The sequence below is a fragment of the Heterodontus francisci genome, chromosome 25 (genome assembly GCF_036365525.1).
Source record: "Heterodontus francisci isolate sHetFra1 chromosome 25, sHetFra1.hap1, whole genome shotgun sequence".
Classification (NCBI taxonomy): Eukaryota; Metazoa; Chordata; class Chondrichthyes; order Heterodontiformes; family Heterodontidae; genus Heterodontus; species Heterodontus francisci.
In genome coordinates, this window is record NC_090395.1 from 60,668,836 (window position 1) to 60,740,924 (window position 72,089).

At 42.6% G+C, this 72,089-nt stretch overlaps 2 protein-coding genes across 3 annotated transcripts in view; both read right to left on the reverse strand.

The window, feature by feature from the left end:
- LOC137384029 (chitinase-3-like protein 1) overlaps positions 1-10,582 on the reverse strand; it is a 47,051-nt gene extending 36,469 nt beyond the window's left edge. The window contains exon 1 of the mRNA XM_068057594.1: positions 10,526-10,582. Within this exon, the coding sequence (XP_067913695.1) occupies positions 10,526-10,582 (57 nt within the window). The remainder of the gene's footprint in view (positions 1-10,525) is intronic.
- A 6,124-nt stretch (positions 10,583-16,706) lies between these two features.
- On the reverse strand, positions 16,707-43,170 carry LOC137383918 (acidic mammalian chitinase-like). Of its 2 annotated transcripts, none has more exons than XM_068057304.1 (12): positions 43,101-43,170; positions 34,127-34,233; positions 33,330-33,362; positions 32,573-32,774; positions 31,278-31,334; positions 28,239-28,404; positions 24,844-24,968; positions 22,274-22,397; positions 21,956-22,138; positions 20,081-20,197; positions 18,330-18,471; positions 16,707-17,151 (listed from the first exon to the last, which is right to left on the reverse strand). In XM_068057304.1, exons 1-12 carry the CDS (start codon positions 43,130-43,132, stop codon positions 16,910-16,912), a joined length of 1,530 nt encoding a protein of 509 aa, XP_067913405.1. In that variant the 5' UTR covers positions 43,133-43,170; the 3' UTR covers positions 16,707-16,909. The 2 variants fall into 2 exon arrangements, with proteins under 2 accessions (XP_067913405.1, XP_067913406.1); XM_068057305.1 differs by lacking the exon at positions 43,101-43,170 and adding an exon at positions 41,051-41,085.
- Between the last annotated feature and the right edge of the window lie 28,919 nt (positions 43,171-72,089).

A 72,089-nucleotide genomic window follows, 5' to 3' on the forward strand; every position in this document is an offset into this window, starting at 1 on the left:
TAGATCGTGATAGAGAACCCCTTAGCAGATTTCTCAACTAGTACGTCAAGGAAAGGGAGCTCATTTGACTGCTCCATTTCAAAGGTGAATTTGAGCACAGGACGGAGCCCATAAAGACGTGCAAGGAAATTATTGTATGCAGCTGTGGATTCAAATATAGCAAACCTATCTTCGACCTATTGGAAAATATGCAAGAAGTAGGAGGTTGGGTGTCTTTCCATCAAAGACATGTTTCTCATGGAACCCAACAAAGATGTTTGCGAGAGCTGGGCCTAGAGGGGATCCCATGGCAACACCATCTATTTGAGCATACATGGTGTCGTTAAAACTGAACTCAACTGCGTGAGTTTCCAAGGTCATAAGTTTAATGAATACTGATTCATGCAATGGTGGCGGGTCTAGATCACCATGATATAATGCTCAACATAACAGGACAGTCTTGCTTGAAAGTAAGCTTAAAAAACGCTTGCTGGAGTTGTGTAAGAGCAATGAGCTGCCGGGTAATATATATGACAGGGTTCGTCCTCATGGCTCGCTGAGTCCGTGTATGTATGGACTGCCCAAGACACACAAAAGTGATGTCCCTCTACACCCTATCTCATCTATGACCGGTTCTGCACATGAATTGGCCAAATGTTTGGGTGACTTGTTACAACCGGTTTTGAGCAAGTTCTGCACATACACGGTGAAGGATTCCTTCACATTTGCGAAGACCATAGAGGACTTGCATATTGATAGCAATGACCTGTCCATGTGCTCATTTGACATTGCTAGCCGATTCACCAATGTACCACTTAAGGAAGCCATAGATATATAAGCTACAGCATTATATCATAGCGATCTAGACCCACCACCATTGCGTGAATCAGTATTCATTGAACTTATGAACTCAGCAACATGCACAGTTGCGTTCAGTTTTAACAACACCATGTATGCCCAAATAGATGGTGTCGCCATGGGATCCCCTCTAGGCCCAGCTCTCGCAAACTTCTTTGTTGGGTTCCATGAGAAACATGTCTTTGATGGAGTGACATCTAACCTCCTACCTCTTAATGGGCTCCATCCTGCGCCCAAATTCACCTTTGAAATAGAGCAGTCAAATGAGCTCCCTTTCCTTGACGTACTAGTTTAGAAATCTGTTAAGGGCTTCTCTGCCACCATCTACCGCAATCCTATCTTCACTTGTCAATACACGCGTTGGGATTCTTACAGTTCCACATGCTGTAAGATTGGCCTTGTTGGCAACCTCGTAAATAGGGCCCAAGCCATTTGCTCACCATGCAAGCTTGATGCTGAAATAGGGCGAATCAAAGACATCCTGCGTGTCAATGCCTACCCTGATCAGATCATTTCTTGCTGTATATCGTATTGTGAAGGACCTGTGTAAGCTGAAGAAGCCAATGCTTCATCTCAGGGCTGAATATTGATTGCATGAAGCTGGGGAAAAGCGTTTTAGAATACTATTTTGGAAGTCGTTTGAGGTAATATGTGTACCCTGGAAGGGTAATGTATCCCAGAAATTTGAGCATCAGGTAAAGCTAGCTGTTTCACACTGCTAGTATGCAGTAGCAACACAAGTGGTGTTCGCCACTAACAGGATGTTGCCGTCAAGCCAAAAAGACATCCTTCCTGTCACACAAATGAATAATGATATATATGAATTTCAAACAAAAACAAGAAATGCTGGATTCACTCAGCAGGTCTGGCAGCATCTGTGGAAAGAGAAGCAGAGTTAACGTTTCGGGTCAGTGACCCTTCTTCGGAACTGACAAATATTAGAAAAGTCACAGATTATAAACAAGTGAGGTGGGGGTTGGGCAAGAGATAACAAAGGAGAAGGTGCAGATTGGACCAGGCCACATAGCTGACCAAAAGGTCACGGAGCAAAGGCAAACAATATGTTAATGGTGTGTTGAAAGACAAAGCATTAGTACAGATTAGGTGTGAATATACTGAATATTGAACATCAGCAAGTGCAAACCTGAAGAAAAACAACCTGAAAAAAACAGTGGGTGAGCAAACTGAACAAACTAAGATGAACTGAAATAAATACAAAAAAAGATTGTAAAAAATGTAAAAAGGAATGCCAAAAAAAAAAGGAAGAAAAAATGACTAAAAATGAAAGTAAAGTGGGGGGCTGTCATGCTCTGAAATTATTGAACTCAATGTTCAGACCGGCAGGCTGTAGTGTGCCTAATCGATAGATGAGATGCTGTTCCTCGAGCTTGCGTTGATGTTCACTGGAACACTGCAGCAATCCCAGGACAGAGATGTGAGCATGAGAGCAGGGGGGAGTGTTGAAATGGCAAGCAACCGGAAGCTCAGGGTCCTGCTTGCGGACTGAGCGGAGATGTTCCGCAAAGCGGTCACCCAGTCTGCGCTTGGTCTCCCCAATGTAGAGGAGACCACACTGTGAGCAGCGAATACAGTATACTACATTGAAAGAAGTACAAGTAAATCGCTGCTTCACCTGAAAGGAGTGTTTGGGGCCTGGGATAGTGAGGAGAGAGGAGGTAAAGGGACAGGTATTACACCTCCTGCGATTGCAAGGGAAGGTGCCCTGGGACGGGGACGAGGTGGTGGGGGTAATGGAGGAGTGGACCAGGGTGTCGCGGAGGGAACGATCCCTTCGGAATGCTGACAGGGGAAGGGAGGGGAAGATGCGACTGGTAGTGGCATCACGCTGGAGGTGGCGAAAATGGCGGAGGATGATCCTTTGGATATGGAGGCTGGTGGGATGAAAAGTGAGGACAAGGGGAACCCTGTCACGGTTCTGGGAGGGAGGGGAAGGGGTGAGGGTAGAGGTGCGGGGAATGGGTCGGACACGGTTGAGGGCCCTGTCAACCACAGTGGGGGGAAATCCTCGGTTGAGGAAAAAGGAGGTCATATCAGAAGCACCGTCATGGAAGGTAGCATCATCAGAGCAGATGCGTCGGAGATGCTGCCAGACCTGCTGAGTGAATCCAGCATTTCTTGTTCTCCGACGCATCTGCTCTGATGATGCTACCTTCCATGACGGTGCTTCTGATATGACCTCCTTTTTCCTCAACCGAGGATTTCCCCCCACTGTGGTTGACAGGGCCCTCAACCGTGTCCGACCCCTTCCCCTCCCTCCCAGAACCGTGACAGGGTTCCCCTTGTCCTCACTTTTCATCCCACCAGCCTCCATATCCAAAGGATCATCCTCCGCCATTTTCGCCACCTCCAGCGTGATGCCACTACCAGTCGCATCTTCCCCTCCCTTCCCCTGTCAGCATTCCGAAGGGATCGTTCCCTCCGCGACACCCTGGTCCACTCCTCCATTACCCCCACCACCTCGTCCCCGTCCCAGGGCACCTTCCCTTGCAATCGCAGGAGGTGTAATACCTGTCCCTTTACCTCCTCTCTCCTCACTATCCCAGGCCCCAAACACTCCTTTCAGGTGAAGCAGCGATTTACTTGTACTTCTTTCAATGTAGTATACTGTATTCGCTGCTCACAGTGTGGTCTCCTCTACATTGGGGAGACCAAGCGCAGACTGGGTGACCGCTTTGCGGAACATCTCCGCTCAGTCCGCAAGCAGGACCCTGAGCTTCCGGTTGCTTGCCATTTCAACACTCCCCCCTGCTCTCATGCTCACATCTCTGTCCTGGGATTGCTGCAGTGTTCCAGTGAACATCAACGCAAGCTCGAGGAACAGCATCTCATCTATCGATTAGGCACACTACAGCCTGCCGGTCTGAACATTGAGTTCAATAATTTCAGAGCATGACAGCCCCCCACTTTACTTTCATTTTTAGTCATTTTTTCTTCCTTTTTTTTTTGGCATTCCTTTTTACATTTTTTACAATCTTTTTTTGTATTTATTTCAGTTCATCTTAGTTTGTTCAGTTTGCTCACCCACTGTTTTTTTCAGGTTGTTTTTCTTCAGGTTTGCACTTGCTGATGTTCAATATTCAGTATATTCACACCTAATCTGTACTAATGCTTTGTCTTTCAACACACCATTAACATATTGTTTGCCTTTGCTCCGTGACCTTTTGGTCAGCTATGTGGCCTGGTCCAATCTGCACCTTCTCCTTTGTTATCTCTTGCCCAACCCCCACCTCACTTGTTTATAATCTGTGACTTTTCTAATATTTGTCAGTTCCGAAGAAGGGTCACTGACCCGAAACGTTAACTCTGCTTCTCTTTCCACAGATGCTGCCAGACCTGCTGAGTGAATCCAGCATTTCTTGTTTTTGTTTCAGATTTCCAGCATCCGCAGTATTTTGCTTTTATATGAATTTCAATGTCACTATGATGCTAGGTATATAGGCCATATGTCCCAAAGACTGGCGTATCGTATCAAACAACATGTCCCTACCGCTATTCACAACTGGCAAGGTACAGGCCGTGCCCAACCAGCCCGTGCTTGCAAAACTCAAAACACAGTGTCCAACATTAGATGTGATTCTGCAATTGGACAACATTTGCTAAATAATCTGCAGTGTGCTAAGAATTGCGCTGACAACCAATTTAAGATTGTCAGTAGGGTTCACAGTGTGGCACATTTGCGTGTACTGGAAGCTACATATATTAATATACAGGGCACTGTTCTTTGCAGACAGAAAGAACATGTACACACATTGCGCCAGCTTCAGCTGAGCAAAATAAGCGACAGCCATTCGCTGGTTCATTCCGCTGGACCATGCCTTGACCAATCAGAGTCAAGCTGCCTGGTTTAAATTTTAAACAAAGCTTGGCAGTTAACAGTCAGTCACCGTAAACTGGTGCATTCTCCATGGCAACACCTCCACCAATCAGAGTTCACTTGCCAACCAATCAGCACTCTGCATGCAGTATAAGTTGTTGTTTTCCCTTACATTGGTTACTCTTGCATATTGTCCTGATGAGTGCAAGACGAAAAGCTTCAACAACATGTCTATTTTCAGCAAGTTTTGCATTTATCTTTAAAGTAAATTGTTTCCCTTCAGTGTTCCTGCCACAGAACTATGTATATTAAAGGGAATTTGGGTTCCTACCTCCCACAATTTGTCAACTAATAAATAATTTGCATGTTTTAATTTGAACCAAAGATATATATTTGCCCCCCCCCAAACCATATTTAGAGAAACATGAGCAACAGAGAGAAACAGGAAAAGCTATTAACACCTTGTAGAATGGTGGAGAAAATCTGAGGAGCTGATGGTTAAGAAAGCAGTCATGTTTGAGAACTGGAAAAGTTACTAGGCTGCATAAACCTGGTGCTTGTATCTAAGTCAATCCCACCTTCCCACCATATCACTCATTCCCACCTCTCCGTACACACATTTAATTATCTCTCGAGTCCACTTATTGCGTCCACTTCTATGAATTTCCCTGGTCATTTATTTCACAATTCAATTATGTCTGTCAGAGTTCCCTTCATGTGCTAACCTCCTTAATTCAAATTTGTAGCTCGTAGTGTTTGAAACTTTCATTATAGTGAACAATTTGCTTGAATTAATTTTGTCATTGTTGTCAAAACCTTGAAAATTCCAATTAGACCAAACAAAGCTATTCAGGTTTCCCATGACTGTCTTCACAGCCTTGAATTGTGAGCCACCAGAATCACCTTCATTGTTCCTGGCTATACCCTTTAAAGGACAATCCTCTCAATTTTTTGTGGGTAACTAAACCAACTGACCTGGCAGATAACCTCCTGGACACATCTTAAAAGATTCTAATAATAAAATAATGAAGGATCTGTGTAAACTGGAGAAGCTAATGCTCCATCTCGGGGCTGAATGCTCATTGTGTGAAGCTGGGGAAAACATTCGAGAATCCTATTTTGGAACTCTATTGAGGTAATATCAAACATGAGCAGGTGAGGCTTGTTAAAAGCAGATGGATATGATATGCTGAAGATTATTGACTTGACCGTTGCACACAATAGTTCCTGTGTGGTCAGTCACAGGATTTTAATGGGTGGAGTGAAATAATTATGGGGTAGACTTTCTGCTTTGGGTGTAATTGCGTGCTAAATTGTCCTGTTTTCGGAAGTGTTCCATTTTCTCAAATTTCCACTCAAACCTATTTGCATATTGCCAAACACAAAATCTGCAATGGATCTGCACAATCCAGCAGTGTTTTAAAATGTAATTTTTTTAAAGCAATGTTTTGATTTAAAAATATGCCTTGATACATTTAAGAGTGGTAACTTGGGGCAGTTTGATTAATACAGCTGAAAATGGGTTTATCACAAAAAACAGTGCATTTTTAATCACAGTGAGAATTCACCACCTGTGAGTAACTGGATTTTAAATTATTGGAAATGACTTATAATAAATATACAGAGCCATTAGTTGATTATATTTGGGTATAGTGGTCAGTTTCTTAGTGAATTAAAAATACGTTTCTATCAGTGTCCTTGAGCCCATAAAAGCTTAAATTTAGAGCCTCCTTGAAAGACTGAAAATGAGTGTAATTAGTGGAAACTCCCAATGGTGCTTATTTCATCCTGGGGGTGTGGTTAAGGCCAGATTCTAGCACGATTTTTTTGAACTAGTGCAAGAGGTCGTGGAAACTCTAGTTGTGCTGAACATAATCTGAGTTTAAAATGCTGTGATCTTTTGAGCGGGTCACGCTGATTTCGGCCGAATTTCATTGAGAAAACTAGAGCATCCAAATGGAAACTGCAGGCTATCAGCAAATCTTGCTCACTAAAGATCTTCAAGTTAGCATTGGGCTTGGCTGTTTTACTGTTTCTTCGGGGATCTAAGGGGTTATAAACTGAGTGATATCGATTCAGCTGCCTGCTATATACATCTTTCCCGATTTTCATTAAATTCAATGTTTAAACCAAATTCAAATTCTCAAACTGCCATGGTGGGATTTGAACTTACATTCCACTGGTTTAATACTCCAATAAAATAACCCATTACATTGCCATTTCTTGGAGCAATTAACTACACTCTATATTAACTATAAATGTGTAATGACTTACCCAGTGATAGGTGCAGTAAGATCAAACTCACTAAAATAAAAAAAATGCACATTTTTATTTCATAGTACCTTTGTAAAAATTGTACTAAATGCCTGCAGAATCTTAGTGTTAAAATGATACATTACAAACTAATTTAAATTAATATTTTAGCTTGATTACTCTGTGATGTGGAAGTGTATTCTAATATGTAAATCAATTGCTATACTGTTTAATCTACTTTCTATGTTTATGATGTTGATTGTTTTTTCAGATAAATCGATTCCAGGACTTGAGCTCTTTATGTAGTTTGTGAGAATCTAATTGATTTGGATGTATGAGGATAATTTCCTGAGTAAGAGCTGGGATTGAGAAAACCCACCCTCTCCCAGCACATACTGGACAATCGCAGGGATGACGCCTGCACAGACAGTGGTGCCAAAATTTGGATGAGATGTTAAACCGTACCATCGTCTGTCTGTTCATGTGGATGTTAAATGCTCCCACAGCACTATGAGAACAACATCCAAAAGAAAGACAGATGGTGAGAAACGGGTGGCCTGCATTTGCCATTTCAGTTAGTTCAATATAAAGAAAATATGATAAAAAAATTTACAATGCTGACCCGTCAAGAGAAGTGCCTTCCCCATCTTAGGCTTTGAAGAAATTTTGTCACTGGTTTTGCATTCAGTGGTGCCTTTGATAGTATGTGAACAGCACTGGAAAAGGATCTGTAGAATAAATCATATGCAAGCAAGTAATTTGTGAATAAATAATATCTTAAATCATTGAAATTTATTTTATTCATATGAATACTTTTCATAACTCTGTTGTACATAAGCCTAAATGTAAACCTAAACATGCAGCAGCTTAGGTCTTTACCTAGCAGTGCACTGCGCACCTCGGAATGACCTATTAAGCAAGAGTTGTGTTGAAGACTAGCGCATCTGAATTCTGTATTGCAATGTGCTTTGTCAGTTTAGTATAAATGTAACCGTCAGGAACTTTTAATCTGACATCTCAGTTTCCTTAGGAAAGCGTGTTGGCGATTCTTGCAATAAGGGGTGAATTCTGAGGTATTGCATTACTGTACTGTAATATTTTGTTAACTTATCTGATGTTTGGCTTGGCTAAAAAGCAGATGAACCACAGCTGTACAGCAATGTGGATTATCTGGAATGGTCGACTTAGTGAGGCAGGAGGCCAGTGGAGTTAAATTTTTCTATGTTTCTATGTTTTAAATTAATGCTGACAGATGACACACACAGGTGGTACAAGTCAGAATAGTTTACAGAAAAGTTTTGTGACCTTGTCCTTTTAAAACCAGTGGGATCCAACACATAACTCTTAACACATCAGTTGACAACCCAAGTTGAAGGACACAACACCCATTTCCTGAGGAAATGCTAGTCAAATTGCTAAGCGTGCATTCTACCAATTGGTTCATAGCTGACATTGTGAAAGGTCCCTCTCCTTGGGTACTATCTCCTTCACTTTTAAAACCACTATCATTGCCCTTGTCCCTCTGTCCTTGCAAGCTACCAATCTCCCTTTCCTCTCCCACATCCTTGAATATCTTGTCACCTCCCAAATCCATGCCCATCTTTCCCACTTAAGTGTTTGCTCTACCAGCTTCCAAAATTAAAGAGCTCATGTGAAGACACATGATAAATTATGTGAGCTAAATCCAAGTACCAAGTGTTTCTGTTTGACTCCTGGACACGCTACAATTATCCAACTATCAGGCACACAAAGACACACACCTATTTGTGAGGAGCACGACTGCTTATAGGAGTGATCTTTGACAAGTGAGCACGGTGAAAGGTAAAAGTCCAAAATTGCAACAGCAGTAGTGTGCTGAACTGAGCAAGGTTGACCACAGCTTTCACAGGCAGTGTCATTCCTATGTTGTAAGCTAACTGTAGGTGTGTTTGCAGCAGACAACACATCTCTGCACCTGTCTCCATGCTGACCCTGAGTTTATAGGTACTGTTGTTCCATGTGTGACAGCCGTCAGCATCTCATGCTGATATCAGTACCTTGGAGGCTCAATCAGTGACACATACCAGTGCAAGTGGCCCACTCTCAAATTCAGTGACTAAAGCACCAGACAAGCTTTGCTTCACCACTGCATACTGCTTCCAGCAGTAATGGCCCAGATTGCCACATCTGTATTCTGTTGCATCAGAATTCCTGCCTGCAGTTTACAGAAGTAGCAATGTTTGTCATTGTCACTGGGAGGACCTATGCAGTGCATTAGACATTGTGCTCTGGAGGAACAATTGGAAGAAGTGAATGCCAAGGGTTGGAGAGAGAGTGCATGTCATTGAGAAGGGGAGAAGAGGGAATGCTGCCCCACTCTCTGTGACAAGCTGAGGAGTGGGAAGGGCTGTGGAGTTTCAGTTTTAGTGCATCAATGAACTAGATGAGTGAAGGAGGGGTGGGGGCAGTGGATAGAAGAGCATGAGTTTTGAACTAGCTTCAGTTAAAAATTATTAACCATGAAGTATATAATTGCTGAAAATAAACTGGAATGCATTGTGTTTAATGTAGGAATTCATGGCAGGAATGCTCACCAAAAAACGAGTTCATACCAACAGTGTTTAGTAAATGTAATCCACCTCTTTTATCACAAGGATTGGCACCGAGGCCAGAGCCAGAGTGGTTCTTTCTGGCCAATAAATGCAGAACCAGGTAGGAGAGAGACTGAACACTGGAAGAACTGCATAGATTTTAGGGCCTTTATCCCTTATCTCCCTGACTGAGGTTTCATGCTGACAGGCACCCCACCCCTGCACACCCCCCCCCCCCCCCCCACCCAACTGTGAATCGTATTTTGATACATAGGTTGGGAGTTTCCTCAGAACAAGGTTTCTGCTGCACTTCCAACAAAGTTACAATTTTGGAGCAGGAGCAGCTCCCAGGAAATTCTAGGTCATCGTGCATGGCCTTAGAGCATAGTGTTCTGGTTGAGGGGTGGTGACACCTTGCTCCTTAATGAAGCCTCCTGCCTGGCTATGTCTTCCACCACTTGCCCCATCAAGACCAGCACGCTGGCGGTGTGGCACTTATCACCAGATCACATCTTGGCCTGACCCCTACTTCTCTGACACTTTCTCCTCCTTTGAGCATCACACCTTGTTCCATCCCTCTCACCTCTCATTGAAAATCATCATTCTCTGCGGCCCTCCAAAGTACGATTAAAATTTTTCTCACTGTGATGTCTTCACTGCTTTCCACCCTCAGCCTGTGCACTGACAACTTCTTATCCTTGGTGATTTCAACTCATCTGAACTCATCATGCTCTGAGTTCACTATCTCTTATCCTCCCTAAATCTCTCCCTACCTTTAAACTCCCCAACCCATATTCACGGCCACCCCTTGACCTTGCCATCTCACATGGTCCCGCTAGTCTCATCGTATCAATTACAGATAAGACCATCCCTGATCACTTTCCTATATCATTCTTCACTCACATCCCCCTTCCACACATCAACCCTACCTCCTTCTGTATCTCCCCCAGAGAAAACTATCCCCCAATTCACTTACAACTACACTTTCTAAATCTCAACTATCTTGCCTTTGGCCCTCCGTTTGTCATACCATTTCTGCAGCTACTGATTTGCTCAAGCGCACCCTCACGTCCACCTTTGATGCCATAATCCCCAGTAAAATCATTACTCTCTCTTACCCTGGCCGTTCCCCTGGTACTTTTCTCTCAAGCCCACTCTGAGCTCATCTTGTCCATAAAACCCACCTCCTGCTCCTTTGACCCTATTCCTGCTAACCTGCTGATCATCCAACTTCCCCTCCTGGTCCTCATGTTAGCTGATATTGTTAATGGTTCTTTCCCTTCAGGTGATGTTGCTCTGTCCTTTAAATCTGCTCTCATCACCCCTCTCCTCAAACACTTAACTCCATCATCCTTGGAAACTACCGTTCCCTCTCCAACCTCCCTTTCCTGTCCAATGTTCTTGAATGTGTTGCTGCCTCACAAATCTGTTCCCACCTTTCCTGGAACTTTATGTTTGAATCCCTTCAATCAGGATTCCACCCCTGTCACAGTACCAAAATGGCTCTTATCAAAGTCGCCAGTGACATCCTACATGACTGTGACAAAGGTAAACTATCCCTCCTCTCCTTCTCAACCTGTCTGCAGCCTTTGACATAGTTGACCACACCATCCTCCTCCAACGCCTCCTGTCATCCAGCTGGGTGGGACTGCTCTCACCTAGTTCCATTCTTATTTATTTAATAGTAGCCAGAGCATCTCTTGCAATGGCTTCTCTTCCTGCTCCCCATTGTTACTTCTGGTGTTTCCCAAGGATCTAACCTCGGCCTTCCACACCCCCCCACCATTTCATATCTACATGCTGTCCTTCGGCAACATCATCCGAAAGCACAGTGTTAGTTTCCACCTGTAGGTTGATGGCATCCAGCACTACCTCACCACCACCTCTCTCAACTCCTCCACTGTTGCTAAATTATCAGACTGCTTATCCGACATCCAGTACTAGATGAGCAGAAATTTCCTCCAATTAAATATTGGGAAGACTGAAGCCATTGATTTTGATCTCTGCTTCAAACTCCGGTCCCCAGCTACTAACTCCATCCCTCTCCTTGACAACAGTCTGAGACTAAACCAAAATAATCAAAACAAAATACTGCAGATGCTGGAAATCTGAAATAAAAACAGAAAGTGCTGGAAATACTCCATAGGTCAGGCAGCATCTATGGAGAGAGAAGCAGAGTTAACATTTCAGGTCTGTGACCTTTCATCAGAACTGATGAAAGGTCACAGACCTGAAATGTTAACTCTGCTTCTCTCTCCCCATTATCGGAGACTAAACCAGTGTGTTGGCAATCTGTGTCATATTTGACCCTAAGATGAGCTACTGACCACATATTCGTGGCATCACTAAGACCACCTATTTCCACCTTCCTAACATTACTTGACTTCACCCTGTCTCAGCTCATCTACTGCTGAAACCTTTGTTCATGCCTTTGTTACCTCCAGACTATTTCAACACTCTCCTGGCTGGTCTCCCACGTTCTACCCTTTGTAAACTTGAGGTCATCCAAAACTCTGCTACCCATGTCTGAACTTGTACCAAGTCCCATCCACCTAGCACTCTTGTGCTCACTGACCTACATTGTCTCCCGGTCAAGCAATGTCTTGATTTAAAAATTCTCATGCTTGTTTTCAAATCCCTCCATGCCCTCGACCCTCCCTATCTCTGTAATCTCCTCCAGCCCCTACAACCCTCCGAAATATATGCGCATCTTGAGCATCCTTGCTTTCAACCACTCCACCTTGGTTGTCAGTGTCTTCAGCTAACCTCTGGAATACGCTCCCTAAAACTCTCCGCCTCTCTACCTTGCTTTCCTCCTTTAAGATGCTCCTTAAAACCTACCTCTTTGACCAATCTTTTGGTCATCTGATCTAATATCTCCTTATGTGCCTTGATGTCATATTTTCCTTTATAATATTCCTGTGAAGCACCTTGGGGCATTTTATTACATTAAAGGCGCTTTAGAAATATAAGGTGTTCTTATGGAACAGTCATATAGGGCCTCTGCAAAACAATACAGTATGTGGTAGAGGCCATGACTAAGTGTTGTATAGATTAAAAGTGTATGTATATGCTTCAGCATGACTACATGTTGTCACTTGCCTGATTTGGTGGCTTGTATCGGTTTTACAGTGACATAAACAGCACATTCAGGGCTGAAGCTGCATCATGTTCGATATATTTTTGCCACAATCTGGGTGATCTACTTCTGCTGATACTCTGCAGGATGACTTAGAGCAGGCTCAGTAGCGAGAAACTTTACTGTGAACCCAAGATCAATCATAAAAATCCTGAAATCGAGTGTAATAAAAAAAGTAAATTATTCAGTTGCCTTGAAGCAGTGTGTGGCCTTGTTATTAGGCTTTTATTCTGGGTTTCTATTATCCACTTACAAGTTGCGTTTTGAGTTGTCATCATTTTTAGGGCTGCAACAAACTTTTTGATGGTGTTCACCAGCTTTGTTGCTTTTTATGGGTTGGCACGCAGGCCATTGGTTAAAATTAACCAGAATCTGTGACAGTTTGTAAAACTACTTTTTGTGGGGAGCTGGCCTATTGACCCACAGGAACAACATCGCCAATTTTGTACCTTTAACGTTTGGAGTTTTCCTTCAAGCTTTGATGTACTTACGTTTTTTCCTCCCTCTAATACTGGTGGAAAGATATGGTGTATAACTACAGCTTAAGTTCCAAATACCATGTAACAATTTGCTTTCACATGTCATAATCTCTGCCTTTATTGAATCACCTGTTTTGTGGTGGGGGTGGAGTAGGGGGTGATGGGAGAGGGGAGGGGGAGGGGGGAAGGGGGGAAGGGGAGGGGGAGAAGGGGAGGGGGTGGGAATGCTAGCGCTTTTGAAGTGTTGGTTAGCAATTGGACAGTTTTGCACATTTTTAGAACTTTCATATTTCCAGCCATACATTTGCACAACTTTGTGAGCAAGTGGTTCTCCCATGTTCAAGGAAAAGAGAAATTGCACATACAAAACATTCGGATCAGCTGCTCTTTACAGATTTGGTTGGTTTTGGTGTTGCTATCTTGGAGAGATACATGGAGTAAATAGTTAGAAGTGTTTGGCAAGATACATATGGCCCATCATGACAGCAGAGCTTAAGCATTTTATCCACATGCTGAAGCTGTGACTGCACTGCTAAATATTTCCAGTCCTTTATAATATTTATACACAAGACACAGATGAGGAGTTTAAGTAATAACAGTGTGATTGTCACTCAAGTTGCAGTAATTGGACCCAAACTGTAGTGAATTGAACTTTTGCATGAGAAATACATAAAGTTGAGTAACAAAGTATATAATTTCATCAGACCAACAATTGACCTATTACATCTATTGAAATAAATATGTTCAAATCTATTTAAGCAGATTACAGGTTTGAGGCCTGCCCTGGTCACCATTATAACAAGGTTTCTGTGTCGGGGGCGCTCGGCCCTAGTTTACCCTGTCGATGATTTGGCTTGACAATCCCAATTGGGAATAACAAGGCTTTAATGTAACATTATCAGAATCAATGATACTCACAGTATTTAAGCAACAATTAACAGAATCAAGGTTGGTATTACCGTGTCTGAGTCTCTGGACAGCAGCGTATAACGTAACAGGTCTTGTTCAAGCCTGCTGTGTTTTGTTCTGTTCATTTTCACCCTTTTCCTGATGGTTGTCTTGTTCATGGAGGCCCCTATATCAGCCAAAACTCATTGGATCCAATTCTATGTTATTTCAACCAACCATTATATTAGACAGAATTAGTCGTGCCCTCCCTCCAATTTATCTTTGTCACATTCACATAGGATATCATTTGTGACTTTGTAAGAGCCGTTTCGTTGATGTGGCAGGAGCAGAAAGCTGATTGGAGTGACTCAGACATGGAGTTCCAGGACAGGTGGGCTAAATTGGGAGGCAATAACATGTTCAAGGACTTTGGAGATGAAAGGGAAGTTGGAGAAGGAGCAGTACTTTGCAAGGACAGTGGTGTCAAGGGTTTTCTTTTAGGAGATGGGTGATGATGGCAGATTTAGAGAGAGGGACAACACCTGAAGAGAGAGAATATGGCCTAACATAGGGACCAGAAGGGGAAGTTGTGGTCAGTAGGTCCTGGACAAGATGAGCTTGGAGAGCACATGAGCAGAGATGGGAGAAAAATGAAAGTGAACGCAAGTTCAAATCAACAGCTAGGGATAGGTAACAAATGCTGGCCTTGCCAGCGACGTTCACATCCCATGAAAAAATACAAAAAGGTATCAGAAACCAGGCAAATGTAGTTAGTATCAGTGGAGGCAAGCTACGTAAAGTCAGTATAGTAATGACACATGGGGCTGGATTTTCAATCGCCCTTGGGGTTGTGATTGGGTGCAGGTGCACTTTGAAAATCGCCCTCCCAGATGGCGTGCCCGTCTTCCGACAGCTCTGGAGTGCCCTGCAATTTTCAAAGCTAGGGCGGGAGGGGGTGTAGAGAGCTGGCAACCCGCTCTCCTCCAATTGGCTGTCTGTTAAGCTCGTTGAAAAGCTTGTTAAGGGGATGGAGCTGTCCAGAAGTAAATTTTTAAAGCAGTGAACGGGAAGAGCGAACTTTCTGGGGCAGCTTAGTGCATACCTGTCAGGAGCAATGCAGCGAGCCATAATGTGATGTTGCTGTTGAATTTAGGTTGAAAAAAGGGTTATTCAAATGGAGATGCTCAAGTTTATTTTTATTATTCGTTTCATGGAATGTGGGCGTCGCTGGCCAGGCCAGCATTTATTGCCCATCCCTAATTGCCCTTCAGAAGGTGATGGTGAGCTGCCTTCTTGAACCGCTGCAGTCCATCTGATGCGGGCACACCCACAGTGCTGTTAGGGAGGGAGCTCCAGGATTTTGATCCAGTGACAGTGAAGGAACGGCGATATATTTCCAAATCAGGAGGCTTTGTTTCAGTTAAACTCCCACCTATCTATGACAAAATGAGTCAACATTATGTTGAAGCTGCTTCCTCTTGTCTGTGTAGGACATAGCGCTGAGTTTTATCAGCGCTCCACAGCGGTGCGCTGTGAGAGTGGCGGCCTTCCGACACGGAAGTGTCACCGCACAGCCCCTGCGATATTACGATATTAAATGGAGGGGGTGGAGCGTCTGCCCCCGATGACGTAGAGGGGGCGGCCGCCACGACCCGGCAACGGCGTCTTCTGCCACTGCGCAGGTGCTGGCGCCATTTTTAAAAGGCTTCAAGCCCTTCAGTGATATTTAAAATTTTAAAGGTCCGGGTCTGCGAGAAATAAAAATAAAATTTCAATACAACTCTAAGTCCCGTATCCCAGCCCCCAAATGGCTCTCCTCCCAGAAAAAAAATTATTTATATCCCAAACCTTCCCCCCCAAAATTTATTCCCTTTGACCCTCGACCCCTTCCCAGCATCCCTGCAACCAATAGGGATAGTTGTCCCTGCTCCCCCACCCCCCAAGCCCTGATAATTTTATTCTCCCCCCTTGCCACCTGTGTCTCGCCTTGGAACTCCAACGGAGCTCCGAAGGCTAATGAGTTGCGGCTGCTTGGACGTAAATTTGGCGTGGCACAGCCAGCGGCGGCAGGTAAGTTCATTAGCATGTTAACGTGGCTAATTTTAATATTTTAATGAAGGCCCCACTGCCAGCCAATGGGGCGGGCGCACCAAGGCCTCGCTGCTGCTGGAAAAATGCGGCAAGGTCTTCTCGACGTCAGGGGTCTTGGCGCGCCTCTCCCGTCAGAATTGTAAGGGTCCCCCCACCATGACCCTCGACATCGAGGGGCTGGTAAAATTCAGCCCATAGACACAAGCTGCAGAGTGTTGAGATTGTGTATTTATCCACCCCGGACCTGAAATTTCCTGTGTGACTGCAAGTAAATGTGAGACAAAGGGAACTAAAAATCCAAAACAAAATAGCAGAAAATGTTCAGTCCAAGATCTCTTTACTTACTCTCTCATCTCATATTGTTTTTGTGATAAAAGGAAAAAAAACTTTGAGAGGAAGAATGGGAATACAGAAAAATAAGACAGATTTAACAAATCAAGCAGGGTCATTGTTTACTGTGTCCAGTGGCTGATTTCAAAATCACTGAATAATCATGCTCAGGTTCTTTGTTGACACCATTGCACCTGTTTTCATTGACAAATGGTCAAACGATTCTCTTTTGTGTGATTCTCTGCTATTTAATGTTTAGTCATCAAACATCATAAACAAGTATATATCCACAAGCATCAGTTTAATAAAATGAAAATACAGCTGTGGTTACTTATGGCACAATCTGACATTGCCACATTAAATTCTGGTAAATACGCTGACGGACTAGCACATTATCAAATTCATTTTCATTTCGCCTGCTTTCATTTTTCATTTATGCTTTGAGGCAATACATCACAATCAAATCTAATTATTACCGTTACATCAATTAAGGCCAATTGCAACAATGACAGTTGTGATCATAGACCAAATTATTAGGACAAAGCAGATGGAAGGTTTGTCTATCACCACAATTGTAATATTTACGACGGTCATTTGGATCAGGATATAACCCCTGAGGCTTTCCTTGGCACCAGTCACTCGCACTGGTATCAGAAATAGCAGTTGTAGTGATGGAGATTGGAACAGATGTCTTGAGAAGAGTGGTTATTGCTGACGCTGGACTACATTCTACAAAACAAAATGTAAATAGTATTTTAATCAAGATACTAGAATCCAAAACATTAAGATTTTAATTGTCTTGTCATACTCAGTTGCCTCCACATATTGCAATAGTGGACACAGTGTTTGAGAATAGAAATTTAGGCCTGATATAAGGATATTCTCCTTCATAACAACTTGCACTTAAGAAGAACCTTGAAAGCAAAAAGGGCTGCACGGATGTGGAAAAGAATATTGAAAAGCAGTAGGAGAAAAATTAGGGAGGTGACTGAAGCCATGGCCCAAGAGGAAGGATTTAAGGAGGCTTTGTAAGGGAGAAGGGATGATGAAGGAACAGAGCTCCAGAGTGTAGGGCTAGGACAGTTGAAGAATCTGTCATTGTAGGTGGAGCGGAGGAAGGGATAAAACAGAGACTGGAGCTGGAAGTGTAGATTATGCAAGCTAAAACATAGGCCTGAAGGAGGTTGCAGAGGAAGAATGGGTTGAGGCTGTGGAAGGAATAGGAAAATCAGTTTGAGAACTTTGCTTTTGCATTTGATTTATTAACACGTTCTCCCAAGGTAATTTAATCCCTCATTTGTAATTTTAAATCTCTACATATTTAGAGAGCTTGACATTTCCATTATTTGTGTAACATTCAACTGTTCACAGTAATCCTACACCACCTCCCATGGTATTGCACATGAAAAGTCAAGACCAAGTATGATCTTTAGGCAGGAGCTAGGCTGGTAAGTGGGAGTAATTGGACCAGGGGCTGCTGATGTTATGCAGACCTCATCAAAAGGCACACATTATGTCATTATTTTTATAAAATATTTTTGTTTTCTATTATCATTTATAGGAAAACAGCCAACCTTACGACAATTTGGGAAGCAGGGAAGTAGAGTTGGTTGGTGCGGAGGAGTTGCTGTGCAGTATAGGTGAGGCACTGAGCGGTGCAGAACTGAGGCATGACAGCGTCACCACAGATGTGAGTGTGTGTTTACAGTGTGAGATGTTAATAGAGGCGGTTTCCATTATAAACATGGACATCGGAATTTAGAATGGAAAATGTAGGCACAAGCATGACAACCGGAAGTGAGATTTTGTACACTGGAAGTGCATGTAGACACAAGATTTGTTAGCATATTATCCACTGCAGCAATAGGATACTGTTCAATTTAGTTGGGTTATGCATAATAATTTACCAGAATCAGTAATGTTAAGGAGGGACTTCAAAGTGTTGATCAAAGGGTAAACTCCTTGATTGCATTTACTTCCACTGAAATCATCCAGATCTAAAGCCCACACCATGGCACCTCCAAAGTTGTTATCCTTCAGCCATTGAGCCTAAGTTAGAGATATAAAAATACAATTAAAACATTTTAAATAAAATTGGCATTTTAGTGAAGAGCGAATGCTTTGCCTTTTCAAAAATATTCTGCTGGATATATTGGCTCTGATACACCTCTCCTATACCTGAGGAATACTCAGTTCCCAAACATAGAGAGCTAAAAGGAAGGAGACCCATGCTACCTTTACATTGCTTTGAGATTTCTGGGGCTTCCCCTAGGGAAGAGGAACCAACAGGTGCAGGCATTGTAATGCCATGGAAATAAGGTGGGAGGGGCTGATCAATGCTTCCTACCTCAGTTTCCCTTGGGAATGATGGCTCTTTAGTGGAATGCCTGAAGAAACTGTCTTTAACCCTCACATTTGGTCCCCTCAGATTGGAGGGTCTGAGAGGGCAGGCAGTAAGTTGAGGTAAACCTAACAAGGTAAGGTGCCTTTCTTTCTAACACAGGTCATTGAATTGTTGGGGCTGGATTCAGGCCAGACTGGATTCTGGTCAGATGTGACAGAGTGTATTTTGGGTTCTTTGTGGCCAGGATAGCAACAAAGAGAGGAATATTGCTGCCATCATTTTCAGATTTTTTTTTTTACGGCAGCATGTCTTTCAAAGATTATTACAACCAAGTTGTATTGTGCTATGTTATTTTCTATTAGAATTCATATAATTGTCTGAAGTAAAGATCTTCCCACTGCACCATGTTTATTGTTACTCCGGTGAATAATGGCAGAGGCCATTCTTCAGTTCAAAATGAAACCATTATTTTGTACTTAATCTCAGTTTCAGAACCTACGATACACATGCACTCCACTCCTACATATTCAGTGCTTTTGTCAATCACTGTGTACAATATCCTGTTGCTCCGAGCCTAAAACAATGATGATCTGCAAAATCAATTTTGTATCCAGTCTGATATATGGAATAGATTCATCACAGATCAGGAAATATGGAATGGGTCTATCACATCACATGGGATGTGGAATGGATCATAGAACATGAAATGGATGTGTATAACCACAAGAGTTTCCTATTCCTGGATGTTCCTTACTTGTAGTGTTGATGCTATTGTGACTCCTTTTATGTTCTCTTGATATAGCAATTTTAATTTAAATTTACTTTTCTTGCCATGCTCAGAACCGATTATCATCTCTAAATGACACTGACAAAGCTAAAGGCAACTGTTAAGCATTCATATTTAGATCAGGTTTAAAATAGGTGACAAAGTTCTATGTTAGGAGAAATACCATCATAACACACTGTGACATCTGATCCCATATATACTGAGACCTGTCAGAAGTGGACAACATTTGAGTTCTGTGAGTAATCGCTGAACAATCCCTCTCGCCAGACAAGGCCAATTTTCTTCTACTATAACCTAGGAATATTATATTTGCTGTCTATTTTGCAGTGCCTAAATGATATAACACAATCCTTGATTTTTAAAAAAGTGAACAATATTACTTAACCAGTTTCTAAGCTGATTATTGAAAAAGCCTCTTCATAAAATTATCTTATTGTGACTTGTCTAGATCCCTGCTGTTATTAAACTGTAAACTGAATGCTCACGGTGTATGTGTGAAATTATGGAGATAAATTTATAGCACATACTTTGGTGGTAAAGCTTTGTTGATTGTCATATCCAACCCACTGATTATTCTTGAATGCATATGGAACCTTCTGGTCTGCAATGAATCGTTTGGTAGCAGTTTTCAAAAATGTACAGATCTGTCAATTAAAATCAATTAATATTGTCAGTCGAACCAATTCTGTTTTCCCGTAGTTTCAGTCCCATTTTTACTCAGTAGTTAGTTAACTCCCATTGTTAGTTAATAAAAAATATTTAACCGGAACAGAATAAGAATGTTGGAATATTATTAGGAAAGAACGTTTCCTTCTAAAAACAGGTATTACAAAAACACATTTCAAATGAATATTGAATATTTAGTGGGTATGGTATTATCTTTTTAATGCTACGGGTCAGCATCATCACAAAGTTATGGGAGATTTATCATCACAAGAAGTCTTTTTCAAAGGCATTTTGTATATACTTTTTGAATGATCGTAGCTCTGTATGGTAGAGATAAATCATTCTTCCCCTTTTGTAACAAATATCATGCAGACATATAGAATCACAGAATCATTACAGTGCAGGAGGAGGCTATCGTGTCTGCAATGGCTCTCTGAAAGAGCAATTCCCTCAGTTCCATTCCACTGCCTTCTCCCCATAACCCTGTACATTTTTCCTTTGCATATAACTCTCCAACTCCCTTCTGAATGCTTCAGTTGAATCTGCCTCCATCACGTTCTCAGGCAGCGCATTCCAGACCTTAACCACTCGCTGCGTAAAAAAGTTTTTCCTCATGTCATTTTTACTTTTCTTACTAAATACTTTAAATCTTGTTCTCGATCCTTTCATGAGTGGGAACAGTTTCTCTCTATCTACTCTGTCCAGACCCCTCATGATTTTGAATACCTCTATCAAATCACCTCTCAGCTTTCTCTTCTCCAAGGAAAACAGTCCTAACTTCTCCAATCTATCTTCATAACTGAAATTCCCAATCCCTGGAACCATTCTCGTGAATCTTTTCTCCACTCTCTCCAATGCCCTCACGTCTTTCCTAAAGTGCGGCGCCCAGAACTGGACGCAATACTCCAGCTGAGGCCGAACTAGTGTCTTATACAAGTTCAACTTAACTTCCTTGCTCTTGTACTCCATGCCCTTATTAATAAAGAACAGGATTCTTTATGCTTTATTAACTGCGCTCTCAACCTGTCCTGTCACCTTCAATGACTTATGTACATATACACCTCGGTCCCTCTGCTCCTGCACCCACTTTAGAATTGTACCTTTTATTCTATTTTGTCTCTCCATGTTCTTCCTACCAAAATGAATTACTTCACATTTATCTGCATTGAACCTCATCTGCCACCTGTCTGCCCATTCCACCAACTTGTCTCCGTCCTTTTGAAGTTCTACACTATCCTCCTCACAGTTCACAATGCTTCCAAGTTTCGTATCATCTGCAAACTTTGAAATTGTGCTGTGAACACCAAGGTCTAGGTCATTAATATATATCAGGAAAAGCAAGGGTCCCAACACTGATCCCTGGGGAACTCCACTACAAACCTTCCTCCAGCCTGAAAAACATCCATTAACCACTACTCTTTGTTTCCTGTCACTCAGACAATTTCGTATCCATGTTGCTACCTTCCCTTTTATTCCATGAGCTACGGGTTTGCTCACAAGTCTGTTGTGTGGCCATGTATCAAACACATATGTAATATTTACTTTATAATCATGTGTTCTGACCAGTGTGAAAACACAATTGGAATGAGATGGGAAGTTCTGAAATCTGACATCTGCTGTTTATTGGATTGTATGTATGGTGATATGAGGATTAATTCTCTGACTTTACATATATTGAAGATAAACTTTGGAGAGTTTATCATGTGATAAATTTGTAATGTTTTCAGCATAATTACCTCATAGTAGGCCCAGAATCCACGCTCCCTGGTAAATTGGCCAGCTTGGCCAGGACCAGATACTGGAGCACCAACACCTGTTTGGGAGGTGCGAAGTGTGAAGCTACGTCCATATGTTGGGAATCCAACAATTAGTTTTTCTGCTGGAGCACCCTTATCTCTCCAGTATTTTACAGCAAAATCCTGCAAGATAATTTAGCTTGATATCTTGAGTCAGGTTTTAGAAACTAAAAATGTTTTGTATTATATATTGGTAAGATATTACAGCAATAATGAAAGTAATCAAATATAGCTGCCACTTTTTATAGACATACTTACAACATTAAAGTAAATAAATATGCCTTTGTCTGTCGAGCCACGATACAGAGGGCTATTGTGTCCAGTGACTCTCTCCCAGGATCCATGAAAATCATATGTCATCACAGAGATAAAGTCTAGATATCTGTGAAGAAAGTTACCACATGAAGCATTGCAATTCAAAGTTCTTTTTAATAGTTAATTATAATAATCATTGTAAGCGTTACTGGGTCAACGGTTCTAATAGTAGAACACTGATTCCCAGTCAAAGCTCTAGGTTTGCATCCTATCTTTGATTATTGGGATGAAGGCTGTTTAATACAGGGAAGCACTGGGAAACTGCCCAGCGGTTACAGCTGCAGCAGAGGTCCAGGAAATTGGGAAGCTGAGCAGAAAGAATAAAACAGAACCAAAATAAAAATAACCTATATCATTCCACGAAATAAACAGAATATTCTCTCATTTCCATAGTTGCTCTGGGTGGGATTTTATGGAAACAGACTCACTTGTAGCAACAGCAGGGAGTTTGGCAGCAGGTTGGGAAGCTGTTTATTTCAGTGTTGGGTTTTGTCGCAGTAGTTTATCTCAGCCACAGCATTAGCATTCTACTTCCGGGTTTCCTGCATGTTTGATGATGATCCACGCTCTGTCAAAGGAAGGGTTTCTATTTAAAAGGTCTCTGGCATGGGTCAGAATGGCTGCAGGTGACATTGCTGCTGAAAGTAGAAGGATGATGGCAGGAAGACATGGGAAGGCTGGGCCCCCAGTTCTCTGACTCTTCCTTGGAGGTCATGCTGGGGATGGTGAGGGACAGAAGAGAAGTGTTGTTTTCTGTGGACAAGAGGATGAGGCCAGCCGCCCAAACCAAGCAGATGTGGCTGGAGGTTGCTAAAGTAGTGAGTGGCAGGTGTGTGGTCCTTCGCAGATGAATACAGCGCTGCAGGAGGTTTAATGACATGATAAGGGCAGGGAAGGTGAGTGGCATAACTCTTTCAGGCGCCAACTCCGACACTTTGACTTGTTCCTGCACAGAACTCCTCAGAACAGCACATCTTGCAGCTGCACTCATTCCTCTCCCTCCTCACATGCCTATCTGATCAGCCAGAACTCATACTCACATCATCTTATTGACATCTCGCAGCTACAGTCACCCTCCACAAATGTTCTCATTCCCTCCTCTCCAAACATTCCACTTCTCACACACATAACTCTCTGCCTTCTCTCATTGCAGAAAAAGAGGGCATACAACTTCAGGGAGAGGCAGATAACCAGGGGTGGACCTGCAGTCATTGCCACATTGACTGTTGTGGAGGTACAGCGATGGAGAGATGGGTGTCTCCCACATAGCTGGTGACAGCATTAGAGATCACATTGGCACTTGGCACAGAACATTCGCTGATGCTGAATTGATGTCACCACTAACTGAAACATCATGATATGAACAATGTAGACTTTGAATCCTTTCCCCATGTCAGCAATAAATCATGTCTTTTATCTCTAAAAGATCTTTTGAGGGTGACAGAGGAGCAGCAACAAGAGGAGGCCGAGGAGTCCTCAGAGGAGGGGCGAGCATGCTGAGGATGCACCATCACATGACTCATACTCATCCTCCAGCAACGCAGATGCACACACCTTGGTGGATACTGTAGTTGAGATAGCTGGGATGGTGAGGCATACATCACCTGTGAGCGGCAGCAGGTGCTGCAGGCAGGGACAACAGCGGAGAGGCCCTGTCAGAGGGCGTAGGACACTCCAAGCAATGCTGCAGTGAAGGCTGAGAGCAGGGAAGGTCAGATCAAGGTGAACAAAATCCAAGATAGCTGACATAACTTCCAAAATTTGGAAATCTCCTGTGAAGCAGTGAAATTAGACTCTTGGAACGAATGCTCTGAGTATGTCTTTCACATAGGCTGATCAGCAGACTATGCAATTTCACTATTTAAAAGCTTTCAAGCCAGTCAGTTTCATTGAACAATGGAGCCCGCTGTGTTCTCGCCATGTTGACCCTGGCGAGTTCCACACAGCTCGGGAAATCAGTGTGATGGATGTTAAAGCCAGAATCTTCAGTTAACTCCACAATTAATGGACTATTTAAACATTTAAATTACTTACCTGACAGCTCCATGGGGTTTCCTGCTTGTCTTCATATGTTTCCCCGACCCATCAGTGCTTTTTGGTGCTTTAACCCCCCTCCGGCAATTGAACCCACACCCCTTGGCAGTTAAAATTCTGTCCTTGGTGTTAAACTTCATTTAGGGATGTGCCACTGGTGCTGCTTGCTGTCAGCTAGCCAATCATGTAAGAAATATCAGTAAAACAGGCCATTTGCTTGAACTCTCAATCATATAAATGGTGTAGGAGGAGGAGCATTGAAAGAGGAAGGAAGTGATTTTAAAAAGGCTCTTTGGACCATGATTGGGAGTAAGGTAGAGTTCTATCCCAACATCTTCAAAATTAATATTGTTCAAAATGTTGAGGTACTCTTCCACAAGGTTGATAAAACTCCTTCAATTGGTTTATTTACAATATACTAAATAATCCATAATAAAAGCTTTCTCCAAAGGTTGTAAGTTTCTGTAAGTTTTACTTACTGTGAAATCTCAGCTATCTCATATGCAGCATCAATGGTCTCTTTGCCAGCAGCAACCGCAGCTGTAAGCAGGAGTCTGCTCTTCCCAGTAGATTGTGCCTCTGTTTTAAAGGCCTCTAGCAATTCCTACAAAGGATGAGTACATTTTGATTTTTAATGGTGATAAACATTCTTCAGAACATAATTACTGTCGTCACAGCTCCTGTTGATAGTTTATCATTCGTGGGCATTCTGTCTCACTTAAACTGCTGTCATTGGATATGCATAGGACTTATTTTAGAATCATAGCAAGTTTATGGCACAGAAAGAGGATACTTGGCCCATCATGTCTGCGCTGGCACTGTGTGTGTACTTCCCTGAGATTCTGGTTAAAGTAAATATGCTAGGGTTATTACCAGTGCTATCGTTTGGCCATTTTCATGAACATGTGGCCTTCACTAGTATTGGGAACATAAAGTAGTCCAGTTGCATTTAATGGTACATAACTAAATAGAAGGAGTATGGTTAATATGGTAGATGAGCTGAAGGTACAGATTGACACCTGGAGGTATGATTTTTAGTTATTACTGAAACATGGCTTAGAGAGGGGAAGAAATAGCAGTTTAATGTTGCTGGTTACAGAGCTTTCAGACGAGATAAAGAGGGGGATTAAAAAAGGAGGTGGGGTGGCAATATTGATTAAAGAAATAACTACAGCCGTGAGACGGGATGATATGTTAGAGAGATCATCAAATGAAGCTATATGGGTTGAACTAAGGAACAAAAGAGGGCCAATCACACTGCTGGGTGTGTAATATAGACCTCCAAACAGCCCAAGGGAGGTAGAAGAGCAAATTTGTAGGCAAATTTCTGAAAAATGCAAAAACAATAAGTGGAGGATTTCAATTACCTTAATATTAACTGGGATACAGTCACTGTGAAAGGAACAGAGGGAACAGAATTCTTAAATTGCATTCAGGAGAACCTTTTTTATCCAGTAGGCGGCAACCCTAACAAGAGTAAGCATGGGGGTGGGGCTTTGCAATTCTGGATTTAGTTTCAGGAAATGAAACCGGGCAGGTGGAAGGAGTATCAGTGGGAGAGCACCTTTGTGGTCATGATCATAATGCAGCTAGGTTTAGCATTGTTATGGAAAAGGACAAAAATAAATTAGGAATAAAGGTTCTAAATTGGGGTAAGGCCAATTTTACTAGATTGAGAAGCAATGTAGCAAATGTGGACTGGAAACAGCGACTTGAAGGTAAATTGGTGTCAGAGCAATGGGAGGCATTCAAGGAGATTCAAGGGGTTCAGGGTAAATATGTCCCCACAAAGAAAAAGTGTGGGACAGCCAAATCTAGAGCCCCCTGGATGACAAGGTGCATAGAAGTTAAGATAAGGCAAAAAAAGAGAAAGCCTGGAAGTGTACAGAAAGTGTAGGGGCGAAATTAAAAGGGAAAATAGGACAGCAAAGAGAGGGCATGAAAAAATACTGGCAAGTAAAATCAAGGAAAATCCAAAGATGTTTTATAAGTACATAAAGAGCAAGAGGATAGCTAAGGAAAGAGTAGGACCTACTAAGGACCAAAAGGTGTGGAGGCGGAGGATGTGGATAAGATTCGTAATGAATACTCTGCAGCTGTTTTCACAAAAGAAGGGGCTGATGATGATGTCATAGTTAAGGAGTAAGAGTGTGAAATATTGGGTGAGGTAAACATTTTAAGAGAGGAAGTATTAAAAGGTTTAATGTCTTTGAACATAGATTAATCATTAGGCTCAAATGAAATATATCCCGGGTTGTTACAAGAAGTAAGGCAGAGGCTCTGGCCATCATATTTTCAATCCTCCCTGGCTACAGGATTGGGGCCAGTGGATTGGAGGACATCAACATTGTACCGTTGTTTGAAAAGGAAGGAAGGAATAATCAGAGTATTCTAGGCCAGTTAGTTTAACTTCGGTTTTGGGCAAATTATTGGAATCAATTCTGAGGGACAGTATAAACCTTCATTTGGAAAGGCATAGATTAATCAAGGAAAGTTAGCATGGATTTATTAAGGGAAGGTCATATCTGACTATCTTGATTGAATTTTTTGAGAAGGTGACAAGTAGGGTTGATGAGGGCAGTGCAGTGGATGTGGTCAACGTGGCTTTTAGCAAGGTTTTGGACAAGGTCCCACATGGCAGGCTTGTTAAAAAAGTAAAATCCCCTGGGAACCAAGGGAGAGTGGCAAATGTGATCCAAAATTGGCTTAGTGGCAGGAAGCAAAGGTTTGACGGGTGTTTTTGCCTTTGGAAGGCTGTTACCAGTGGGGTTCTGCAGAGCTCAGTACTCCATCCCTTTCTTTTGTAGTTTATATTAATAATTTAGACTCAAATGGGAGGGTGGGTGCATGATAAAGAAGTTTTCAGGTGATACAAAAATTGGCAGGGTGGTTGACAGTGAGGAGGAAAGCTTTAGACTACAGGAATATATAGAAGGTCTGGTCAGTTGGGCAGAAAAGTGGAAAATGGAATTCAATCCAGAGAAGTGTGAGGTAATGCATTTTGAGAGATGCAACAAGGCAAGGAAATACACAATAACTGGGAGGATACTGAGTAGTGTGGAGGAACAGAGGGACCTTGGAATGTGTGTCCACAGATCCTTAAAGGTAACAGGACAGGTCAATAAAGTGCTTAAGAAGGCATATGACATGCTTTCCTTTATTAGCTGAGGCATAGAATATAAGAGCAGGGAGGTTATACTGGAACTGTATATAACATGCATTAGACCACAGCTTGAATACTGTGTACAGTTCTGGTCACCACATTACAGGAAAGATGTGGAGAGGCTGGGGTTGTTTACCTTGGAACAGAGGAGGCTGAGGGTGACTTAATTGAGGTGTATAAAGTTATGAGGGGCCTAGATAGAATAAATAGGCACAACCTATTTACCTTAGCAGAGGGATCAAAAAACCGGGGGCATAGATATAAAGTAATTGCTAGAAGGATTAGAAGGGAGATGAGAAAACATTTTATCACCCAGAGGATGGTAGGGACCTGGAACTCACTCGCTGAAAGGGTAGTAGAGGCAGAAATTCTCACCACATTTTAAAAAGTATTTTGATGTTTACCTGAAGAGTCGTGACCTACAGGGCTACAGACCCAGTCCAGGAAGATGGGATTAGATTAGGTAGCTGTTTGTTGGCCATCACGGACACGATGGGCCGACTGGCTTCCTTCTGTGTTGTAAACTTTCTATGATTATTGGTTTTTGGGTTTCGAAAACTCACTTGCACTTTTGTTTCAAACAATCTAAAACTTTTAGCAGAAATAAAGACTAAAAGGAATGTGATGTAAGAGATTTTGTTGCTGAAGTAGATATAAAGCTGTCTCTCTGTAATGTGCCTACAAGATGTTACATTAAAGATAAACTTTCACCTTGAGCAAGAGCGTGAAGCGGCTTTTATCTTCCGTTGGACTGCCTCCAGCGCCAGGATACTCCCAGTCCAGGTCTAAACCGTCAAATCTATACTTCTGCAGAAAGGTGATTGCGGAACTGATGAATGTTGCTCGAGTTTGCTTTGTAGCGACCATGTTGGTAAATCTAATCACGGGAACAGGTTGGAAATAGAGAAAGCATTCACTTCATAACTCTCCTTTTGAGAACTGACAAGGGTATTTATGTCTAACCAGGACTGCTTCTTTGAACATTTAATGTGACCATACTAAACCATTCTAATGTCAACAGTTTTTAAAAAAAAGAAATTTATTATGAGTGTGTTAAAGCTTCACGCAGGAACACTCCCCCTTTATTCTGATATTTCCAGCATTGTCCCCAAAATTTTTCCCGAATAAATTTCTACCTGAATATGCAAAATGTTATATAAGTAAAGATGTGCAATGGTAAATCTGTACCTGGCATTTATTTGACATTCCTGTGTTTTGGGTAAAATTTCTGGCACAGATTGAAACCCACACTTACTCACATACCCTAGTTACAATGAGAAATGATACAATGGCTTCTGAGTTGCATTGTTAAATTTCAATTGCATTCGGTAATGGACTCGTACTCTTCAATTTTGTAGTCATTTGTTTGCTGCTTGTGAGCTTTGAGTACAAGGGAGAAACTGAACAGACGGCTATGCAGTGATTTGTACAGAAGGGGTCTTTTTTGAAGCAAAATTCAAAATGGTGACAATTTAGTGTTTGACTTTAAATTTTGGGGTTACTTTAAGACTTATCTGTAGTTTAGAAAAAGGACTCACTTCTAAGTCAGAAGGTTATGGGTTCAAGCCCGACCCTAGAGACTTGAGCACATAATCTGGGGTGACACTTCAGTGCAGTACTGAGGCAGTGCTGCACTGTCGGAGTGCTATCTTACGGGTAAGACACTAAACAGAAGCCCCATCTGACCTCTCAGGTGGACATATAAGACCCAATGGCACTATTTCAAAGAATAGCAGGGGGGGTTCTCCACAGTGTCCTTCTCATTATTTATCTCTCAACCAACATCTGACCATTATCTGGTTAGTTTGCTGTGCACAAATTGGCTGATGCATTTCCTATTTTACAGCAGTAACCACGCTTCATAAATACTTCATTGGCTGTAAAGCGCTTTGGGATGTCCTGATGGCAAGAAAGACACCATATAAATGCAGGTTCTTTCATGCAGAATGCTTTACTCCTGCTATTCTCCTTTCATGTAATATTAAAGTCAGTAATTGCACATTTGTAAGTCAGTACATTTTCTGTAAATGTCACACAGGTGCAGAGGACTATGAAGGAACAGCCATGCCATTCAAGCTTGCACAAGTAGCTTAGAGCAATTTTGCTTTATGTGCGACACCGTGCAAATACAGACAATTCCCTCAGAACCCTGATCCTAACTCCTAAAAGACAGTGCCAGTTACCCCAAAATAAAACTGAAAGATGGGAATTACAATCTCAGAAAAGGCCTTTTGAATTGGTCTTGGCAATAAAAATAAATGTAGTGAGGTAATAAAGGCACAGGTTCCAATTTGCATATGGCAAATTTTGGCTTGATATAAGGAAATTCTTCACACAAGGAGTTACTAAGGTATGGAATAGACTTCCAGGAAGAGTAAAAAAACTTGTATTTATATAGTGCTTTTCACATTCTCAGGACATCCCAAAGTACTTTAAAAAAAAATCAAGTCTCTGGTGTAGTCTAAGGTGTGGTGGATATGCAGTATTAAAATAATTTAAGAAGCAATTGGATGTTGCAACTGGGGGACTTAAAGGGCTTTCTGTATGAATACACTAAGAATAGCCTTCCCCATCTTTGATGGTCTTGTACAGTTGTGAAATACAGAGAAAGTGTGGGGGAGAAAATCTCTTTTAACTAATTGGAATATCAATCAGTAAAGATGATTCTCATCTGCCCATCCACATGGTCAGCGGCACAAGGTATACGTGGAATCCCTGGTGTTAGAAAGTTTGTAATTTTTCATAATGCCCCAGAGGAGCAAATCCACAAACTTCTGCGTTCTACAGATGTTAGCTGGAAAACCACTGGCTTAGAGTTAAATTTCTGCTAAAATGGCCCCCTTTCTTTGGGTTGTCTGACTGGGCAATCCACATTTCTCAGAAACTAAATGAGCAATTTAATAAGATGCCTGGAACTCAGTAAGCTAGGTGCATGTTGACATAGGGCTGAATTTTATGACACCCCAAAGAGCAGGATGGTGTTGGGGGGTGGGGGGGCGTGGCATAAAATGGAGCGGGAGGCTCCGGGAGCACTTCCTGACCCGCCCCCGCCTCCACCGCCACTTTATGCAGGGCCTTAAGGGCCTTCGCCCGCCTCCGCGCAGATTTTACACATGGCAAGCAGGTGTCCTAGACCCGAGAGAAGCCGCCTGACAAAAGCAGGTGACTCTCGAACATCCCCGGGGGAGTGCCCGATGGAGGGCCGCCCCGCTACCCCAACCTCCCCAAGACCCAACACGCCCCCCACCCCCCTTCCCCCAAACTGAGCACCCTTGCCTCGTCAGGGCCCGACCGATTACCCCCAGCGAGGCAACCAAAACTTACCTTTGCTCCAGGCTCCCCAACATCTTTTCTTCACACTCGGCTGTAGCCCCAGCAGTGGCCACCACTTCAGGTGGCGCAGCTGGGACTAAGAGCTGCCGGCCCGCTGATTGGCCAGCAGCTCTATTAGGCGGGACTTCCTACCTCAAGCGCGTGGAAGTCCCGCCTCACACCAATTGAAGCCTGGCAGCCCGCAAACTATGGGTTGGATCCCCAGGCAAGGCAGAAGGGGGTTCGCCATCGACTTTTCAGTCAGTGGTCTGCTCCCGTCCAGGCCATAGTTTTGTTTCATGATTGAAAATTGCCAACTTCATTTTACGAGATAATTACAGAAATGCTATCATTGATATTTCTCAACTCTGGGCTCACTGAACTTTGGGACTTTTACTATTTTGCGAAAATGAAAATATTACAAATACACTGTATTACCTGCTGGTACCAAAATTCCAACCTCCAACAGCTAAAAGCGTTTTCAGATTATTATTTCTGTTAAGAAAAAGAATACAAACTATGATTTTCAGTATTGCAGTAGGATAGGAGCATGTTACATCAACATTTACTTCTCCTATCATATAAAGAGTACACAACAATTATGTCAGTGTTCACTTGTGTTACGACCAGGTGAGAAAGAGGTTTGGGGTTCCCTCTCAGCCTTCACCTGATCTTACCGTAACAGGGTTTAATTTTAAACACACCGTGTTTTTAGCTCCTCCTTGAACCAATTGTAAGGCAAAGAAACTAGCACAAACAGACTTTCTTAGGTTTAAAGAAGAAAAGTTGAAATTTATTAAACTTAAACTTAAACTCTAATTCGGTTAATACCTATGGATACACGACGCGCCCATGCTAGCATGCATACACGATACACACATGCAAATAGAGACAGAAACGAGCAGAAAAAAATAAAGTGGAAAAGTTTGAGGCAATATGTGAAGAGTTTTTGTTATGGTTCTTTGAGCTCACTGTAAAGTCCATTATTGTAGGTAGATCTTGCTTTTCGTTGGGGCCCAGTATTCTTCTTAAACCTTGCTCGCTGTAGGAGATTTTTCTCTCTTGGGGTTCATGTGTCCTCAGTGGATTCAGAGCTAGTGAGAATGAGATGGGAGCAGACAGACAGGAGAGGCTGTGGCGAGCCAGCCAGGAGAGATCTTCTCAGTCAAGGAGCATTCTGCTTTCTGCCCAAACTTTGTACAAATTCAAAAATCTCAGGTTGCCCAGTAGGTTAATCTTGTGACTAGCCGGTTTGACCATGTCCATTTGTGTATTCAGGCATCTTAGCAGTCAACCTGGAATGCGAGCTCCTCCACCTTCAACGTCTGGTGATCAAAAGTCTGTTGTGGGTTGAATGTGTCAGGGAATGGTCCTTTGTCCTTTCCAAGCATTGTCTGTTAATATGCAAATGTTTTCCAGCCAAGGGTCCATTGTGGGTTGAATGTGTTAGGGAATGGCTGTTTTGTCTTTCCAAACACTGTCTGTCAATATGCAAACCTCTTTCCAGCCAACATCTGGCAATTTTTTAAAGCAAGTCCTTTCTTCACTTCAACATCAGTTTAAAATTTAATGTCTATGTGATGAAATTAATATGCCTCACGCTCGGCAGGTGGGGGCCTGCATGGCACTTAGTTGCAGAATTTTTAAGTAACTTAACGAGAAAATAATTGCAAATTGTAAAATATATCTGGCATTTTTAACTAACACAGCTCAGAGGGAATGATATGACTTACTTATTTTTCAGATCATTGAATCTCTTGTACATAGCTTCATCATTCCATTCAAAGGTGGTGAGTTCATTGTTTTTCATGTTGGCAAAAGCATAAATCAGGTGGGTGCACAGGCAGGGGTCAACATTTTCTGGGAAGAATTTACCACCTTCTGGTCTGTACTGAGACCAGTTTGTGTAGTAACAAACCAGCTTGTAGGAGGAGACTGAAGAGTGAAGAAAATATTGTAGTTACTTCAAATATTAAAGACAATAAGGTGGCAAACCTGACAAAGGAAAACACAAGACGGACTTTGTTGAATCCTTGGCCCTTGATGGGAATAAACATTTGATGTGGTTCTCAGGATACTTTTAATTTTGTTCACAGGGAAACTTTCGCATTTATCTTCAAAGTAAATTGTTTCCCTTCAGTGCTCCTACTGCATTAAAATGGAGTTTGGATTCACATCTCCCACAACCTTTTGTCAATTAATATTAATTTACATGTTTTAATTTTCACTGAACATAAACATTTACCTCCCAACCATGTTTAGAGACCCCTAAGCAACTGAGCTGATATAATAAACTGAGTGTTGTATATCTCTCCCAGTTTTCATTAATTTCAAATGTTTAAACTAAATTTGAATTCTCAAACTGCCATGGTGGGATTTGAACTCACATTCAACTGGATTATTACTCCAGTAAAATAACCACTACATTATCATTCCCTGGACCAATGGACTATACCACTTTATATAAATTATAAATGTGCAGTGACTTACCCAATGATACATGCAGTGAGAAGGCCAAACTCACTAAAATAAAAATAAATAATAAATACATACTTTTATTTCTTATCACATTAATATCTGCAGAAAATTAGCGTGAAAAGGATACATTGCAAACTAATTTAAATTAAAATTGTAATGATTATTCTGTGAGATAAAAGTATATTCTAAGATTAATGTCTTCTGTCAATTGCTATACTTTATAGTCTACTTGGCAATACATATCACATTAGAAAAAAATGTACTAAATGCCTGCAGAATCTTAGTGTTAAAATGATACATTACAATCAATTTAAATGAATAAGTTAATTTGATTATTTTGCAATGCAAAAATATATTCTCATGTCTAAGTCAATTGCTATACTGTATAATCTATTTTCTATGTCTTTGATGTTGATTTTTTTTCAAATAAATCAACTCCAGAACTTGAGCTCCTTATGTAGTTTGTGAAAATCTAATCGATCTGAATGTATGAGGATAATTTCCTGAATAAGGGCTGGGATTGAGACAACCCACCCTCTCCCATCACATACTGGACAATCGCAGGGATGATGCCCGAATAGACAGTGGTGGCCACATTTTGGATGAGATGTTAAACTGTACCCTCGTCTGCATGTTCATGTGGATGTAAATGCACCCACGGCACTATGACAACAATATCCACATGAACAGGCAGAAGGCGAGGCACGCTTGGCCTTCTCTTGAATTCTACCACCATGCTTTGTGGCTGCATTTGCCATTTCAGTTAGTTTGGAATAAAGAAAATATGATACAAAACATACAACACTTACCAGTCAAGAGAAGTGCCTTCCCCATCCTAGTGCTTTGAAGAAGTTCTGTCACTCGTTTTGCATTCAGTGGTGCCTTTGATAGTGTGTGAACGGCACTGGAAAAGGATCTGTAGAAAAATCATAGTAAGTAATTCGCAAAGAAATGTTATCTTAAATCAGTGAAATTTATTTAATTCAGATGAATACTTTTCTGATTATTCTGCATTATAAAGTAAGCTGAAATGTAAAGTAAGTTGAGTTCACCTAAGCAAGCAGCAGCTTAGTTCTGTACTGAGCAGTACGCTGCACACATTGGGTAATAAATACTGTTCTAAATGGCAATAGCCACATCCCATCAACAAATTAAAAAAAAAGACTGATCCATGTCTCATAATAGTGCCCATACACTTTTTTTTTCGTCTTCTGGAAATTAGTATTAAGCAAGAGTTGTGTTGAAAGCTTAATGCATCTGACTTCGGTGTTGCAATGTGTTTTGATTGTGAGTTCTGAGGTATTGCATAACTTACTATAATATTTTATTAATCTGTCCAGCAATTGACTTAGCTTAAAGCAGATGAGCCTCAAATGTGCTTGTAATGTTAATTATCCGGAGTGTTAGACTTAGTGAAATAAGCCATTGAAGTTAAATTGATGCTGACAGAAGAAGGTCTCTATAATTTATAGAACAGCCCCTGTGACCTTGTCAGATTAACAACACTGGAGATCATGTGACAACACAAGATAAATTAGGTGAAACAAAAGCAAAATACTGCAGATGCTGGAAATCTGAACCAAAAGCAGAAATTGTTGGAAACAGTCAGCAGGTCAGGCAGCGTCTGTGGAAAGAAAAACAGAGTTAACATTTCAGGTCGTTGATGTGTTCTGATAAATTGAGTTGAATGCAAGCACCAAGTGTTCCTGTTGATCCTGGATTCACTACTATTATCCAAACATTGGCTACATATAGACAAACTCCTATTTGTAAGGATCAAGATTGTTTCTAGGTTTGATCTTTGACAAGTGAACACAAGGAAAGTATTTGAGAAAAAAGTCCAAAATTGTAACAGCGGCAGTGTGGTAAACTGGGTAAGGGGGTCAGGGAGTGGATGTGAGGGCATGTGTTTTGAGGTAGCTTTCATTCAAAATTTATTAGCTATGAATCATAAAATTGCTGAAAATTAACTGGAATGCTTTATGTTTGGCAAGAATGCTCACAAAATAGGCTTTCCTATCAACACTGTTTAGTAGCTATAATCTACCACTTATATTACTAGGAGTTCTGTTGAGGTCCGAGTGGTTCTTTCTGGCCCATTAATGTAGCATCATGTAGGAGAAAGATTGAAGGAAGACTGGAAGAACGTATAGAATTTCAGGGCTGTTGTCCCTTCTCCCCCAGTCTGAGTTTTCGTGCTGACAGGCACCCTGCAACTCTGAGTCGTATTTGGATACATTGGCTGGGAGTTTCCTTGGAACAAGTTTTCTGCAGCACATCTGGCAAAGTAATGACTTTGGAGCAGGAGTAAATCCGAGGAAATTCTAGCTCACATTGTGTGGACTTCACAGAATCACCGAATAATACAGTGCAGAAGAGGCCCTTCGGCCCATTGAGTCTGCACCGATGCATTAAAGACACCTGACCTGTCTACCTAATCCCATTTGCCAGCACTTGGCCCATAGCCTTGAATCTTATGACGTGCCAAGTGCTCAGTCAGGTACTTTTTAAAGGATGCGAGGCAACCTGCCTCTACCACCCTCCCAGGACATTCCAGACTGTCACCACCCTCTGGGTACAAAAGTTCTTGCTTAAATCCCCCTTAAACCTCCCACCCCTCACCTTAAACTTGTGACCCCTCGTAACTGACCGTTCAACTAAGGGGAACAGCTGCTCCCTATCCACCCTGTCCATGCCCCTCATAATCTTGTACACCTCGATCAGGTCACCCCTCAGTCTTCTCTGCTCCAGTGAAAACAACCCAAGCCTATCCAACCTCTCTTCATAGCTTAAATGATTCATCCCAGGCAACATCCTGGTGAATCGCCTCTGCACCCCCTCCAATGCAATCGCATCCTTCCTATAATGTGGCAACCAGAATTGCACACAGTACTCCAGCTGTGGCATTACCAAAGTTCTGTACAACTCCAACATGACCTCCCTGCTTTTGTAATCTATGCCTCGATTGATAAAGGCAAGTGTCCCCTATGCCTTTTACACCACCCTATTAACCTGCCCTTCTGCCTTCAGAGATCTATGGGCAAACACGCCAAGGTCCCTTTGTTCCTCAAAACTTCCCAGGGTCAGGCCATTCATTAAATACTTCTGTGTCACATTACGCCTTCCAAAGTGTATCACCTCACACTTTTCAGGGTTAAATTCCATCTGCCACTTTTCTGCCCATTTGACCATCCCGTCTATATCTTCCTGTAACCTAAGACACTCCACCTCACTGTTAACCACTCGGCCAATCCTTGGTGTATCGTATTCTGTTAAGGAACAGGCATATAGAGGCCTCTGTACTACATTACGGTATATAGTAGAGGCCACAATATAAGTATTGCAGAGATTAAAAGTGTGCATATGAATATTTCATCTTGACTACATAGTGACAGTTGCTAGAATCTGGTGACTGCATTGGTTTGACAGTGACATAGGAGCAGTAGGCCATTCAGCCCATCAAGCCTGCTCTGCCATTCAATACGATCATGGCTGATCATCCACTTCAATGCCCTTTTCCCACACTTTCCTCATATCCCCTTCCCCTTATGTCATTTGTATTTAGAAATCTGTCAATCTCTGCTTTAAACACACTCAATGACTGAGCTTCCACGGCCCTCTGGGATAGAGAATTCCAAAGATTCACAATCCTCTGAGTAAAGAAATTTCTCCTCAACTCTGTCCTAAGTGGCTTCCCCCTTATTTTGAAATTGTGTCCCCTGGTTCTAGACTCCCCAACCAGGGGAAACATCTTACCTGCATCTACCCTGTCTATCGCTTAAAGTATTTTGTAGGTTTCAATGAGATCACCTCTCATTCTTCAAAACTCTAGAGAATACAGTTTCCCCAATCTCTCTTCATAGGGCAGTCCCGCCATGAACAGCACATTAAGGGCTTTGCCTGCTTCATGTTCAGGATAAAGTTACAGCAGAAATGGTCATGATAACAAGTGCATTTGCTTTCAGGTGACTGATATTTTGTTCTTGATGGAGTGTGGAGAAACAGCTAGGTGCATACAACTGTAGCAAATATAAAGCATTTTACAGCCTTTCAAACTCAACATGGAGTTCAACAATTTTAGATCATAACCACTGTTCACATTTTTTTTTGTTTGTTTTTGGATGGCAGCTGTGATAATGAGTCTGCATTTCTGCATTAACATCTCCTCCAGACACATCTATTGTTTCCTGTCCTATTACCACCCCCTTTTGGCTTTACACCATCATCCCTTTTGCCATTTAATCTGTCCTGTCTTTCACCTTATCACAGACTTTCCATTCAGTTCTTTTTCCCCCTCCCTCCTTTCCTTGCATCTGTACTTGCTTTAAACCTGCTTTATCTCTAGCTTTTTATAGTTCTGATAGAACCTGAAATTTTAATTCTATTTCTCTTGCCACAGATGCTGCCAGATCTCCTGAATATTTGCAGCATTTTCCATTTTAATTTCAGATTGCCTGCATTCACAGTATTTTGATTTTGTAAGGATGAGATAGACAGATCTTTGGTCTCTCAGGGAATCAAGGTTATGGGAAGTGGGCAGGAACGTGGAGTTCAGACAAAAGATTAGCCATGATTGTATTGAATGGTGAAGCAGACTCTGGGGAGCATATGGTCTACTCCAGCTCCTATTTTTTTATTTTCTTATGTTCTTGTAACGTTGCTGGCTTTCCCAGTGTTGGTTGTGATAAACGATACCCGTTTGAAAACATCAGTGATGTTTGTCATTCCAATAATATAAATGGGTCACAAAAACAAGAAATGCTGGAATCACTCAGCAGGTCTGGCAGCATCTGTGGAAAGAGAAGCAGAGTTAACGTTTCGGGTCAGTGACCCTTCTTCGGAACTGACAAATATTAGAAAAGTCACAGATTATAAACAAGTGAGGTGGGGGTTGGGCAAGAGATAACAAAGGAGAAGGTGTAGATTGGACCAGGCCACATAGCTGACCAAAAGGTCACGGAGCAAAGGCAAACAATATGTTAATGGTGTGTTGAAAGACAAAGCATTAGTACAGATTAGGTGTGAATACACTGAATAATGTACAGCAGCAAGTGCAAACCTGAAGAAAAACAACCTGAAAAAAACAGTGGGTAAGCAAACTGAACAAACTAAGATGAAATGAAATAAATGCAAAAAAAGATTGTAAAAAATGTAAAAAGGAATGTAAAAAAAAGGAAGAAAAAATAACTAAAAATGACTAAAAATGAAAGTAAAGTGGGGGGCTGTCATGCTCTGAAATTATTGAACTCAATGTTCAGTCCGGCAGGCTGTAGTGTGCCTAATCGGTAGATGAGATGCTGTTCCTCGAGCTTGCGTTGATGTTCACTGGAACACTGCAGCAATCCCAGGACAGAGATGTGAGCATGAGAGCAGGGGGGAGTGTTGAAATGGCAAGCAACCGGAAGCTCAGGGTCCTGCTTGCGGACTGAGCGGAGATGTTCCGCAAAGCGGTCACCCAGTCTGCGCTTGGTCTCCCCAATGTAGAGGAGACCACATTGTGAGCAGCGAATACAGTATACTACATTGAAAGAAGTACAAGTAAATCACTGCTTCACCTGAAAGGAGTGTTTGAGGCCTGGGATAGTGAGGAGAGAGGAGGTAAATGGGCAGGTATTACACCTCCTGCGATTGCAAGGGAAGGTGCCCTGGGACGGGGACGAGGTGGTGGGGGTAATGGAGGAGTGGACCAGGGTGTCGCGGAGGGAACGATCCCTTCGGAATGCTGACAGGGGAAGGGAGGGGAAGATGCGACTGGTAGTGGCATCACGCTGGAGGTGGCGAAAATGGCGGAGGATGATCCTTTGGATATGGAGGCTGGTGGGATGAAAAGTGAAGACAAGGGGAACCCTGTCACGGTTCTGGGAGGGAGGGGAAGGGGTGAGGGTAGAGGTGCGGGGAATGGGTCGGACACGGTTGAGAGCCCTGTCAACCACAGTGGGGGGAAATCCTCGGTTGAGGAAAAAGGAGGTCATATCAGAAGCACCGTCATGGAAGGTAGCATCATCAGAGCAGATGCGTCGGAGACGGAGAAACTGGGAGAATGGAATGGAGTCCTTACAGGAGGTAGGGTGTGAAGAAGTGTAGTCGAGGTAGCTGTGGGAGTCAGTGGGCTTATAATGGATATTGGTAGACAACCTATCCCCAGAGATGGAGACAGAGAAGTCGAGGAAGGGAAGGGAAGTGTCAGAGATGGACCATGTAAAGGTGAGAGAAGGGTGGAAATTGGAAGCAAAGTTGATAAAGTTTTCTAGTTCGGGGCGGGAGCAGGAAACGGCACCGATACAGTCATCAATGTACCGGAAAAAGAGTTGGGGGAGGGGGCCTGAGTAGGACTGGAACAAAGAATGCTCGACATATCCCACAAAAAGACAGGCATAACTAGGACCCATGCGGGTACCCATAGCGACACCTTTTACTTGAAGGAAATGCATGGAGTTGAAGTAGAAGTTGTTCAATGTGATAAGTTCAGCCAGGCGGAGGAGGGTGTTGGTGGATGGGGACTGGTTGGGCCTCTGTTCCAGGAAGAAGCGGAGAGCCCTCAAACCATCCTGGTGGGGGATGGAGGTGTAGAGCGATTGGACGTCCATCCTTTTTACATTTTTTACAATTTTTTTTGCATTTATTTCATTTCATCTTAGTTTGTTCAGTTTGCTTACCCACTGTTTTTTTCAGGTTGTTTTTCTTCAGGTTTGCACTTGCTGCTGTACAATATTCAGTGTATTCACACCTAATCTGTACTAATGCTTTGTCTTTCAACACACCATTAACATATTGTTTGCCTTTGCTCCGTGACCTTTTGGTCAGCTATGTGGCCTGGTCCAATCTACTTCTCCTTTGTTATCTCTTGCCCAACCCCCACCTCACTTGTTTATAATCTGTGACTTTTCTAATATTTGTCAGTTCCGAAGAAGGGTCACTGACCCGAAACGTTAACTCTGCTTCTCTTTCCACAGATGCTGCCAGACCTACTGAGTGATTCCAGCATTTCTTGTTTTTGTTTCAGATTTCCAGCATCCGCAGTATTTTGCTTTTAATATAAATGGGTCACAAGGCTTCAGTTCCTTCAGTCTAAAAGGATATGTTTTTCCTAAAGAAGTATCATACCAATGATTGCAAAATACCAGGACTTGCCTTGTGACTCTTTCATTCTTTGTCAGGAGGCGTGTGGCTCAGTTATACGAACAGGACAACTGACTGCGCAATGTTTTTTTTTGAGAGAATTACAGCTAAAATTCAAACATATGCACAGGCCAATTCAAAACTGTGCATGGCCCTTACACATTGATTAGAAAAAACAGAGGTTCAGCGTCCTCGATCACACTGGGGGCACCATGCAATATGAGTTATCCATAGTTTTTGCTCTGCCCCATGTGGGCTAACCTAACCATTCTGAGCAGTCCATATTGACACCAGTGATGAGGCGATCCATGACTTGGCCAAGAACTAAGTGGGACCCAGACAGGTCAAGATAATAACATATGATAAAACATTGAATTCCAACAGTTACAGCAACATATGATGAAATTATCACAGATTTTGCTTATCACTGTGAAAAACAGCTTTTGTTATCATATAAAGGAACAAACATTGTAATAATCATAATTTTACTAAATGGCAAAAATTGATAAAGATAAGTGACATGTTGAACAAAACAAAATAATGTTTCACATAATCTCTTTATATAATACGCACGTTACATCAGAAAATAGGCAGTATGCAACACTAATAGGTACCTTGAATATTTGAATGACATGCAATCTAAATGGCAGTATTTCACCCAATAGGAAAGCAGGTGGCACCCATGGGAATGTTTGGTGAGACTCACAAACCAACAGTCACTCTCCTCAGTAATGGTGGCCTAACCATGTGGAAATAGTCAGAATCTCAGGCAGCAGTGAACTCTGGGCTCTCTCCTGATCTTTTTTCCAGTCACCCAGTCTCTCATTTGTGCTAATATGTGTAACAGAAAAGATGTCATAATGGATCAAATTGTAAGCATGATGATATTTTTATTCAATTCAAATGCCGTTCACTAATTTTCACATTGCCAATTTAGCACTTGAGCAATCAGACACTTAATCACAAGTTAATGATACATTGTACAATGCCCTGCCAATGCCATAGTGTGACAAAGATTACATTTCACAGGAACCCGACATTATTTATCTACTCTATCAAATCTCTTTAAGATGTTATATATCTCGATAAAATCACTCTTCAATCTCCTAGACCCAAGGGAATACAAGACAAGTTTAGTCAACCTGTCCTCATAAATTTAACTCTCAAAGGCCTGGTATCATTCTACTGAATTTGCGCTGCACACCTCTGCTGTTTTTGCTCCTAGTGCTGTTGCTGCTGCTGCTGTTGGTGCGGCTGCTCCTGTTGTTCCTCATCAGAGGTTCACTCTATTGCTGCATAAGTTGCTCCCATGCTGCAGTGAAGGCCGGCAGCAAGGAAGTTGAGATGAAGGTGAGTAAACTCCAAGGCAATTGAAAATACTTCCAAAAAGTTGGAAATAACACTTAAAGTAGTGAATTCAGGCTCTCAGAACAAATCCTGTGAATACAGGCTTTTCGCTGAGGCCGGCCACAAGCTTTGCAATTTCACTCTTTTTGGCTTCCCAGTTTCATTGATCGATTACTCCCCGATGTGATCTTGCCTTCTTGACCCTGGCACATTGCCCACTGCTCGGGAAACTCATGTTAACTCGGGCTGTTAAAGCCAGAATCCTGAGATAAATTCACAGTTAATTGCCTCTTTGAATATTGCAATGATTCCTACATAGGGGTTCCCAGCTCGCCTGCAAACCCGCAAGCGTGTGAGATCATGTCAGGTTCCTGACCTAATGCCACTTTGGGGCTTTAACCCCCACACCACACCCAAACCCGCCTCAGCTTGGCTGTTCAAGTTCTGCCCAATAGGCTAGTTGGCACGTTAACGTGAACAGGTTTGCGGTTAAAATCAAAGCCAGCTGCAGCATTTGCACCCTGAATTGAAAACCTGATTATCTCCACATTTCTTGTGTTAAGTACTTCCTGTACTGCATTGGTAAAAAATACAAAGGATTTTGTGCATCAAACAGCAATCCATCTTCCTTTTTCTGCACAGAAGTTTGGATCACAGTCGACAGGGGAATCTGTTGGAGGATCAGTTGAGGATGTTGGCGGGTCTGCTTCAGTTGGGGTGGAGTGGTTTGTTTTTACACCTGGCTTCAAATTCTCAGGTCTACAAAGGCAAAAAAAGTCAGCCAGGTTTCCTGCTCCTATCTGATATCCAGTGGCTCCTGTTGGAGTATATGTGTGTGCTGTTATGCATGTGGGTTAACACCCCATCCCACCAAACCCTTCCAGATTCTAGGCTGTCTGTGGGGCAGACATGCAGGTGGCACTCCCTTTGATGCTAAGGAATCCTAGGATGGGTTTCAACACTGGGCCACGTTTGCATCTTGACATCCACAGCAGAATGGGTCTCCAGTAATTTCAGAGCCTATTTAAAACGAGATGCATTCTGCAACATTGATAGTCTGTAACATAGTGAGTAACTGGAGATAATAAAAATAAGATAAGTAATAGATTTATTTGAAAAGAATGTTGGAACTTTGACCCCATTATATTCTTGTTTCTCATTCCAATCAATGCAATCGTTCTATTTTTGGCTGGTTAATTTGAATAGTGAGCACATGAAATGTTTAATTAATTTTATCATCAAGTACTTACTGGTGCGTCAGGGTTCATTTACCAAACTGCAATTCTACAGCTATGTATTCTTAATCTTGACACTCACTTGCCAACATCAAGCAATTTTGTAATCTGCATCAATCGTTCCCTTTCCAGCAGCTACTGCAGAAGTCTTGCTCAACCAGTTTTTTCTTCCTTCTACCCGAAAGGCTGCAATCATTTCCTGACGAATTTAAAAACAAAGCTCAGTGAGGAAATTCATTGTTGATGTGACACTGAGTCATAAGCCGGAAATTTATGCCATCCCAACGAGCCAGATGGTGGCGGGAGGGTGGCGAAACTCTTCGAAACTCTAGAGAATACAAGCCCAGTCTCCTTAACCTCTCCTCATAGGACAATCCTGCCATTCCAGGGATCAGTCTGATGAACCTTCATAGCACTCCCTCTATGGCAAGTATATCCTTCAGTAGGTAAGACGACTAAAACTGTACGCAATACTCCAGATGCGGTCTGAACAAGGCTCTATACAATTGCAGCAAGATTTCTTTACTCCTGTACTCAAATCCTCTTGCAATAAAGGCCAACGTACCATTTGCATCCCTAATTGCTTGCTGCACCTGCATGTTAGCTTTCAGTGACTTTATGAACAAGGACAGCCTTTGGTCATTAACACTTCCCAATCTCTCACCATTAAAGAATGTGAATAACTACCAAAGTGAATAACTTCACATTTTTCCACATTATGTGCCATCTGCCATGTTCTTGCCCACTCACTTAGCCTGTCTAAATTCCCTTGAAGCCTCTTTGCATTCTCCTCACAACTCACATTCCCACCTAGTTTTGTGTCATTAGCAAACTTGTAGATATTACATTTAGTCCCCACATCCAAATCATTGATATAGATTGTGAATAACTAGGGCCCAAGCACTGATCCTTACGGTACCCCACTTGTCACAGCCTGCCAACCTGAGAATAACCTGTTCATTCTTACTCTCTGTTTTCTGTCCGTTAACCAATTCTCAATCCATGCCAGTATGTTACCCCGAATCCCATGTGCTCTAATTTTGCTTACTAACCTCCCGTGTGGGACCTTATTGAAAGCCTTCTGAAAATCCAAATACACCACATCCAGCGGTTTCCCCTAATCTATTCTTCTAGTTACATTCTCAAAAAACTCTAAACAGATTTGTCAAATATAAATCCATGTTGACTATACCATTATTTTCTAAGTGTCCAGTTATCACATCCTTTATAATAGATTCTAGCATTTTCCCTACTACTGATCTAACAGATCTGTAGTTTCCCTTTTTCTCTCTCCATTCTTTCTTAAATAGAGGGGTTAAATTTGCTACCTTCAAATCTACATGAACCATTCCAGAATCTATAGAATTTTGCAAGATGACCACCAATGCATCCACTATCTCTGCAGTCACGTCTTTCAACAATCTGGTAGGGAATATGGGATTACTGTAGGGTTAGTATAAATGGGTGGTTGTTGGTTGGCACAGACTCGGTGGGCCGAAGGGCCTGTTTCAGTGCTGTATCTAAAAAAAAAAATAACAATTAACAAGGTATCACACACATCCTGATTGTGGGCTCCACACTGTTTAGAGTCAGGCAGCCATATTATACAGACCACTGTGTCCTCTGTTACGATCAGGTGAGGAGGGGTTGAATGGTTCCCCTCTTTTCCCTCTCCTTGTTTGACTGCAACAGGTTTACTTCTTTTTTGAAAAGGATATATTTGCCAATTCAGTCAGTATTTAACAGTTTAACTGTTGTGAACATAAAAGAACCAATCGGACAGGTTTTCTTCAGTTTAACAAAGATAGAGGTTAGCTTTATTTTACATAAATCAATCTAAGTAAAATAATAAAATATGTTTTTGTACTGAGTTAACAATTAATCTCAACTACAGAACGTATCGTAAAAGTACTGGACAGGCTAACAGTGCTCAACATTATGCACAAATCAGGCAGCAATCTCTGGTGAGCACAGATGTGCAATTAGACATGAAAATCTAAAAGTTTCTGCTCGAAATGCGCGCTCCTCCATAAATTGTGTGAAATGACATCCCACTGTCTGGCTTTTTAAATGGCGTGTGAAGTTCCTGCATGAATTCGGAGGTACAGACTAAACTTGCCACAGAAAGTTAGGGCTTGTCCATTTTAGTCTGCGTTCCCTTTTTGATAGCGTGATTTGTTTAATTATTGCTAAACAACGTCTCTGAAAGTGAAAATTAACATTTACATTGTGGAGTCTCATTCCTTCAGATCTTAATTGCTGTTAGAGATTTTTTTTAAATTAACTTTTTTCACTTTTTCTTTCTATCTCTATTATCTCTCACTCTTTATTTCTCTTTCTGTACCTGATTTGACATTGAATTCACAATTTTAACCTACATTTCCTGGTTCAGTCTTTGCAATGTTCATTCGCAACATTTCAATGTGATTGGTTAAGGGGACTGACAGTTCTTGCCCTGTGCACACAGTTCCCAATGCACTTTAGAGGGTGTCACACAGGTTTGGATCTGTAACTTACAGCAACTTCCAGTGCAAAAGGCCATAGAAAATAACTGGGCAAGGGAAAGTCTAACAAATGGTGGTTACAGTGTTCTCTGGCCCATTCTGTCCGTTAACACTCAATTGTGTCTCCCACCTAACATTTATTCATTGCATTATCTTCTTTTGCATTATTAATTTTCCTAAATCTCTTTAAATGAATTATGTTCAGTTAAAAAAAAAGCTGATTGGTAAACTGTGTAATTTAGGTGAAATGGAACAAATTAATTTTACAAACAGGATTACACTCTGTACTTGTATTTTAAGGGGTTGACATTAAGCGCAAACACTTTTGATGCCATTTTCATGAAGCTAACCACAAAAATAGTTTGGAAACTAAAAAAATTCTTGATATCTTGAGTTAAGAGAAAGCAAAACCTGCAGGAAGAAACAATGAAAGGGTCAATTTTCTAAGCTTGCACAGCCATTGGAGTCACAAGGTTTTGGGTTCTAGCTTCAATCAAGGAATCTGAGTGCATAATCTAGGCTGATACTTCAGCTGTCTTTGTACCTGCCTCAGCTTATCAGCTCTCATTCCTGCTTTTGGTATCTCTAGACATGACTATTTCTGGCTGGTTCCCAGCTTCCATCCTACATAAACTGGAAGTCATCCAAAACTCCGCTGTCCATAACCTAACTAAAATGAACTCCTGTTCACCCTTCAGCCCTCCGCTCACTGACCCACATTAGCTCTCGTTGTGGCAATGTCTCAATTTTAAAATTCTTATCTATGTGAAAGGCGCTATATGAATCCAAGTAGTTGTTATTGTGTCTGGCCTCATTTAAATAACCTGCCCTTGGCCTCCTACACTGTTCTAATGAAGTTCAATGGAAACTCAAGGAACAGCATCTTTTCTTTCGATTAGGCACTTTACAACCTTCCAGGCTTAAGACCGAGTTCAACAATTTCAGGTCATTACCACTGCTGTAATTTTTTTGGACAGCAGCTGGCAATAATTCTGCCATTCCCGTTTATACCTCCTCTAGATCCTTCTTTTGTTTCTTTTCTTGTCCATTACCACTTGCTTTTGCCTTGCACCATCATCCTTTTTGTCATTTAATCTCTCCTGCCTTCCACCCTATCACAGACTTTCCCTTTTCTTCTTCCCTCTCCTCCTCGCCCATTTTTCCCGATTACATTTCTAACATTTTTCAGTTCCGATGATAGGTCAACGACCTGAAACGCTGGCCGGGAACTTGTTCTCCTCCTGACGTAGGCCTCCATGGCTGGAGTGGGGGTGGGGGTGGGGGGGGTTGCTGAAAGACTGGAGCGGCAGTGGCCCGCCATGGAATCCGATGCTGGGATTGCCGGGCCTGATCTTCCCGGTGGGGGGGAAGCTCTGTGATGGGTCCTTCGCCACTCTGCGACGGGACCTGACTTTTCAGTTTGCGTGAATTAAAATGAAAACCGGAACGATTTTACCTGCAGTTCTGGATCATCAGTGCTGGCGCCACCGAGGTGGGGAAGGGGGGAATTCTGGATTTGTAGTGTCGTGGCGGGGGTGGGGGGAGGAGTGAACTCCGAATTTGCAGTGTGGGGTGTGGGGGTGGGGGGCGGGGGGGGTGGCGGGGAAAGGGGTCAACTCTGCAGTTTCTTTACAGGGATGGCAGCCCTTGAAAAATGGCACCAACACCTACACAGGAACCATTGACGCTGTTCACCTGGTTGTCGAGCTGGCCCCTGCCATGTGATTGGTGGGGGGGGGGCGGCCACCCTGCATATGCTAATGGAGCCGCTGGGTTCAAGACCGTGGCGGTGTGAGACCCATGCGTGCCGGCCTCTTTTTTTTTATGCTCACAGCGGCAGGACCACAAGATTGAGCCCGCTAACTCTGTTTCTCTCTCCACAGATGCTGCCTGACCTGCTGAGTAATTCCAGCAGTTTCTGTTTTTATAACTAGATATACTTTCTTGCTCTTGTTTTAATTAAGACCCAATTCCTTGTGCAGCTCTTTAATGTTGCAGGAATCTATATTTGATCTGTGGGTAAATTTATCACCCAGTTGCAGTTTTGCATGGTTAGGGATCTTTAGCAATATGATATCCCTGCCACAAACTCCAGTCTCCACCTCCATCCCACACCCTGGCCACTCCATGAGGCTGAACCACACAGTTTGCACAGTACAGAGGGCCGCTCGCCTCCCTGTAACAACGTGATTTTGTTGGGGCGGGATAGGCCAATGATGGCCTTCGTGCCCAGAGGCCAATTGAGGCCCTTAGGTGGCCTGTTAATGACCACTTAAGGGCCTCATCTCACCACCGCTGGGATTTGACCTGCGGGAGGGGTGCCTCCGCCACGCGGGGAGGTCACCCAGTAAAACGAGGCAACCTACCTGCGGGCTTGGTGGTGGGGAGGGTGGGGTGCGGTTCCCTCCTCCATTGGCAATCTGAGCCCACGGAGCTTTCCCACTGGGAAAACCTACAACTCCTTGAATCCGCCTCCCCTGCATCAATATTAGCCAATTTGTAATATTTCAAATCCCATTACAGAACCATTGCTATATGGGAAATTGGAGCTTTACCACCACCAACAAACTTGAATTAATATATTAAATTCTCCCCAACACCATCTCCCGACTGTTGTGACTTCTCTTGTGTGGGCATTGTCAGCAGTAATGGAGATGAATCAGCCAGAGATAGTGTTCAAAGGTCAATGAAATGATAAAGAACATTTGATTATATTCATGCAGGGGAGACATGGGTTGATTTTCAACTCCTTTTTCAGGTGAGAACAGGCACCAAAAATCACAGCATTGCATTTACTGCCACGTTCCCACTGATCTCCAGCCCACCACGATTATGTAACAGGCCTGGAAACACATGAACAACACACTCAGGCCAAAACCCACTGCAGCAATGGGTTCTGAGGGGCTAGAAGGGACATGCGTGTTCCACAAAGATCTTTCCAGTCGCTGCTGGTCACTCTGTATGTCCCCTCACCCCCCATCCCCCAACACTCTTCAGCAAGGCACTCTTCTGCTGGACTTTTCCGGTTTCTTGGGTGCCTCAGATGATCCTGACTGATATGAGTGGCTGCCATTGCCATTTCAATGAAGGGAATTTCCCTCAGCCCTAGGAGCTTTTGCGGGACCAATGAAGGTTTTGGGGAGATTCTGTTTTCGTGAGTTAGATTCTACAGTGAGCATAGATACTGCACAGTAACAGTTAAGCAGATATCTCACAGAAACACATAGTTCTGTATAACTACTTGCTCTTTGCATCATAAAACAATGAACAACAAATGATTGGACATGACAACATATAACACTAAGATTATAGACTGGAGCATCTTTACATGCTGCAGGCCAATGAGGCAGCTGAGCGACAAATCCAACAAGTAGGAAAACACACATGTTGGGAAAGAGTGTATAATTCAGGCCAGCATCATTGTACCACTTGTTATCTGAATATTTAATTGTCATTCATACTGTGATACTGGGGGTTTTGCTAATTTTATTCTGTTGGCTTGTTGTTGTTCGTCCTTCAAGGCGAAGATGACCATGTCCATCACCTGGGGTGTTTGATAGGGTTCCTGTGGGTACATGGGTGACACCTAAGGCCGATTTGTGCCCAGAAGGTTATGCTGCAAATAGGGCAAGATACCGCAGACAGAGTTTTGGATGAACTGCTGGCTTGGGATTTCCTCTCCTTGCGTTTTCTCTCTGCCTCTGATATGCACTTGCTTTCGAAGGATGCCACATCCTTTTTTATTTGGTTATGCCAGGTGTAGCGCTCCTGGGTGAGTTTCTCCAAGGACTCAGGATCAATATCAAAACCCCTGAGTGAAATCTTCAGAGTGTCCATGTAGCGCTTCCTTTGACGACCATGAGAGCACATCCCAGACTCCAGCTCTCCATAGAAGATTTGGGTTGGTAAGCGAGTGTCAGGCATTCTGGCTATATGACCAGCCCGACTCAGTTATGACTGTCTCAATATGGTGTGGATGCTTGACATGCCAGCTTGGGTGAGCACCTCAGTGTCCGGTACCTTGTCCTGCCATCTGATCTTCAGAAGCTTCTGAAGGCAGCTCAAGTGAAAGTGGTTGAGCTTCTTGGCATGGCGCTGGTACACAGTCCAAGTCTCACATGTATTGAGCAGAGTGGGCAGGACTATTGCTGTATAGACTTTCAGGTTGGTAGGCAGACTTAATGTTCTTTGTTCCCAGCCTGTGCTGACAGCTATGCTTGTTTTGGCAATTCTTGCATGTGTCTTGTCATCAATATAGAGAACTCAAGAGAGTATGCTGCCGAGATAAGTGAACTTATCCGTTGCTGACAGGCATGGTCATGGACTGAAACTTGGGTTCAAGATAGGGCTTTCTGGAGTAGGCTGGTATATAACTTCAGTTTTCTTTGTGCTGATCATAAGGCCAAAGTTGTCGCATGCATTGGAGAACAGGTCCACGCTACATTGCATGTCCAGCTCTGAACCGGCAACTATTGCACAGTCATCAGCAAACAGGAAATTGCGAAGTATGTCCTTGGAGACCTTGAACATGGTATAAAATGCTTAAATAAGAAAAGTGGATGGACATGAAACTGCAGCTTTATTATGGGATGATAATAGTGATGTATTGGAAGAAGTTCTTCGCCCTCAGGTTGGGAACTACTGAAATATATTGGAGTATGTTTATACAATTGAAATATAATTAATTAATTCTTAAATCACTGTTAGAGGCCCTCAACCTCATTAACTGTTAACAACTTATCAATTATATGCTTTGACAGTTGATTGGAGGGAGATTACACCTAATTCTGGGCAAATGAGGACACAGTGGTGTATAAGATAATGGCTGGCTGAAATCAGACAGGGCAAGAGCTTTACTTGCCAAAAAGACAGCCATGGAGAACTAAAGAGGGAAGAGACAACATAAAACTAAGAGAAAAAGCATACAAAAATGCACAAAATAGCACAGATCCTGGTAAATGGGAATGATACAAAGAACAGCGAAGGGTGACAAAACAGATAGTAAGAGGTACAAAAATGAAGTAATAAAAGAAACCTGTAAGTGATATCAAAGTCAACACAAAATTATATATGTTATTTTCCTAATATTATATTAGGAAAAAGAGGGTAGTCCAGAGCAATTTGGTTGCCTTGAAAATGGTAATGGTGATGTTGTGCCTTTTTTGAATTAAACAAAAGTGTGAGAGATGATAATTCCCTGATGCATTCTCCTCTGTGGGCAATCTGTGGTCCATGGAGGGCCCCCACCAGCAAACAACTCATCTCCCATAACAACCTCCCCACCCGCACTCATTGCCCACCTTCCCCCTGCCCGCCTCCCCCATCGCTGGGGCCTGCCAGACTATCCCTGGCGACCCCACCTTACTGACCTTCTCTCCAGCTAGCCAGTGCTGCTCTGAGGCTTCCTGTAGTACTGGCAGTGGCCACCACTCCCAAAGGGACTGATCGTCCTTGCAAGTAATCACTTCGGTAAAAAAAGATAAATAAGAATGGATAGCAGTCATCTTGTGGTTAGAATTCACAGTCGAAAGACCAGCATCTTCAGAAGCCAATCTTGATCACCTTGGGCCTACAGGAAACCAGGTTGTATGAGTCTATTGTGTGATGTAATAGTGATTATACTATTGGCGTCTGAGTAATAAACTTGCATTTGGGCAATTTGCTCGAGTCTGAACCACGAATCATTTCATTGAGTATAAAGAGATTTCCTTACGCATTGGCGTCCTTGGGTGGGCTCAAGTTAAAATGTTGAAAGGAAAACGTCAGTTGGATTGCCAAACAGGGTTCTAATGGGAGGGCGACTGTATGTGACGAAGTGAACGGAGGAACATACGAACATGAGTAGGCCATTTAGCCATTCCATGAGATCATGGCTGATCTGTGACTAAACTCCATATACCTGCCTGTGCCACATATCCCTTAATACCTTCCTTTTAACAAAAATCCATCAATCTCAGATTTAAAAGTTACAATTTAAACTTTAATATACAAGCTACACTTTAAAATTTACAATTGATCTAGCATCATTTGTTATTTATGGAAGAGAGTTCCAAACTTCCACCACGCTTTGTGTAGAAATGATTCCTAATTTCACCCTTGATGAATAAGGAAATAAATAAATTAGTGGACCATTGGCATTGGGGGCCTATCCTTTACGTATGCGACTAAGTGAAATAAATTAGTGGACAGTCTCTCAGTCACAAGTTGAGTAGAGGTGGTGGGTGCCATGGTAGAACAGTTAGACAATAGTAGTCAAAGATATGTGGTCAGGAAGCTAAGAACTTGCAACTCATTAGTATCTGAAGTAGAAAGTTTGGAACAGATGTCGGAATTGCACAAAAGGTCCAGGATTTTTTGAGGCCCCCTGAAGCGAGGTCGGAGGTGGTGGTGGGGATACAGAGTATTGCAACGGGTGGGGGGGGGGGGGGGGGGGGTGGGTGGAGGGTCCATCGCCTCCCTGTCACCCAGCGATCTTACCTAGGGCACGATAGGCTGATGATGGGCTTCCCGCCCAGAGGCCAATTGAGGCCCTTAAGTGGCCTCTAAAGGGTCATTTAAGGGCCTCTTCCCACCGCCGCTGGGATCTGACCAGCGGCGGGGGACGGGGGGGGGGGGGGGGGGGGGCTTCACCGCGCGGTGTGGGTGCCTTGTAAAATGAGGCATCCTCCCTGCGGGCTTTGTATGGGGGGAGGGGGGTCCCTCCTTCCTGACCCACACCAGGAACCACTTTAGCCCCGGGATGCGCCCTGTCCATGGATTGCACGACCACCCCCTCCCCCACAATCCCCCTCGCTGAGCAAAGCCAGGAGAAAACACGGGCCTGGTACAACAATACTAAAGGAAAACTGATGAACTGAGTGCCACCCTAAGGGGTGTTCATAGGCAACAGGGGGAGGGCCAGACAATCATGAGGTGTGCCAAAAACAGATTTGCGAATTGAAAGATCAGTTGAAGCAACAACGGGGTCTTATATTCACTGTATCGGGGCAATGGTTTGTGGAACGAGAAGGGTCAATGGGAGAAATAGAGTGCAACTGTCTCACTTGGACTGTGTGGGGAATATGAAGGCACACGGGAAGAACAGGGTGACCTGGATGAGGGCGATGAAAGCATGGGCTTAGAGCAAAAAGAGGTGACGATGCCACTCAAGGTAACAAATAAAGATGCAAGAGAGGGGGATGTGGGAACCAACAAGGTACTATTTGATACTCTTTAATTAAAAGAGATAGCCTAGAATATCCCACAGATTAAGCCTCGGGAGGATCCGAGTTCCAGTATAACCACAATAACACAAGTGGCTGGTCGACAAAATTGTGACGAGGGGGTGAGGTTGAAATTGGTACTTCAAGAGTGTCACCCAACAGGTGACTCCTTCTGCCTTGTTAGGAAAGGCACTGTGACCTGGAGAGGAATGAAGTGGGTGGTGTGGAAAGCCACTGATCATGGGTCAATGTCCAAACTCAATGCCCTCATAGGCTACTGGAATGTGAGCAGGAAGCCAGTGAGCCCCTGAATGTGTTCGCAGACTGATTAGGGAATCACTGACTGGGAGCCTTCCTGGGTGCGATCTTGTTGGTGATGATCAGTTTAAACTAAAGCAGTTGTTGAATAGCATCCGATTGGGGCCATTCATAAAAGATATAATGCAATTAATGACACTTACAATCCCGCCAACGAAAACCACTCTGGTGAGTGGGTAAGGGGCTAGATGAACTGGAAGTGGGAACAAGTAAAATCCCAAAAGGCTTTGCCAGTGACGCCCACATCCCATGAAAGAATAAAAAAAGACTAAGATCCATGTGATCCAGTCTACTGTCCTACTTGTAATGTAGTTGTAGGTGACTTCACGTTTAAGAAACTTCACCTTTAAGTGATCAGGTCACTGGCACAACTGATGACATCATCATACATATATAAGGAGCAGACAACATTTTGAGAGACACACTCCGTACACAGCTTGCAAAGAGCACATGCAAACCAGCAAGGAAAAGACCTAGACCTGAGATCATGGAATGTCGATAAGTAAGACAATTGTTACAAAAATGCCTCTGTTTTGTTAAATATATTTTTTGAGGATTCATTTTTGAAAGATTGAAGAAATGTTAAACTTTGGGGGTTTCAAAGGGGGTCATGTAAAGGCTACTTGACTTTGAAAAAACAGTCCCTGGAAATGTTTTTTAAAAGGGGCACTGAGAGATCCTGTGAGGAAAACAAGCCTTTCTGGGAAACCATCTGACTTTCAGCAACAACAATAAGCCTTTCTGGGAAACCACCTAACTTCCAGCTCAATAAACAACAGAGAACTTTGGTCACCTGGAGAAGCTGTTTATAAAGAAGTGACAGGTCAAGACTGATGGACGTCAAAAGGTTGACCATCTGTTGTCAGTTTTGCTTTTGAATTTTGTGTTTGGGTATAACTGTATAAAACTTCCAAGGAAAGAAGAAAATTCCCAAGGAAGAGGATAAGACTACAACACAGCTCAGCTTTCCAGCACCTCTCTGAAAGACCCTGAAAGTCCACTGTGTCAACTCATTTCATCTCCTGTCTTTGAAGAAAAGCCTGCTCAAATAATTCTCAATGCCGCCTGAAAAGAACATGCCCTAAAAGATCCGCGCGACCCATCTACATGCACTCGGAGGCCAGACTGTATGCCAGTTTTGGAACACAACATATCTCATCTGCTGTTTCTTCAAGAATGAGATTCAACACAAGAGAGTTTTTTTGTCTGTAATAGAAGGGCTAAAGTAAAAAGGGAACGTTAATATTTCAATCTGTGTGTTTATGCTTTACTTCATTACTGCTTAAAACTTGTTTTATGATAAACTGATAATGTTGTTGTTTATTAAAGAAACCTGGTTGGTGTGTTTTATTCTAGGATAAAAATAGAATATATGATTGACTGTATCAGTAAGTGGGAAAATTTAAATATAGGTTGTGACCTGGGGAGAAGTGGGATTAGAATAAACAGTGCACTCCTTCCACCTTGGTTGTAACACAATAAATAGTGTTTGTGTTGAATCCAAATATAAAGCCTGTGGTTATCATTTCATGATGACTTAAGGAAGCACAGCACAACACTACACTACTGCCCCTCCCCCCACAGTACGGGCCCCCATTCAGCACTCCCCTAAATTCCAGACTTGGTCAGTTTCAGGGTGGTGGAACTGTGGGCAAGGGGGCCATTTTCCAAATGAGGGTTCCAGCTGACCCACGGGAAGGGCCCAATAGGAAGAGGGATTGATGAGGTGGACTATTTGCAGAAAGGGTTTGAGGAATTGAAACGATGTGTGAGGGAATCCGGGTAGTGGGGTGGGTGTACGCCACAGGACCTGGGCCAAGTAATGCCCCCAAATCACTGTAATGGCCAATGGCCACATCAGTACAAGAATCTGTGAGTGAGTTGCATTCAGAGACCTCTATGGCAGCCTCGCATAACTGCAAGTGTGGATGGTATTTCCCGAATGTTGTTGGTTGATACCAGGGTGTCCCATATGTGTTTATGCAGAGATATTCCCCAGGCATTCACCAATAAGTTGGTGATAGTACTAGGAGGCTTTGGGGGAGGGATAGACTATGGTCAGTTAGTAGAAACCAGCCTGACTGTGGGCACCTTGATCACCGGTTACCCAATGGTTTGGACAAAGGGACACAATGATGAATCACGTGGCATGTTAGGGTGGATTGGCTCTGGAAAAACAACATTGTGTTAGACATGATTAATCAATGCCTAAGGTGAGAGTAAAGACACAGGAGAGAATATCTGACCCAAAATGAAAATTTGATCTGGGGGTTGGGGGTGCAGTTTGAACACTGTCTTGACCAACTTCTCATGTATAACTTGCCTGAGGTTGAGAGGATGCTCAACCAGGCTACATGTTGGGCCAGACATAAGAATGATTATAAACCTTGAAAAAAAAATTGCAACCAATCATCACTTTAAAGTGACACAACACCTCGTTGTGGTGGATTTCAATAATACTTCATTGAAATCATTTTAATTAAAGTTCCTTTTTGGTTATCTTTATCAACAAGTTTTTTAGGGGTACATTTGCCCCAATTTCCTCACCTTCTTTCTTGAAGTCACTGACTCATCCTTTCTTGCCGTAGCTCATTCACATGACTAGTCTTCATGTATCAGCCTAGATTGTTCATGTTACCCCGTTATAGAGTCATGATGGAAGTGATTTACTGGATCCTGCCCTCATCTGATGTCCCCACATAGACATTTACCATCAACAGTCACTGGATATTGAGCAGGAGCAGGATCTCTAAGTTGATTTTTCTCCCCTGTTCTAGCCCATAGTGATAAAAATGTTTGCTTTGCAGTAACTCCTGTCACTCTGGCCTCCATTTAAGCCCAACGAAAGCTTTAATGCTCTAATAATTCCTGTGTATTAAATATGTTATTGCACTGTGCTTGGCCATGGACACATTTTCAAAACAAATTGTCTTTTGAAGCCTCCTTGTTGTGCAAGTTAATTAATAAGAGGAAGAAACGACAATATTTTTGACCTTTAGGAACTGAAAGCAGCCTTTGAAGCAAATGGAAAAAGTATTGGGAAACCAAGACTTTCAGTTGTGATGGTGGCTGGAAAACCCACAATCGAAACCACTGATCAGATTCCTCAGCTGGGTCAGTGAGTACCAATCTTATAGGTCAAATGTAGCACCAGCACAGGGGAGAACATATCATTCAGCACATGCCAGGAAATTGATGGCCTATTACACTCAGTACCACACCAGGATCTACATTCACCCACTGATTTGTTAGGGAAACGCATGTTTCATTCCTTTACTGATAAATATTACTGAGAATTATACACAATTTACAACATAGAAACAGGCCATTCAGCCTAACTGGGCTATACCAGTGTTTATGCTGCACATGAGCCTTCTCCCACCCCACTTCATCTCACCCTTTTAGCATATCCTTCTATTCCTTTCTCCCTCATGTGTTTATCTACTTTCTTCTTAAATGCATTTATACTATTCGACTCAACTACTGCTTGTTTCTGGAAAGTCAGCCAATCCAAAAGCAGAAGCCTTTAGTTCAAGTTGAAAGCCACAGGAATGAATTTTAAGTATGAATTGAGAAAAAGGCATTTGGCCCCTCAATCCTGTTCATTGCAGAGTTCATTTATGCTTTGCCTGGTATATATTTCTTCTCTTACAGTATTGCTAATGCTCTACAGTAAGCGACACTAAGTTCCTTTCCTTCCATCCTGAGAGAAAACAAAACTCAAGCAATGCTGTTAATAACCCGACAAGCTTTAACCCTCTTCTCAACAGATAGCAAGGCTTTTAAAGGTGTTAAAACCAATTACTTACAATAGAGCCTGTTACACATATTTTGCGGGATTATTTTGCTCTAATTTTGAACCTCGCTCGAGGCTTGCGAATGTATTACCTCTAGCACTGTCGAAGCTTAATCATTTATTTACTTCAAGCATATTTGTGTATTTGTGTGTTCAATAACCTTTCATTATTTTAAAAACCTGTGCAATGTCTCCTCTCAATCATTTCTCCAATGAAAGCAGGTTTCTTTATACCATTCTTTCCTAATGTCTAAGGCTTAGAATCCATCTAACTGCCGTTTTTTAAGCCTTTTTTAATGCATCTGTATCCCATTTGTGATAGGACAACCAACTGAACAGCCGCACTCCGGCAAAAATAGCAAACTACTGCAGATGCTGGAAATCTGAAATAAAAACAGAAAATGCTGGAAAGACTGAGCAGGTCTGGTAGCATCTGTAGAGAAAGAAACAGAGTTAATGGGCGTAATCTTACCGCCTTTGAAATTTTTCTGCCACTGGGAGCAAATGCAGGTCCAAATCCTGCTGGTGTCAGCTGGCTATGCGGCGTCACGGTCTGACGGGAAGCAGCCAATTAAGAGGCCGCCTCTGCGTTCACTGTCCAACTAAGGATGATGGTGGGAGGGAGGGGGGGGGGGTTCCCGAGGTGGGAGGCCTAACCAGAAGGCCCGAAGCTCTGGACAGCTGGCAGCTGCACCGAGAGAGCTGGGCGCTGCTGATGCAAGTAGGGGATCATGAGGACTCCTCAAAATGAAGGCGCTCTCTGCAGCTTTCTGAAAATTGGAAAATCATTCAGGTCCACAGCTGTCAGGCCATTGTTTCCCTCCACAGGATAACTTGAGGCCATGGATGTTGTTCTCTCATCCTAGTGGCTCTGTGCTGCGGTGATTAAGAGGAGGCGCCGATGGCACTTCCCCCCCCACCCCCACCCACCCCCGGCTTCTGCCGGGAGGCCACCTCCATTTACTTGCCAGGCTTTAGCCTCATCAAGGGGACCTGTTCACCATCGGGAAGCTCCCAGTGGCGCCATAAATAGGCCCCCAATTGCCCCCTTAATGAGCCTAATTGGCAGTGGGTAGCTACTGCTGCATTGACCATGCCTCTGGCAAGATTGCTGGGAGGTGGGAACGTGTCGAGTATGTGACCCAGTGTACTAATTTCCAAGTTTCCTCCTTGGTCCCACCCTCTAACTTACCTCTGCAGGTCTGGAAAGATTTCCCCAATGCCTCAGGTCGATGATCTGTCATCAGAACAGTTTGCTATCTGTTCCACTTGGCTCACCGCTTAGATTAAGATTTGAATATGATCTCAATATGTTCACAAAACATTATGAGTGGAACAGAGTAAAAGACAAGGCAAACTGAGTAGTAATGGGGATGAAACATAACTTTTCCATTGTAGGAGGAAGAGAAGACTGCTAAGACCTATTGCAGGCAATTTCTGTTAACGAGGTATTTTAACAAGCTCGCAGTTTCTTTTACAGTTTTTAGAGCTCTAAGTCAAATTCTAAATGTTAACCTAAATTTCAGCTTGAGAAATATCAGAGAATTCCCATTTGCACCAAATTCCTGACTTTAACACTTTGTTTCTTGTTCTCTGACATTTTCTCAACTTTGTTCAAACTACGCTTGTTCATCTCTGCCAATCCTTTCTGTCCTTCTAATTCTTCTTTTAATTTGGCTATTTTGTGCATTTGCCGCAGAAGATTCTAGGTTTTCCTTATTCTTTCATAACCTTTTGTGTAATTCCGACATCTGTCCCAGAGTGTGTAACTCACATACTAATGAGTTGCATGCTCTTAGCTTCCTGATCACATATTTCTGAATAATCCTGACCAACTCATTTGCCATGGCGCCTAGCTTCTGCACTCAATTTGTGATAGAGTCCACTAATATATTTCACTTAGTCACAAATGCCTCCCAAAGGGTAGTCTACCAATTTATTTCACTTGGTCACAAACTATACCCTTCAAATAACCTAAGGAGTGGTTTACTAATTTATTTCACTTAGTTGCAAACCATACCTCTCCCGTTAGGAATTGGGTCTAGCAATCCGACTTACATTTGTTTTTACCTTGAGCCCACCCAGGGACGCCATGATGAAAGGAAATCTCTTTAACTCAGTTAAATGATTCCTCGTGGTTTAGACTTGAGAGGATTGCCCAAATGCAAAGTTTATTACTTAGACACCAGCAGTATAATAACTATTACATTAACAATAGACTCATATAATCTGGTTTCCTGCAGACCCAGGGTGATCAAACTGGGCTTCCGTAGGTGTTGGACTTCTGACTGTCCTGTGAACTTTAACTACAAGAACGGATACCCATTTTTATGTATCCCTGTGTATGCATCTCTTATATGTTCAAAGATTTTTTTATGCATCCTTAAAGGATCCTCGCCTTTACAATCACATGATGCCAGAATGTATTTTGAAGTGAGGTTCCTTCTCACCAAACATCCAGGCCTTAACATAATGGCAATATTGATGGTTCAACTGCTAATCAACTTAACCAGATGTTTCCTTTCTGATATTGCAAGGAAACAGGAGACACCCTAGAGCATCCCAGATAGTTGTCGTATAATGTGGTATACTGGACATTGGGATGTTACTGGGTTAATATGCTAATCATACTGAATACCTCATCACAGGAAGTGATATAACACCACATGTGTGCAGTCTCTTGGAAGATGTAAGCCCTAGCAGCAAGACGTGTTTCTTTTAACCCATCTACTCTTCAGATATTCTGTACTAGACTAACAGTAAGCAGAATATTAGAATAGTTAATGCAATTACTGGCTGGTCTATTCATCTCAGATACTCAGGAGTCAGGGGTCATAAGATCATAAGATCATAAGAAGTAGGAGCAGGAGTAGGCCGTCCGGCCCCTCGAGCCTGCTCTGCCATTCAATAAGATCATGGCTGATCTTTTCGTGGACTCAGATCCACCTACCCGCGTTCTCACCGTATCCCTTAATTCCTTTATTATTCAAAAAGATATCTACCTTAGCTTTAAAAACGTTTACTGAAGAAGCGTCAACTACTTCACTGGGCAAGGAATTCCCTAGATTAACAACCCTCTGGATGAAGAAGTTCCTTCTTAATTCAGTCCTAAATCTGCTCTCTCTAATCTTGAGGCTATGCCCTCTTGTCCTAGCTTCACCTGCCAGTGGAAACATACTCTCCACTTGTATCTTATCTATTCCCTTCATGATTTTATATGTTTCTATAAGATCCCCCCTCATTCTTCTGAATTCCAATGAATATAATCCATTGGGGGGAATTTTAATTGCCAGTAGGTTTCTGATGGGAAACTGCTGGTTTCAGTTAGATTCCCACCTACCTTGTGGGAAAACGAGGCAACATTGTTTTGATGCTGTTTCCTCTTGTCAATGTAACACGCAGGCAAAAGCTAGAGTGTTTCGTTTGTGTATTTATCCACCCCTCCACCTGAAAGTTTCTGTGTTGGCTCAAGTAAATATGAGAAAAATGAGACTTAGTCTCACATTTTATACTGTTTATTTGCTGAATGGAAAAAAAGTTGAGAGAGCAAATGAAGACAAGACAAATAAGGAAGTTTTAACAAATCAAGCAGGATCATTATTTACTGTAATAAAAAGAGAAAATGCTAGAAATACTCAGCAGGTCAGGCAACATCTGTGGAGAGAGAAACAGAGTTAGCCTTTCAGGTCGATGACCTTTCATCAGAGCCCTAGCCATTTTCCAGGGTGTAGGGCCAAGAGAGTGGGCAGGGTAGAGGAAGAGATAAAAAACAGAGACTAGAGCAGGAAGAGTAGAGCATGCATTCTATAATGTAGGCCTGAAGGAGGTTGCAGAGGAAGAATGGGTTGAGGGATATGTAAGTCAAGTTTAGAACTTTGCTTTTGTATTTGATCTATTGAAATCTTCTCCCAAGGTAATTTAAACCATCATTTGTCATTTTAAATCTCTACATTTTTAGAGAGCTTGACATTGCCACTATCTGTGTAACATTCAACTGTTCACCATAATACTATTCAACTGCCCATGACATCACACAGGGGCAGTCAAGACAAAGTGTAGCCTTGAGGCTACATAGAGTCATACAGCACAGAAACAGGCCTTTCGGCCCACAGTGTCTGCACCGGCCATCAAGCCCATCTGTTCTAATCCCATATTCCAGCACTTGGCGCATAGCCTTGTATGCTATGGTGTTTCAAGTGCTCATCTAAATACTTCTGAAATGTCAGACTCATAGCATTATACAGCACAGAAACATGCCATTCGGCCATCATATCCATGCCAGCCATCAAGCACCTATTCTAATCGCATTTCCCAGCACTTGTATGCTATGGCGTTTCAAGTGCTCATCTAAATACATCTTAAATGTTGTGAAAGTTCCTGCCTCTACCACCCCTTCAGGCAGTGTTCCAGATTCCAACCACCCTTTGGGTGAAATGTTTTTTTCCTCAAAACCCTTCTAAACCTCCTGCCCCTTATCTTAAATCTATGCCCCATGGTTATTGACACCTCCGCTAAGGGAAATGTTTCTTCCTATCTATGCCCCTTATAATTTTGTATAGCTCTATCATGTCTCCCCTCAGCCTTCTCTGCTCTAAGGAAAACAACCCTAACCTATCCAGTCTCTCTTCATAGTTGAAATGCTCCAGCCCAGGCAACATCCTGGTGAATCTCCTCTGCACCCTCTCCAGTGCAACCACATCCTTCCTATAGTGTGGTGACCAGAACTGTACACAGTACTCCAGTGTGGCCTAACTAGCATTTTACACAGCTTCATCATAACTTCCCTGCTCTTATATTCTGTGCCTCGGCTAATAAAGGCAAGTATCCCATATGCCTTCCTAACCACCTTATCAACCTGTGCGGATACCTTCAGTAATCTATGGACAAGTACACCAAGGTCCCTCTGACCCTCTGTACTTCGTAGGGTCCTACCATCCATTGTATATTCCCTTGCCTTGTTAGTCCTCCCAAAATGCATCACCTCACACTTCTCAGGATTAAATTCCATTTGCCACTGCTCTGCCCATCTTACCAGCTGATCTATATTGTCCTATAATCTAAAGCATGTGATTCATGTAAAAGGATACCCAGGTCTCTCTGAATACTAACATTTCCCAGTCTCTCACCATTTAAAAAATATGCTGCTTTTTTATTTTTCCTACCAAAATGGATATCTTCCCCAGTTCCTCACATTATAGTCCATTTGCCATGTTCTTGCCCACTCACTCAACATTTCTATCTCCCTTTGTAGCCTCTTTTGCATCCTTCTCACAACTTACTTTCCTACCTAACTTTGTATCGTCAGAAAAATTCGATACATTGCACTTGGTCATCTCATCTAAGTCATTGATTTACATTGTAAGTAGTTGAGGTCTAAGCACTGATTCTTGCAGTACCCTGCTAGTTAAAGCCAGCCAACTCAAAAATGATCTGTTTATTACTACTCTTCTTTTTCTGTCCCTTAACCAATCCATGATCCTTACTAATAATTACTCCAAATCCCATGAGCAATAATTTTGAGGAATGGCAAATTCAACAAGTAGGAAAGAACTCATGGTGGGAGACAGTGTATAATGCAGGCTAGCATCTGTGGTACTATATGTTTTCTGAATCTTTAATTGTTGCTCTGCTTGTTTTTATTCTGTTGGCTTAGACGTGATATAAAATGTTTAAATAAGAAAGTAGATAGACATGAACTGTCAGCTTTATTAAGGGAATGCTAATAGCAATGTGTCGGAAGAAGTTCTTCCCCCTGATTGGGGACTGCTGAAGTATGATGAAGCAACCATTTTTATATCATTCAAATGTAATGAATTAATGCTTTAAAATTACAGTTGGAAGGCCTTAACCTTGCTAAGTGTTAAATGGGCTTAATCTCATTAACTGTTAAACATTTATTGATTGCATGCTTTGACAGTTGATTGGAGGGAGGTCACACCTAATTCTGGGCAACTGAAAAAACTGGTCTATATAATATATTAGCTGGCTGAATCTAGACAGAGTGGTGTTGCAATCAGGGTGCGTGTCATACCTTGTTAACTGTTAGATGGATCTGGATGGATCTTAACTTCATTAACTGTTAATAAATTATTGATTTCATTGACAGTTGATTGGAAGGAGGTCACACTTAATTCTAGACGAACGAGCACAGTGTTCTGTGTATTTGATAAGGTAGCACACAAGAGATTATTACACAAAATTGGGGGCTCATGCCATTGAAGGTATTATATTAGCATGGACTGAGGTTTGGTTAATGGACAGAAAACAGAGTAGAATTAAACATGCCATATTTGGGTTGCCATGCTGTAACTAGCGAAGTACGACAAGGATCAGTGTTTGGGCCTCAGCTATTTATGGTGCAAATCAATTACTGAGATGTGGGCTGGAATGTAATGTATCCAAGTTTGCCGATGATGCAAAGTTAGATGGTAAGATTAAAAAAAACAGAAAATGCCGGAAATATTCAGCAGGCCAGGCAACATCTGTAAGTAGAGAAGGCGCAGAATTAACATCTCAGGCCATTGACCTTTCATCAAAACTGGCAAAAGTTAGCAATGGAACAGGTTTTAAGTAAGGCTGTGGTTGCTGATAAAGTATCCACTAGGTGGCGCAGTACTGGCACATGCACAAATGCAGCTTCATCGACTGAACTGTCATTGTCTGTGACAATTCAGGCAGCTACCAGTAATAAAGATGGCGCTGCTAAATTTGGCACAAAAAAAGCAAAGTGTACCCAAACCACACCCCCCCTCACCCTCAGTGCCCGCGATCACAGCCTCCATCCCCACCATCAGTACCCCACTCCTCCCCGATCGTTGCCTCAATCGTCGCTTTCTCTTCTCCGCTCATCCCCTGCGTTCGACATATTCTGTTCCCTGCTCCCTCCCGCGCCGATCTGCTCACCATTCCTTCCCGTTGCTCTTGACTGCTTGCCACTTGCATCTCCCCTCATCACTTCTCCCCTCGCCACTCACTCCCCACCTCGCACTCCACCACCGCCCCCCACACCACCCCACTGCTTTTCCCCCTCGTTTGGCCGCTCACCAGTTCAGTGTGTGGTTACGTCATAACGTGCTGACGTTCTAACGTGTGACATTATTATGTGTTGACGTCAGCGCACGCATGCGTGGCTTAATGCTGGCAAGTGTTTGGACCCACCAATGACATTGGCAGTTGCTCTGCGCATGCTCTGCATTGTCAGGAGCACTTAGGTTTTGAAATTGCAATTGCCTTGTACATTGTGTGCTCCAGAGGCTGCTGTAGAACAGACATGCTAGCGAAGGGAAAGTGAAACTAAAACAAAATAAAAAAAGACTCCTTTATGTTCAACAGCTTGCAGCTTCTGTCTCGATCTCTGCCTGACCTATCTTATACTAAACTCGGCTAAACCTCACTCCAGTCCTGAGGACATCACAACCAGAGGAAGTGATGTGTTACACATGACGTGGGAGTTGTGGGTGTAGCCCGACAGAGTAAGATGTGTGTTGGTGTGGCTCATGCGGTAGCTGTGTATATATCTGTTGTAGTTCATTTATAATATTAACCCTTATATTCTTTGGCTAATACTTGTAGTCCTGTGAATCTTACAATAGTTCACACACCAAAGGATCAAGTAATATTATAATGAGTTTCCCTTCTCCCTTCTAAAACATTCAAAAGGAACAAACAAATGACTAAAAAAACTGAAGAGTTGAAGCCTGTTATCGAATGCAATTGAAATTCAACAATGCAACTCAGAAGCCAACTGTGTCACTTCTCATTAGAACTAAGGTATGTGAGTAAGTCTGGGTTTCAATCTGTGCCAGAAATTTAACCCAAAACACAAAAATGTAAACTAAACCCCAGGTACAGATTTACCATTGTATAACTTCCCTTATGCAATGTCCTCAGTACCTTGCTCTATGGCAGCGAGGCCTGGACAACGTATGTCAGCCAAGAGCGACGTCTCAATTCATTCCATCTTCGCTGCCTCCGGAGAATACTTGGCATCTCCAACACAGAAGTCCTCGAGGCGGCCAACATCCCCAGCTTATACACACTACTGAGTCAGTGGTGCTTGAGATGGCTTGGCCATGTGAACCGCATGGAAGATGGCAGGATCCCCAAAGACATATTGTACAGCGACCTCGCCACTGGCATCAGACCCACCGGCCGTCCATGTCTCCGCTTTAAAGACGTCTGCAAACGCGACATGAAGTCCTGTGATATTGATCACAAGTCGTGGGAGTCAGTTGCCAGCGATCGCCAGAGCTGGCGGGCAGTCATAAAGGCAGGGCTAAACTGTGGCGAGTCGAAGAGACTTAGCAGTTGGCAGCAAAAAAGACAGAAGTGCAAGGGGAGAGCCAACTGTGTAACAGCCCCGACAAACAAATTTTTCTGCAGCACCTGTGGAAGAGTCTGTCACTCTAGAATTGGCCTTTATAGCAACTCCAGGCGCTGCTTCACAAACCACTGACCCCTCCATGCGCTTACCCATTGTCTCTCGAGACAAGGAGGCCAAAGAAGAGGTAGAAAATTATTCAGGAAGAATTTTTGGAACAATGGTGGAAATGTCAAAATAAAGGGGCAATATTCCTGCATGAAGCTTCACACAACTCATACTAAACTTCTCCGTGTTTTTTTTAATAAATAAGTGCAGGAATTAAACTATTAAATAATGGAGTTCAGTGTGCGCATATTAAGTGTTCACAGAGAGTCTTGTTTGGAAATTAATATTCCATCAGTTCACAAAAGGAGATTTATGAATTTAATTCTTTCTCTATTTCAATCTGTTCCTGTAATTATATTTACCGACATGGTCTCTACACAACAAACTCCAGCAAAATTCATCAGTTTCGCAATCACCCTTTTCTGCAGAAACACAGATTTGATGGTTTAAACTTTGACTGGAAGTATTCTGGCTCTCGAGGTGGTCCACAGGAAGATAAAAAGCATTTCACACTCTTGGCCAAGGCGAAAGGTCGAAGGCTATCATTTCGAATGAATCATCTTGTAGAAACATTACAGAAAGACAGCTTTGTATCTAATTCAGCATCTAATTTAGGGCAACATTTTAATTCTGCTAAAAGCTTTAGACTGAATGGAACAACAAAAGAAATGCGAATGAGCTTTAGAGACCCTAAAACCAATGATGCAACCCCAATACCAGTGAAGGCCACATCTTCATGAAAGTAACTGAAAGACCAGCACCCTTGTTGTGGGACGACCTTAAGAGCAGACTACCTTAAGAAGCTGTAAGTGAAGGTCACTGGAAGAAGTGGGATGTGTCACACATGACTAGAGAGTTGTGGGTGTGAACCGACATAAGATGTGTTTAGATGTGCTGTGCAGTAACTGTTTTATATATATATTGTTACGACCGACCGCTCCAGTCAAAGCCCCCAATCAAAATATACGATTCTGATTGTGGTGGGAGAAACACACAGTTAATTCAGTCCCGTCCCTCCATAGATCACCTAACATATCATTTTAAACTTTCCAAATTAAAGAAAGACCCAGCATAATTATACCATCTATTAACCCCTGAATGAGGTTAACCAAACCAGGTGTCTTTAAATCAACAAATTAACTGTTTAATTAGAGAAACAAAATTCTTAAATACTACTAAGACATAAACAACGTTTAAAATAGAAAAAATTAGAATCCTTGCAAATTTACAGTCCAAGGTTGCTTGAAGTCCTCACAGGCGTCCGATGGGGATAAAAGGTTCTTCAACAGTAGAACAGTCTAATTCCAGCAGTAAGTGATGCTTTCCTTCTCCAGCGATGGATTTCAACAATTAACAACTTGCAGACACTTTCAATAGAATCAATCTGACTTTAGAGTTTTTGAGAGATAAAAGATTGTCACAGTCCAACTTCCCTTCCTTCAGTTTAAATTATCAGAGATCTCTGTTTTGGCTTGACTTCTTTTAGAATTTTGAGAGATAATAATTAAACAGACTAAATTCTTTTCCTTCAGTTTAAATGACCGAGAGCTCTTTCAGGTGCTAACACCAGCTGTCTGTCTGTGTTTTGTTAGTAAAGACTGTCTTCAACTAAAAAGCCAGTTCAAAAAATAATTGCAACATTGTATATCCAGTCCTGGGTCCCTGATGCCGGGTAACCAGGATGCATTCTCTGAAGCTGGTTGGTTCCCTTTCCATATGGTTGTATCCAACAGCAACCAAAATGCATTTTCTCTAACTCCTGAGGCTTGCTGATTCTTAAATCAGTACAGCTCCTTTAGGTTATAATAAAAACTCATGTTTTCTTTGGCTATTACTTGTAATACTGTGAGTCTTAAAATACATATCAAAAGAACAAGTAATATTACAACCCTAGGGTATTTAGTTTAACCAGGATCTTAGGGACATACGCACAGTATCATATAAGAAATAAGTCCTATGCATATCCAATGATAGCATTTTAAGAGACAGAATGCCCATGAATAGTAAACGGTCAACAGGAGCTGTGAGCACAGTAATTATGTTCTGAAGCATGTGTATCACCATTAAAAATCAAAATGTACTCATTTTGTGTAGGAATTGCTAGAGGCCTTTGAAACAGACGCACAATCTACTTGGTGTAGCAGACTCCTGCGTACAGTTGCAGCTGCTGCTCAGATACCTTATTGCTGGCAGATATGAGATAGCAGAGGTTTCACAGTAAGTACAACTTCTAGAAAGATTGAAACTGACAACCTTTGGGAAAAATTTTCATTGTGGATCACTTAAAATATAATTATAACCAAATCAATTGAAGGCATTTTATTCACCTTGTGAAGAACAGCTAAGGATTTTGAAAGATGTTAATTTTGAATATGGTGGGATAGAATTCTTCCCTGCTCCCAATAACGGCCCAAACAGCTTTTTTAAAATTACTTTCTTTCTCTTTCAATGCTCCTCGAGGACTCAAGCAATTGGCCTGCTTTAATAACACTTCCGTTACTATTGGCAACAAACAGCACCAGCCGACACATCCCTAAATGAAGCTTAACACAAAACAGCTATCGAAATAACACAACATTCTGTCTACTACATGGGATGATATTTGTCATTTTTATTTTGGTTTTGTTTTCCTCGTTCTGCTCGGCTTCCCAATTTCCCGGGCCTCTGCCATAGCTGTGACTGCTGGGCAGGTTCCAGTGCTTCCCTCTATTAAGCAGCATGAAGTTGACACCGTGGAGCGTGAGGCCGCTTGACGTTTCCCATTAAAGGCTTGCTCAGGTCTGCAAATGAAACCCGAGCCTGACAGAACCACATCCGACCCGAGCTCGATCCGGCCCGAGTCCTTTCATTTTTTTCCCATGCCCGACCCGACCTGACCCGGCCACCGGAATGTTCAGTTAACGTAGCTTCCGCCTTTCACTTTTTAAGCTTGTGCGGATAAGCAACAAAAACTGTAACAGGACTTGAAAGGTTGTTTAAAAAGTACATTAAGATTGGAGCCACGTGCTGGAGGTGGTGATAGAGTGTGTCCGATCCGGCCCGAGCCCGAAAGCTGGACCCGGAAGAGTGACCCGACCCGAGCCCGACACATGTCATTGGGTTCCGTCAGGTTCGGGTCAGGTAGCCATGCTCTATTTCCCATTGCCTGAGATACTATTCTCCAATCTAGTGAGCACTGCCATCTAATGGCTTAGCTGAGAAATAGAGAAATTCCATCATCCCAATAATCAAAGATAGGTTGCAAGTGTGGAGCTTTGACTGGGAATCAGTGTTCTACTATTAGAACCATTGAGCCCGTAATGCTTACAATGATTATTGTAATTAAGTGTTAAAAAAAATTTGAATTGTAATGCTCAAGCAGTAACATGTTAACTTAGACTTTATCTGTGTGTTGTCATATAATTGTCGTGTTGCTTAGGATAAAGAAACTGACTCTTTCGACCAATATGATCGTTTTTTCTATAATGTGAAGTATGTTCGTAAAAAGTGACATCTATATATTATCTATTACTGCTGTAATGTTTTACCAATATTTTATAATAAAACAGTTTTGGTGAGAAAGAAACCCCCCCGCTCCCCCATCTCTACTTCCCATGGCTGATGTGCAGCCTGTGCTGTGTTCTGTAGGGATAAAGGGCAAAGTGGATTTGATAGCCTGATTACCCACAGCCCAACCAACTGATATGATGTCAGGATCCCAAATTTGGGCAATGAGTGTCCAGGCAGCATCTGTGCTTTTTTCCTCAAGAAAAGAACAAGTGTGAAGCTGCAAGATGCAGTAGCTGCATTACCTGCAGTAGCATCGTTGGAAGGGCCAGGTACCCTGATTGTAGGTAAGGTTATTCTTTTTGGAACTTTTTCTATTGCAAAGTGTCTGAACGTACTCTGGAGTGTTTTTGGTTGTGTTTTGGTGAGTTCCTGCATTTGCCAGAGAGTGTTGCTTCATCCTCACCGGGATGGCAGAGGAGTAGGTGACCTGTGCGTACAAACTCTGCAATGGTGTGGAGGCAGCAGTGGCAGTGCCTCTGGGCCTGCAGCATGATGGGGAGAGGGAGCAGAGGCAGCGGAGAGGGCAAACTCTGCACCATCTCCTTTGCCAAGTTGGAACTGGACCCTCCATGCTTGTTGACAGTGAGAGGAGGCTGTCTGGTAGACCAGGCAATACACCCAGCATCTTGATATGCTTGCCCATTCAGCATTCACTCTCTTGCATTCTGCACCATAGAGGTTCTCATCTGAGTCCTCTGCGACCTCACCCTTCAGTGAGCTGACAAATGAACCATCCTTTACCTCTGGCCTGGTCACAGACACTGATGCCCGGATGACTCACCACATTCTGATCTAACTCTATATTAGCCTCCAAGGTACGTGCAGTGCCAGTGTCTGATCAAGTGTCGGGGTCTCAATTAATGCCATGCTTTTGCTCTCTTTCCTCCTCCTGGAGCCCCCATGGCTGGGCAGGCAGAAAGTTCTTGGGCTTGTGAAAGCTGGAGGTCGGAAGGAGAAGTTTGGAGTGAGGGATGTGGGTGGGGTGATTAGCAAGGGGTCCAGCTTACTCATGATACCAGATATCAGGATGAGGGTGTTTTGGGAGCTGAGAAGGGTCATCCTCAATGTTATCAGCGTCGCATGCCATGTTGTAGAGAATCCTCTCCTCTGTAGGACTCAGGAGATTCAGGCATCATTGTCCCCACCAGTTCTGCTGTATTCCCTTCTATTGTGTGCCACCTTGTGCTGCAAGAGAGAGGGCAGAATGTCAGTGGTTGGGTATCATTATGTTTGGGCAATGTGCCTGCCTAGCTGAACAGCTGGAGGTATGTGGAGGCAGTGAGACATGGATGTGAGGCTGGCGGCCTTCATAGGTATGTGAGGGTGAGGTAGGCGTGATGTAAGTTTTTTACTTAAGGATATTACTAGATACCAAGGTGACAGAATGCACTTATTAAATACATAAGCAGAGATCAAAACAACATAATATATCACGACAATGGTTGACAGCTCTGATCAGTTATTACCCGCTCAGTCAATGGGCAGAATAGCGTGCCATGTCCTGGGAGTCTCCGTTCCTTAGACTAGGCAGGTGTTCAGCTCCATCCACACAAGCCAGACAACTTTGTCTTCTCTGCTTCTGCATTTGACTGTTCACAATCCTTCTTTTATGCCCCAAAGTGGCAATCATCCCAATCACCTGACTCCAGACATCCAATCATCTCTGTCCATTCTAGTTTAAGCTTATCTGTTCCCTTTGTCCATTCATCTTTGCCCACACCTAGTATTGGGACTCTTCTCTCTACTCCCTTTGGTGTGCTACAAAATTCGCTTGCTGTTACATTTCTTTGTTTATCTTATCAACCGTTTGTAGACAATGGCTACCATCAATGTGGCTTACAAGTTTCGGTTTACTTATCAATTACAAGCACTGGCCTGTTTGAACACTGAAACATACAGTTTGCATTTTAAAGTGACTCAAGCCATTGCATTGTTAACATCAGAATTTTCCTCAAACAGGACAGCCAGTCAGCAAATGATTAAATAAAAAGACCATTCATAGCTGGACCAATCCAGAACAGACTTACAGTGAGTACTGAGTGCCAGGGAGTATGGATGAATGAGTGATAGGTGTGCGGTGCATCATGACAGCTTGGTGTTGTAATGGATAGGAGATGTCATGTGAAGATACATTCAGTGATGTTGACCACCTGTGTGAGGTCAATAAACTTTCAATAGGTCCTTGGGTCCAGTCTCTGGGAGTTGATCTTCCTGGCCACCTCCCACTCCATTGTGGTCCCAGAGGGCTTCCTGGTCCCCTGTGGGACTATGGCATCTCTTCCCTGCTCTCCTGCACCAGTAATGCCTCCAGCTCTGCATCCATCACTATGGATCCCTCTGTCTGCCCTGGCATTCACTTTGCAATAATTTACATTGCAGCAATCTTTTTGTGCAGCTTCCCTTTAAGATACAGCCTGCCTTTAAGAAGGGCAGGCTGGCTGTAACATGTGGTTTGCAAAGAATACTTCTGGGGCCTCCTGCTATGCATGGAGGCCACAGGGAGTGTATGGAACAGACAGAAACACTGAGGGTGCTCCAGCCAGCTGTACAATCATTCAGGTGACCTGGATACATGTAGTTTGTGTTTTGCCCACCTCGATCTAAACTTCCGCGGGCAGGTCTCGAATTGCAAACTCTCAGCCAAAAAATGGGGCTAACCAATTTCTATCCCCCATGGTTTGTTAAATCTGAATTGAGATATCAAGCTAAATGGTCTTGTAGGATGATGCTGTAAGATACTGGAGAGATCATGGTGTACCAGCAGAGAAACTAATTGTTGGATTCCCAACATTTAGACGTAGCTTCACACTTAGCACCTCCCAAACAGGTATTGGTTATCTAGTGTCTGGTCCTGGCCAAACTGGCCCAAGCATCATTCAGCCTGGACTCTTGGCCTACTGTGAGGTAATTATGCTGAAAATGGTATTTATTTTTAAATGATAAATTCTGTAAACTGCTGACTCTGGGCTCAGAGTCTCACCAATGGAGCCAAACTGACACCCAAAGGGTTAAAGATGTTACGAAAAGCTACGCACAAAATTTTACAAAATTTCCTTAACTACACAATACGGCTGATTTTCCAAATTGAATTGACAGATCATGGGAAACAAGGCCAGAATTTTCCCATTTGGTAATGGTCTCTGCCAGATGTGTGCAAACAAAACATTAGCCCAAAATCTCCATACAATCCAATAAACAGCACATGCCACATTTCAGCACTTCCCATCTCATTCCATTTGTGTTTTCATATTCTACAGAACACTTCATGATAAAG

Bases quoted from the DNA above. Each gene is read 5' to 3' on its own strand.
- LOC137383918 (XM_068057304.1), bottom strand. From the start codon at position 43,132: ATGCAGATTACAAAATTGCTTGATGTTGGCAA. The intron at 24,969-28,238 runs GTGAAAGTTTAT...CATCCTTTGTAG, and splicing joins GCTTCACGCTCTTGCTCAAG to GAATTGCTAGAGGCCTTTAA. The intron at 20,198-21,955 runs GTAATTATGCTG...TTTAATTGACAG, and splicing joins GATTCTGGGCCTACTATGAG to ATCTGTACATTTTTGAAAAC.